Below are 72,089 nucleotides of genomic sequence, written 5' to 3'. Positions count from 1 at the left end.
TTGCATTATAACTCATAAAGCACCATTGTAGTTGGTGCTTATAGGAGGTTACAACTTAGTATAATTCCCTACTCAATGTGCCCATAATTGATGTACCAGGTAGCTTGTCATCGGTGTATAAAGCAGTATGATTATTGTGTAACTGTGTCTATGATACTTGACATCTGGTGGTGGAGAAACTCTTTCAGCTATTTATGAGCTTATATTCTCTCCTACTCAGTTAGCAAATTACTTGTCACATAAGAGAAGATGTTACCAATTTATTGCAAGATTTTCATTTTAACCACAAAGTGTGTGACATTGATAATAATGACATTATATACTATGTTTGAGTTACAGGCAAAATTCATGAAACAAAGATACATTTGGTATAAAGAGTTATCATCTTGCATCAAGAATAATTCTTATTATAGTTGGCTTAGGTATGACCTAATTAATCAACTCTTACTGTCATAGGCTTGTAGCAGTGGTCGGTGTTTATCCATTTGGAATCTTCCTGCTTCTGAGTGCATTTCAAGGACTTCAACTCGTGCTTCTGTGCAGGATGTATTATTTGACGACAATCAAGTAAGTTATTATTATTTTTGGTGATTGATATTACTTGGAAATTTATGCCTATGAGCATAATCGTGGTGTTCCAGCTCTCCCCCCCAACCCCAACACCCCCCCCACCCCCACCAAAAAAAAAAAAAAAAAAANTATATATATATATATATAAATTCTTACAATTTTATCTCTCACTGTTGAGGGTTGGGTTGCAACAGTATCCAAGCCACATCAGGGCATATTTTGGACGTATTGACATTTAAAAAAAAAAAAAAATTACTGATACGTATCTTAGAGGTATCCAGTATGATACGTATAGGATACGGGTACATGAACAAAAATGGAGTATCCATGCGTCTTGGGATAGGATGTTCAACTCCATCAAATATCCTTTTGTTTCTTTCATATCACAAATTCCACATGACTCAAAGAGGCATTGCTTGCTACACATTAGCTACTCAGTGTCAATGGAATCCTCCTTGTGGCAACACTCCAAAAGATCAAGCACAGATTTGGGCATCACCTAGACTAACCCAAATAATGCAAATACAGATGACCATATGTCTTTAGCAAAAGAACCATAAAATAGCAGGTGAAAAATAAATTCCCTGCTTATACGTACAACACCAATCAACTATCAACAAATGCCTTTTTCAAAGGTTGTCAATTGTCACGATTTTCACTAAGACGCAGCTCACAGAAAAAAATGGAACATTTCGTGGGACTTTGGTCATCCTTTATTCTTCCAAGGGAAGGGAAAACTTGTGGAACCCCTAAGGTACTATACAGCAATTGAACCTCAAACATGCCTTTTCTGTTTGGCATCTACAGGCTTGGTCTTCACCTGTTGGCAAAGGCAAATTATCGTATAGCAACTAAAAAAAGAAGCAATTGGTTCTTGTATTTGATGTCCACAAAGTTATGCTTTGTTAAAATAATTCAATCAAATTTTACATGTTTAGAATCAATTTTATAATAGAGCTAAACATGGTTCAAATATATAATTTTTTCGCAAAATAAATTTTAACATTATGTATATATTTTTAAATTTTATTTTCACTAGGAAATAATTATGGAATCAATTATTTTAAAATTTTAATTATTTCCATAAAATCAAAAATGTATAAATTTCTCTTTATATTTGTACAATTTTTTTTTTTAATTTAATTTAGAATAGTTAGGCACTATTTGTATGAAAACCAGTGTTTAGGAACTTGGTCTAAATTATCAGAATTTTAAGTCCAAAGTCCAAACATTTAACAAAAAATAGAAAGGTCATAAACTTCAGTCCCTCTATAAGTGTCAAAATATTTAATAAGTTTTTCAAAGAATTCGAAGCCATTTTTTCCCCTCAGGGCCAGTGCATTTCATTTATGGACAGGTATCTAATGCAGGGGCTTTAATTTTGGTCCCAATAGAACTAGAGTAAACTTTCAACCTATCTATTTGAATGGGTTGTAAAAATTAATAATTTGTTAGGTTGCTTCAAGTCCGTATATGCTTCTTGGAAGATATTTTAGAACTGCGACGATATGCAAATACTGTAATGCATTTTGTCCACTTTGGTTACATAGCTTAGAATATGATTCACATTAACTCCCATAAGCGCTGTATCATCTTTAGAGTTTCATTTTTACTGTGCTTGCATTTTTCTTAAAATAATTTTTTGCTTCCTAGTTATGTGACATGCTTGATTTTTGCTTCAAGTGTTCTTATTCACTAATTTAGATATATTGCTTTTGTTTAACTAAAGGAATATGGTTTATGGATATGATTTATTCTCTCTCTCAGCAGGGAAGCAAATGAAGCCAGTACTTGACCTGGTGAATCCCCAACATAAGTATGTAACTTTGTCTATGTCAATTTTATCCATTATACCGTATTTCTTCCTTTTGTTTTCTCTTCCCGAACTACCTACCTATTTTTCATTTCATGTGTTACTGTTAACTTCTAGAGGTCCTTGGGTGCTCTTTCTCCAATTCCTGAAAATAATGCCATTGCTGTTAACATACAGGTTTGTGACCTCTTCTGTTCTTGTGTTATATATAACCTTTCCCATAGAATATATATCTATCTATGAAGGAGTTTGTGTTTATATAGTATCTTCTGCTGTAGGGGGATCCATAGCCAACCCCAAAAATTTGGGACTAAAGTTTTGTTGTTGTTGTTGGTCTATTGTAGGGAGGATCTATTTTTTCAGCTTCTGGTGATTCTTGTGCGTATTGCTGGGATGTGGTATGTATTTGTCCAAGGTGAATATATCAATTATTGATTTTTGTCATGGACTTATAGATGATTTAGAATGTTCTTGATTTATTTTCCTAGATGGTCTGAATTCAGCATGAATGCATGATTGTGATTGGTATTTCAGGAAACGGGTAAACTCAAAGTAGTTTTTAAGGGGCATTCAGACTACTTGCATTGTATAGTTGCCCGAAACTCTGCCAACCAGGTGCCTTTTCTTTCTTTTTCTTGATCATGATGGTTCCCATCTTTAGTTAACTTGTCCTGGATTCTATCAATTGATATGGAGGATCCTTTGTAATCTTGTAATACTTACACATGTTAACTGGTTTCCTACTTTGTAAGAGTTGAGTTGTAATCTTTGAAATATTAGGGTTAGATGAGAGAGAGAGAGAGAGAGAGAAGATGGAAAGGGACGAAAGATTAGAAAATAGGTTTAGGACTTAATTGTTTTACCCTGTCACCGTAGCATATATCTATTATGAGTTGGTGTTGCATGTGCTGTTGTAGTGAGAGAGACGGTGGACTATCATTTGATACATAGCAGTGTTGCATTTGAACTGTGGAGATTTTTTTTAGATCCTTTGGGATTCAGTGGGTGTTATTGGAAAAGGTCCTCGATCTGAAAAAAAAAACCATACATAGTATGAAGTGCTCCCATTATTGATGTGATTGAACTTACTATTATTATTTTTAAAATGCAGATTTTGGCTGTTGGAGCAGAACCTCTTCTGTGTCGTTTTGACATTAATGGGGCGATTCTTTCACAGATACAATGTGCTCCTCCATCGGCATTCTCTGTCTCCCTACATCCGTCTGGGGTATGTTCTGGATTCAATTCCTTTTTTCCTTATGGGTTGAGTTTTCTAATTTTGTGTGATTTATGTACTGTTAGAATATTGGTTAAATGATCAAGTTCACAATTTTCTAATAGTTTAAGCTTTTGGGACAAGTGGTAATTAATGATGTATTTAAACAAGTGGTCCTAAGTTGAACCCGTCTACTCTCCCTTTCATAAGTAAAAAATTTCCAAGTGTTGGAATCCACTTATTAAAGGGGAGTCTAGGCCCAAGGGATGTGTTAGAATATTGATTGAATTCACAATTTCCTAATAGTACAAGTTTTTGGGACAGATGGTAATTTAATTTTGATGATTGATGATGAAGACCTTAGTTCTCATTTTCTCTTTATGGGCCATATGTACTAGAAATTAGTGCTTATAATGGTGTTAAGTGCAATCTTGATTCATTGTTATGGTCTATATTAAATCTCTTGATAAATGATACAGCTCATGTCCTGGCTCTTGATAAAAGATGCGGCTTATAAACCACAGATTACATCCTTGCAAAATGATACTTGGTTCAGCCGTGCTATATCTCACTAAAATTGTCCAATTCTCTCTTTTCGCTCTATACTAGAGGTAACTTCAGAGATGGCCCTAGATAGGGCCATCTGGCAACAAAAGAAGCCATAGCCCCAGTTAGTTGAGAATATGGTCTAGTTGAGTTGAGTCTCTTCACTGTGTACTATAGGTGTGCAAATTCACCTATTTACCAGCGTAGGTTGAATCTTATGACTTGCTAAATTTTGTCCTATCACAATATCCAATTATGAAACAGTGAATTTTCACCATTGATTTGCTGCAATTTTCTACTTAGTTACATGAAACTAAAGAAGCACAGGATACTGTGAACCAAAGAAAGACGAAAACAAGAAGAAGAAAAAAAGGCTATTTTTGAACTTCTGATTCAGATCAAACATTGTTCTCTCATTAGAAAATCATTGTTTCTTGGTACTTGTTATGTTTGGTCAACTTGAGAAAAAAGCATCATTTCAGAATAGTTTTTACTCCTTCTTAGTAATGTTTATGCTCATCATGTTAGAACAGTTTTGACTCCTTATTGGTTATGTTTTTATGCTCAACCTAATTCTTGTGTTGTCGAACCCACTTGTCACAGGTTACAGCAGTTGGAGGTTATGGAGGTCTTGTAGATGTTATCTCACAGTTTGGAAGCCACCTTTGCACGTTCCGATGAAGAATCTGGTTCAGATTCAGAGGCATGCCTGAAACATTGGGTGAGTAGCCTGCGACAGGATTTAGAGGTCAATGGGCGGCAAGCATCCATGTTGGATTTTGAGGTTTTGTGAGGGCTGCCAAACAATGGTCTGTCAAATTTTTCCTTGAACCATGTAATATGTCGTATCATATTTATTGAAGAAGTGTATGTTATTAGAGTGGCACATGAATTGGTGAAACTGTAAAGCTTGGCTTTAAATCTTTTGGAATTAGTTATTTTTATTTTTATTTTTTGAGTAAAACCAGCCGTTACTTAAGCAGTTTTGTCTGGACTCTCCTACTGGCTTAACTGATAATGATATCAAATATGTATGCAAAACAGGTTGTTGACATACTGACTCGGGGAACTTAAAAATGGGGCAAAGAAATGAGTTACGCAGGTTGAGTTCTAATCGAATGCTCCTTTTTGGGTGTAGAGTGGGCTTCAACTTATTAAACACCTTTGATGATTGCTTAAAGCCTTAAACCCTAAAAATATTTGAACAATTTAATCGATATGGGATTTTAATAGGCCTGTGTTTGTTTGGTTGGACTTCTTTTTATCCTAAAAGGGAGTGCGCATCATTTTAGAGCATAGCCTTTGTCCAAGGTGCAACTGTATGTTTATCAAAATGCACACTAATGTATATGTTACACTTCAACTATAAATTGGTACTTTTCTTTGGGGTCCATCTAATTTCCCCTCCCCCTCTCTTTGAGGGCTCAATGTCAGTTCACTAGTAATATTACAATTGGATTATTCCCATGAACTGGTCGTTCTGTACCCTTTTTATTGCAGCAAAAAAAAAAAAAAAACAAAAAACAAAACTGACATTTTTGTTTTTGTATAAATTGATAAAATGAGGACTTGGGCTAATAACGCTATTACTTTCCCATAACCTCTTGTCTTTAACTTAGAGCATTTGCACCAGCTAATATAAAATAACGTAAACCCCAAAATATAATCAATGAAGTTTTAAAATCACTCATTTCAAATTATGAACCGGTTATGCAAAATGAGATTTTGCTATAATACTTGTGCAAATAAAAGAGTCACGGTTGTTTTATGTAAAATTATTTTTTATGCGTTTCTCAAGGGTGAAGGAAAATAGTGGATAATAAGTGTTGTGTGTGAAATTAAAAAAAAAAAAGATAAAAATTAATATTTTAATTAAATAGAGTTGCAAAATTATTTTTTATAAGATGTGAAAGGAGATAGTGGACAGTAAGTGTTGTGTGTGAAACGAGAAAAAAAATTTTAAAAATTAATAGTTTAATAAAAAATAGATTTTGATATTTTGAAAAATAGTTAGCTGAAAAAAAAAAAAAGAGGTAGTTTAGTTAAGCCCATTAACAAACCCATCTCGAGAATATGGACACGGGCGGGTGGGTTTGATCTCACATCAGTCATCACAATTCACAACCCATTCCCATCGAAACTCGGTTTAAAATCCAGGGGCAAATCCGTAAAGACAAAAAAAGACACCGGCCCTTCAACATCCCTGTGTATAGTTCTCTTTATTTCCACACAAACACTAACACACTCACTAAAACCAAAAGACGCAAAAAAAGAAGCCTTCTTCGCTATCGTTCCTCAACTCCGCGGCGTAGATCCGAGGAGTTTGGGAAACCCTAATTACTTCACACAACAAAAACCAATACTACTACCCCTCTCTTCTACTTCACTTTTCACCGATCAACAGGTCTCTCTCTCTCTCTCTCTCTGATTCGATGCTTGATTTTGATCTGAATCCCACTGTTGTATCAGACCTATTATTATTATTTAATTAATAATTTGCTCTAGTTTATTTCTTCGTATTCGATCTGTTAATTTTTGTGATTTAGCTATTGCGGTTTTGATTAATCGATCTGTACGTGTCGCTGTGATCTGTCAAACTTTTTATTTTTAATTTTTATTTTTGTTTTTGTTTTGATGATTCTCATAAGCTTTTTATCTCTGAGACGATTGATTGGTTGAGTTATTTGTTATTCTGTTAATATTTCTGATGTTAGTAATATTCGTTTTCGTTTTTGATTTCCTGTTTGGTTGCCGAGAAAGCTGAGGTAAAATAGAATTTATAATTATTTTATTTTTATAATATTGTTGTGTTCTCTGAAAATTTAGTGGAAACATGTCATTACTAAGCTGATTAGTGTATTTAGCGAATTATATTGAAAATATTTGTATCCATGGAATTCTAAAATTTATCTAGGTATGCAAATTGTGATATTTTTGTGCATAACAAAGGAATCAGATACAGCACCAACTTCTTTGTGCATGATATTATGTGTTGCAAATTAACTTGTTAGGTATTTGCTTTAGCGGTTATTCGCGATGCTGTGTTTGTATACTAAAACTAGGTACCTGGTTTTATGTCTTGTGTTCCTTTTGTTTTTTGCTTTTTATTTATTTATTTATTTATTTATTATGACTATTGTATTAGCTTATGTTGTTTATCTGTGGTTTTTTCTATATTTTTGCGAGTATGATAATTTTAGTCAAAAATTTTAGTAAAGCCAATGTTTCAAAGAGAGATTATTTTAAATGGTTATTCTTGTAAAACTTTTCTCTTTTGTTTATTATAAAAAAAAAGCCCCGTTTCTATACATGGTATTTTGGTTTATCACTTTGTGAACTATTATGGAGTTTTGATCTAAGAAGCATGGGCACACCAAATCAGCATGTTGGGACACTTCTGCATGAGGAAAGCAATATTTTATTACATTTAAAAAAAAGAAAATTCTTTGATTTTTGATACAACTTAAAATAAACATAAAATATGCCCTATATATATATATTTATTTATTAATTAATATTTGTATTGCCATCATGTCCTGTCCTAATTTTCAAGAATTGCGGTGACTATGTCTTACTTTTCTGTGTTGGTGTTCGTGTCTGTGCTTCTTAGGTTCTGATACATATGATTTATTAAAATATGCCAGGCTTGTAGAGTTTCCAGTTATTACACGTACACACACAATCTTGCCCTTCCCCCCTCTCTCTCCTGTTTGTGTACATGCATGGACAGATTGTATTACATAGATTGGAATATTCACGTAATGTTTATGTGGTTGGTGATATTTTGTTATGGACTATTGTTGTACCTTTTACAGTCATGGCGGCACCAGAGGGGTCACAATTTGATGCTCGTCAGTTTGATGCTAAAATGGACGAGTTGTAAGAATTTTTCCCGATCTTCTATCATTTTTCCAGTTACTTGTTTTGTTATTGACTTTGTGAGAGAGTTTATGTGTCCATTGAATTTTGTCAAAGGGTATTGCAATTTGGATGCTAATTCCTTGTGCTTTGTTTGATGAATTGATGGTGACAGACTTTCAGCTGATGCTCAAGACTTCTTCACATCATATGATGAGGTTTATGAAAGTTTTGATGCTATGGGATTGCAAGAGAATCTTCTGAGGGGGATTTATGCTTATGGTAGATCTAATCATAATTTCTTTTTTCTTTCTTTTTTTCTTATAGTTAAGGTTATATGATAATGTACCACAACTCAAAATTTCTTACTTCAATTATGACTGCTTGGTTTGGTTTTGCAAGTTTGAGTTCGTCTTCTTAGACGAGGATTAAGTGCTAGCTCTATTGTGAGTTTGTAAGATAAATTTCCGGGTTGTGTAATGTGGACTATTTGGACTGAACGGAATCGGCATTCTTTTGAGGATACTAGAAAATCTTTGGCTCAGTTGTTAGATGTATGCCATCGGACCCTTTATGATTGGTCTCGGTGTTGGGGTCTATCAGATTGCTCTACACTTATGGATTTTCTCTTATCTTTTAGAATAGTTTAGTGTCAGTGTGTTTGTTTTTACTAATGTTTTTTCCCTTTGTTCACTGCCGTGAACCTAATGTATTTTTCATGCTTTTCTTTTCTCAATAATATTTTTTCTTACCTATCCAAAAAAAAAAAATTGTGAATGGTTGGGTGAACATGATTTTTTTTTTTTTATTGGTATAAATTTGTTTGTGAAGGAACACAGACACAAACTGTTTTACTTTGCTTTCCATTTCTTTTGGATCCCATCTGATTGCCTAATGTGTGTCAACAGCTGCTGCGGTAATAAAAGTTTTTAAGCCTTGTAGAGATGAGTAAAATGTGGTCAGAAGATTAGTCTGTCAGCTTTATGTGCTGGTTTGTTTTGCCAGAGTTTGTAATTGCTGGTACTGTGTTTGTTAGAGTGTGTGATGTTTTAGAAGTCCTGTTTTGGTTCATTTGTTCTGCAGTTTGAGTACTCCTCACACTGTTTGTCTTGAGTCATTTGACTCTGTTTTCTGTACTGTGTTTCTTTTGTTCAATAATATTTCTGATTCAGCCAAATATATTTCCTTGTGTAGGTTTCGAAAAACCCTCTGCTATTCAGCAAAGGGGAATTGTACCCTTCTGTAAGGGTCTTGATGTTATTCAACAGGCTCAATCTGGAACTGGAAAGACAGCAACTTTCTGCTCTGGTGTTTTGCAACAACTTGACTATAGTGTGACGGAATGCCAAGCTTTGGTCCTGGCACCCACTAGAGAGCTTGCTCAACAGATTGAGAAGGTGATGCGGGCACTTGGAGACTATCTTGGTGTAAGAGTACATGCTTGTGTTGGTGGAACAAGTGTTCGTGAAGATCAACGCATTCTGTCTAGTGGGGTTCATGTTGTTGTTGGCACTCCTGGTCGTGTGTTTGATATGCTGCGAAGACAGTCACTTCGTCCTGATTACATCAAGATGTTTGTATTGGATGAGGCTGATGAAATGCTTTCCCGGGGTTTCAAGGATCAGGTCCTTTCTGACTCTCTCTTTCCCCTTCCTTTTCATTTTAGGTCCAATATATTGACAACTTTAATCTGTATTGCCTGTTATTTTAGCATTCTTTTTAACTAATGAAGGCTGTAACTTTAATGTCAGGTTTCGTAAACATTGAACTAATTATGACCTGTTTAATCGATCAATTGAAATCTTTAAATGAGAGTACGCTGAGTAGCAGCAACTGGAATTATAAGGGTTACTGAACCCCACTTATTTCATATGACGGGAACTTTTTCTAGGGATTTGCTCCCTAATTAAATGTGTTGCACTGGGTACATCTTAGATGCTTCAATATTGCATTTACCTTAAAGAGTGTTCATGAATTAAAAGTACTTTGCAGTTCATAGATCCATGGTTGTGATATGGGTTTCTGCTTTCAGCTTCCTTGGTACATACATTAAATGTTTTTATTAAAAAATATATAAGTTGTTGGAATCTGAATTGAAAAGCTCTGTTAAATGTTACTGTACTGGTTCTAATATTAATTGTTTTTGCTATCAGATCTATGATATTTTCCAGCTTCTACCATCAAAGATTCAGGTTGGGGTATTCTCTGCCACAATGCCACCTGAGGCCCTTGAGATTACTAGGAAGTTCATGAACAAACCTGTTAGAATTCTTGTGAAGCGTGATGAGCTCACCCTGGAGGGTATAAAACAGTTTTATGTTAATGTTGATAAGGAGGAGTGGAAACTTGAGACACTCTGTGATCTTTATGAAACCTTGGCCATCACCCAGAGTGTCATTTTCGTGAACACGAGGCGCAAGGTTGATTGGCTTACAGACAAGATGCGGAGCCGTGACCACACAGTCTCAGCCACCCATGGTGATATGGACCAGAATACAAGAGACATTATCATGCGGGAATTCCGTTCTGGATCATCTCGTGTCCTTATAACAACTGATCTTTTGGCACGTGGTATTGATGTCCAGCAAGTCTCCCTTGTTATTAATTATGATCTCCCTACACAGCCAGAGAACTATCTGCATCGTATTGGACGTAGTGGACGGTTTGGTAGGAAGGGTGTTGCCATCAACTTTGTAACAAAGGATGATGAGAGGATGCTGTTTGACATCCAGAAGTTCTATAATGTTGTAGTTGAGGAGCTGCCATCAAATGTTGCTGATCTCCTCTAAAGAGATTTTGTTTTGTTTAGTAGAGAAAGACGGATTCTGTTTGGTAAGTGTCATTTGATATGTTTCTTTGTTTTCCTTTGCCAGGTCTTGTCTTATAGGTCTAGTGTCTTTATTTTAAGATGTTCGAGTTTCAGACTGTTTAAGTGGTACTTGCAGTGTAGAAACCATCTTTGCCTGACATGGTATGATGTTTGTATGTGTTTTTAATATAAAGCAGTTGCAATTTTGTTGAAGTTTTTGAAGTTCTATATATATAACTCTATTCTGTCATTTTGGTTAAATTCTCTGAGGTTTTGCTCGTTTCTTATTGACTACTGTACCTTGTTTATAAACCGTAATTCGTCTTTCTTTTCAAAAGGAGATTCGTGAGAAAATCTCAAAGAAAGTCTCTTGAGCAGTGGTGGTCTTATTATTTAACCCATGGTGTTTGTAACCAATGGGAATTAATCGTTTTCATTATAGAAACCTTTACCTTGAAGAGTTAATTCCTAGGTTCCCCTCAAAAATTGAAAAGAATCACTTGACATTCTCATTTTAATGTTTAGAGCATGACAATGCTCTTGACAGTGAATTTGTGCTTCCCAGAGCTTTTGTGTTCCCTCGTTTGTATTTGCATTCCATTGTTTCTATTTGCTTGCTTTTCAAGTGATAGTTTAGTGTATATTAATAGCAATATCCTTAAAGGTGCTCCATGTGATGTTCAAGGAAAGAGAAAATGCATCATATGCTATCTTCATGTGGCTATTTTATCTATTTTGTTTACATCCTTATTTTTACTTTTTCTTCTTGGTTTGTTGGGTTCCCGCCTTCCCGGCCCCCAGATCCTGTGTGAACAGAAAGAATTTTAACTATCCCGTAATTGGATGACACGTGCTACGTTGATTTTTTTTGGTAAATTAAAGTTTGTTTTACATATTGGGCTAGATGCTCATTAATACCACCCCTTTCTTATTATTTTTCCAAAGAAAAATAAGTTTTACCAAAACACGTTAACTCAACTCCCTTGTTTGGGATCGGGACGGTGTCTCTACTCTAGTCTCTCCTCATCAATGTCTCTGGTATCAATACAAAATACAAAGGGCAAATTACAATTTATTTATTTGTTTAGCCGAAATTTAAGTTGCTTATCTGTGGTTAAAAAGTTGACACTTTGTTCACTTAGTCTGTTAAGCTTTTGTAACTTAATTTTTTACTTTCACTGTTAAAAATACAAAAAACATAACAAAAACATAAAAATCAATATCTAAAAGCTATTTTTTTAAAAAAAAATTGTGAAGCTCTCAGACCCACTAGGTTTATTGAAATTATGTGGTAGTTCAGTCACTTCAGCTCTTTGCAAATCCAACACCTTGGGCAGCTTGAATCTAGCGTGAAATAATTTTGAAATGGACAACTTAGATGACAGATCTTCGACTCCAAATACTAGCAAAGAGCGAAGATGAGATACAATTATGTTGGTATTTTGTTTGTTAAACTTTGTTGGATTGTCCGCCTCCTGCATCTTCTAGAAATGCTTTAGTTGCAAAATTTTCATGTCTCGACTTGGAAACAATCATGAATGTGACATTTCATGACTCTTGTCAATAGTTGTTATAGCTATTTGTATCAAGCTTCTATTAAAAAGTTAGAAACTAAAAGCTAAACTCACAAAATTAATCAAAACTAAAAGCTAAAGTCAGATTTTTTGAACATAAACCTAGAAATCTTAAACATAAACCAAAAATTAAACTCATTAATTTTGAATATAAACCCACAGCCACTGCAAATAAAAATTAAAATCAAATCAAACACACCTCAAATTTATTTCTCAATCTTTTCTATCCCCTTGACAGTTTTGTTTGGATTGATAGGCTTGAAAATGTTCTTATGAAGATGAAGAATGTTCTTAAGCCAAAACTTTACAATTTTAAGAAATATACTTTTAAATTTAGATTTTTATGTTTTTGTTATGTTTTTTGTGTTTTAAACTGTGAAAGTAAAAAGGTGAGTTAAGGAAGCTTAACAGAGTAAATTTCAGGTGGGTAAAATGCTAATTTTTAAACTATAGATAAGTAGCTTAAATTTTCGCCAAAGCACATATGAATAAATTGTAATTAGTCCAAATACAATTAGTAAGGTTATTAATAACGTTCTATTCAAAGGTTTTTTTTTTTAATAATTAATAATATTAATGATTATAATAATTCCTTATCAGTTCACATTTAATCTCTCATTAGTCAGTCTAAATTGACCTAAGCTCTGTTACAAGGATTCATCACCAAATGTGCTTAAAACATTAATTTGGAGAATCTTTGCCTTATTTTCCCTTGACAGTTTTTTGCCACGCGTCCGGCCTGAGTTCATCTTGCAAGAAAAAAAAGTGGCCGAATGAGACAAAAATGTCATTATTGGCCAACAGTAACACGTTGGCCTTTTTGAAAAAAGTAAAAAAAAAACAAACACGAAACTTTTCTCCATGCTGGCTGAATTCATGTAATGCAAATTGTCAAAGATAACTTTACATTTATCAGTTTGGGAAATGTTAACGAGAACCTGCGGTGATTGTTAAGATTTTTTTTATTATGGATTTCACTTAAAAAAATTATCAAAAAATAAAAATAAAAAGCTTCTAAGAGTTGTAAAAAAAAACTGTTGTTACTGTAAAAAAATTGCCAAAAAAGTTATTGTTAATGGGAATCTTATAGTACCCGTTAACACAATTTTATTAATTTATTCTTTTTGAATTGCTCTATCTCAAGTTAGATATAAGCTTTCATTGGTTATTGATAATTTGATAGTTCTCAGTATAGGAAAAAGAAAATTTAAATTTCATAAGTTTTTGTTAGAAACATCAAAAGGATATTAATTGAATTATACAATTTTTGACAACTTTTCGTTTTTTATAGTTAAAATTATGTCTGAATTAATCTATTTTGTATTTTTTTTTAATTTTAATAAATATATTACCCTTTATGGTTTTACTCAATCACAGTTTAATATTTAGATTAAAATAAAATAATTAGAAGTACTTTAGACAAAATCCTAATAGTTTTATTTTAGTTCAAATGTAACAATTAAAAATGGGTTGGGGTGGCGGGGTGAATAAGGAGGAAGTCCTAGAGTAAACCTCGACTCCAATGATTTCTTTGGGAAATTGAGGAAGGTTCCTGAAACAAATTAAATAAGTCTACGAACTTTATCCTTGGATCAACCAACAAGGTTGATTAAGGATTCCTTAGAGGCAAAGTTAGATCACAGGAGAAAGTTTTAGCAGTGTAACAGTAAGTTTTTATTTTATAATGGCTGCTTTTGAGAGCATGTTGGTCTTTTCTCTAAATTCTTAGCTTTATCAACCGAGCTTAAACACCATATCAATGTCATCTCCTCTGGGTATTTTAGAGAAAGAGAGAACATGGAATGACCATTCATCACCCAAAATTAAGGAAGAATCAAAGCTAAAGATGGATCTTAAGGCTCGTTTGATACATGTATTTAAACACACGTTTTCAGTTTTTAAACAACCTTTTTTTTTTTATACAAGATAGAATTTTTACTCTAGTCTAATTTAAGTGTATATATGTGTGAAACTCCCTCATAGAGACTTGAACTCCGGCTCTTGCCCCTCACGCCCTGCAAGTACTTATACTTATGAAGTGACCATCGTACAAAGGGTGTACAGTGATTTTAAACAATATTACACGTATATTTATGCATTTTTTTTACCCACACGTATTTTAAAAAAAATTAAAAACTGTTATTTAAATCCATATATCAAACGGGCCCAAATAACATTTAATACAACTTAATGATAGTTGGAAAACGTTAAATACAACGTTGAGAGGAGCAGTTAAAGCAACATTACGAATCTCCATAATCCTAATCACGTGAAGCTCAGATCATATTATTTCATGTCTAGCGATTTCAAGGTCAATTATAGCTAGTCAACGCTAGAGAGGCCTCCAATAGATGCTCAACGATACCTCCCAAGTTGATTGTGGCTCTCATGATCAATAGTTGCAATTGACTTCTCAAAGAGAAATGTTTCTAGGCCAACATTCATGGATATTCTTATGCTAGCAGGTTGGTTTTTAACCAATGCCTAAACTGGGCTTATAGGTCGGATTGTCCATCCTACTATTGTTGTGTGCCATAAACATGGATTTCCTCCTCAACAAAAATTGTTAAAAAAATTGGTTTTTTTTTTTTTTTTTTTTTTTTTTGAGAATCAGTTGATTTTTAATAGCACCACACAGGTTTGTACTTTGTACACTTGTCATATTCAATTGTGGTTGTGGCTTATTTCTAGTACTTTTTTAATTGGAATCTCTTTTTATTTTAATAAGAAACTGTCACGTCACCTACTAACTAAATAAAATGTGGAGATTAAAACTTATTACTATTTACTATTGTATAATTAAAATAAAAAGACATGTCCAATTAAAAAGTACAAAAAGTAAGAGCTCAAGCAAGAGCAAGATCAAGAATTACTTGAGCCAGTGCCTAAGAAGACTAAATTTATTAGGGTCCAGTGTCAACAAATTAAAAATGTATGTATTAGTTCAGCCAAAAAAGAAAAAGAAAAAGTATATATTACATGCTGTGTACCAACAAATCCTTGTACTAAGATTTATTACTTGACGTAACGGCTGTCTTTCTGTAATTTGCTAAATTAATGCCACAACTAGAAATATGGTACCAATTAAAATATTTTCTTATTAAAGTTAGTGATTTGTACTACCATGCTTGGCCAATTAAAGCATTAATTAATGATGATCCGTGTAAAGAAAGTGAACTCACTATTCAGGTCAATTTTTTTTGTTTTGTTGTAGCTTTGAAAGTGTTTGTGAAGTCCTCAAGGTTTAAATTACGCTTTGCTCGGCTCCACCTTTGCTTTTTCTATGCATTGACTAATAGTCTAATACAGGACATCATGCCTTTCTTGTTAAGGAAACATTAACTTCAACCAAATCCATGTTTAAGAATTGATCAAGCGAAGCTGGAGTAACTCAAGCCCATAAATAAATCAATCTGAGAGATGTTATGTTTACAATCAGGGGTGGGGCCAGAAATTTTGGTTTGTGGGGGCCAAGTTGTAATGCTAATATATTAGTTAAGACAAACCTCTACACACACACACACACACATATATAAATTAATTTACTAAGAGAATTTATCATCTAAATTTTAATGAGTATATAAAAGTCATGTATTTCTTCTATTAGACATGTACAAAAATTTATCATTTTCTACCTAGTTTAATTTGTTAAACCTCTTAAATTATATGATTTTAGTATAATTTTTCTTTCTTTTAAGAGTACTATTGAAATGACTCAAGGTTTGGGGGAGGGGCAACTTCAATTTTTACATGCTACATTTTTTAAAATGTAAATAATATACGTATTATAAATTAATTTTTTAAAATTTGGGGAGGGCCAAGGCTCCGCCACTGTTTACAACAATTTTACAATATTTTTACAACAAATCACAGCTGAATAGTTGCTATTGGTTCAAATTTAAAACTAATATTAAGATTACTTTTTTGTCCCAACAATAACAACTTGTAACAATCTGTCACTTAGGTTTTGTTGTAAAAATGTTGTAGACATATCATTTCTCAATCTAATCTATAATACACCCATGCTTATAAGTTAGAAGTCAATTGATTAAATTCTATATTTATGTAAGGACAAAGTTTTGCTATAAACATAATTGTAACCCAAGGCTACAACTTACTTTTAAAAAATTAACATTATTACATATTTTTAAAATTTAACCGTTAGATTGCACGTTTTTTACGCTCTTAACACATATGTCAAATTTTATGTCAATCATATGTTATTTACTCTATGATTTATAAACTTATTTTTTATACATAATTTTAAATTACAAAAACTTGCAATTTAAACAATTGATTGAAAACATAGATTTTGATCTTTAATCTTCTGAAAACTTTGCAAGTATGAATGATCTAAGAATAAAATGCAATTCAACGGTGGATTTGTGAAAAATTACATCCAATAAAAAAAATATTGAGTAAAGTTGTAATCTTAGATTACAACTAAGTTCTTAACCAAATTTGGTCCTTATATAATGATATAAATAAAACCATTTTTTTTTCTTATTATAATATTGTCAAGCCACAGGCCGAGGAGCATTCCCTCATTCGTAAGAAAATACTTAGCCATTTTTTAAAGAGAAGTTTGGGCATGGTGATCAACGGCCAGCACCCAAGCCTGTCAGCCCACTCTCTATAAATTTATTGTTTGGGCTTGTTGGGCTGAAAACCCAACACTCAATTCAAATTGAGTCCTTACAGTTGCTATTGGTTCAAATTTAAAACTAATATTAAGATTACTTTTTTGTCCCAATAATAACAACTTGTAACAATCTGTCACTTAGGTTTTGTTGTAAAAATGTTGTAGACATATCATTTCTCAATCTAATCTATAATACACCCATGCTTATAAGTTAGAAGTCAATTGATTAAATTCTATATTTATGTAAGGACAAAGTTTTGCTATAAACATAATTGTAACCCAAGGCTACAACTTACTTTTAAAAAATTAACATTATTACATATTTTTAAAATTTAATCGTTAGATTGCACGTTTTTTACGCTCTTAATACACATGTCAAATTTTATGTCAATCATATGTTATTTACTCTATGATTTATAAACTTATTTTTTATACATAATTTTAAATTACAAAAACTTGCAATTTAAACAATTGATTGAAAACATAGATTTTGATCTTTAATCTTCTGAAAACTTTGCAAGTATGAATGATCTAAGAATAAAATGCAATTCAACGGTGGATTTGTGAAAAATTACATCCAATAAAAAAAATATTGAGTAAAGTTGTAATCTTAGATTACAACTAAGTTCTTAACCAAATTTGGTCCTTATATAATGATATAAATAAAACCATTTTTTTTTCTTATTATAATATTGTCACGTTAGTTTTTAGAAAGCCCACGTTTTCTAGGTTATTATTCTAAGTGTATGCTATTTTTCACTTTGATTTTAAAGTTACAAATAGTGTTAAACTAAATAGATTTTATCTAAAAAAATATATTTGGTAACTACATATTTGGTTCCTAATTTTTTAATTGTGTCAATTTAGCCCATATCGTTATTTTTTGAATGGAAATTGTTGATATGACTAACGGCCAAAAAATGAAATTAGTTTCCGTTGATGAGGCAATAAACTAATTTTTTGTTTTTATATTTTAGCTATTAGCCACGTCAGTAATTTCCATTTAAGAGATAATGGCAAAGACTGAATTGACATAGCACTGAAAGGTTAGAGACTAAATTGACACAATTGAAAAGTTAGGTACCAAATTAAAATATAGTGTAAAGGATAAAAACCAAATACGTAGTCTACTAAAAAATATTTTACCTATTTCATTTTTATATAAATATGAAATTTTATAATTATGATAGTTATTAATTAAAAAATTATGATTTCATTTGTATATGAAATACTATATACAAAATTTGATCATTATGGTAGTTATAAATGCATATTTATTAAGATTTTGTTTTTATATGGAACTATGAAATATATAATTATGGTAATTATTAATAGCAATTTATTATTATTGTGTTGTATATGGAATTCTATCAATTTAGGGGTGTGCATGGGTCAGGTTGGGTCAGGTTGAGGAAATTTTTTAACCCAACCCACCATGGTGGGTCCAAAAAAATTTGACTCGACCCAACCCAACCTATCATATAAGTCCAACCCAACCCAACCCAACCCACATGGGTCGGGTTGAACCATGGGTTTGAAATTTTTTATTATTATTATTATTATTAAATTGAGTAGAAAAAAAATATAAATATTAATATATTAAAAAAACCCAAAGATTAGTATCAATGTAACTCCTTAAAGACAAACAATACTAATTACTAAACAACAATAGTAATTTACTAAGATTTGTGTGAACTAATTGGTTTTTATATGGGATAGGAAGAGCTGGTTATTTAAAAAAATTAATTATAATATATATATATATATATTAAATTAGTATTAATAGGAGGAACCGAGGAAATGCTGCTCTACAGCTGTTTTTTTTTTAAAAAAATTATTAAATATAAAATATATATTTAAATATATATATTATACATATATAAGTGCCCTACAACTAGTTTTTTTTTTTAAATTATTAAATATATAATATATATTAAATATGGGTGGGTCGGTGGATTGGGTCGGTTTGGCAGGTCTGTAATTTTATGATCCAAACCCAACCTGACCCGCTATAAATTTTTTTTTTGTAACCCAACCCAACCCCCAAGCCCTAAAAACCGACCCAACCCGGCGGGTCGGGTTGAGTTGGGTCGGGTTTGGCGGGTCGGTGGGTTTTCTGCACACCCCTATCTATCATTTAAAGAAAATATAATATGTCAAGATTCTAGAACATATTATATATTAGAATATTTACAAGTAAATTTGTTAAGCCTAAAAAAATATGTAACAAACATTATGAGGTCTATACCATTAAAAAATGAGGTTAATCAAAAGTTTTTTTTATTTTTTTATTTTTATTTTGATAGTCGAGGTTAATCAAAAGTTGAACATCTTTTGTTTTATACATATTATAAATGGACTATAGATTAGCAATACTCATGTGAATTTTTTTTTCCTTATAAAGTAAATTAGGTAATGTCATTTAATTACAAAACTCTTGACACTTACTCAAGTAATTATGGTCATTTGATTATGATTATTAATTTGTCAATAAACAAATGGAGACAAATGTTAAAGAACCTATCAAAGATGATTGATTCATTAACAACACATAATAGCTAAATCTTACCAACGCACACCTTTGGTGCGATGGTCACTCCACAAGTATAAGTGCTTGTGGAGTGTGGGGGGCATGGGCCGGGGTTCAAGTCTCCAGGAAGGAGCTTCACACACATATACACTTAGATTAGGTTAGAGTAGAATTCAATCTTGTATAAAAAAAAAAAAAAAAAAAAAAGCAAAATCTTGATCCAAGTCTTTGGGTCTATTATGGAATACACTTTCTCAATAAACTAATTATAGTCATTCACATGTATTATTTTAGAGAAATGTTATGTTCACAGTATTTTTACAACACTTTCATAACAAATTTTAAATGGCGGGTTGTTATTAATTATTACGGATGGGTAAAAAAAGTAATTTAAGTTATAAATTCAAATTAGAACTAATAAATACTTACCACTTATGTTTTGTTGTGAAAATACAGTAAAAATGTTATAGACGTAACACTTTTCATTATTTTATGACATTCTATCAAATCAAAAGTCATACTTTATATCATTTTTTTAGTTGACATGTCTTTTTCTTTTTATTTGTTTACTAATTTTATTTAGTTCTTTTTTTTTTCCCTCAACTTGATTAAGAAGATCACTCTTCCTCATAGGGGGATTGACCGCCCTTCTCTACCGACTCTACGTATGTTCAAAGGCTCTCAAGCAAACTTTCCCTCATGTTTTCATCTATAGGGGGCCACACCTATTTCTCCCATTTTGGTACCACTAACACTTGGCCGACCTCTTCTGATTTATCTGTAAGTAATGGGAGCATCCATGAGTTGTGTCCTTGGTTATCACGAAGAAATGGGCAGGGAGGAAAGAGCCAAATACTATCTCATGACAAAATTTACAGAAGGTATATCATGTATGGTTCTAGAAAATACCTGTTGTGCTCTTACATGGGCCTCATACCTGTTGAACTGTAAGACCATGCTGATTGCAAGGATAGATTGCTGAAGTATCTCTTTGAAAGGCCATCCCCTCTCGGGCCATACAACAACATGGCAGATGTTACTTTCAGAGTTGGATATTGCGTGTGTATATATATTTATGAAAAATGTTTTGATGCATACAAGGGTACGTGTCAGCAAAAACAGAGAAACTCGTGTTTAAAAGTTATGTTCATTACACATGACTATGTGAACTTCAGATATTTGTCCCTTTGTTTTTGCTGCCACATACTCTTGTATGTGGCAAAACCTTTCCCTATATTTATAACTGTATATTTACTTGTATTCTCACATATTTATCTTAACTTTCTAATTTAAGGTATATCCATTTTATGAAAATTTATAATGGATCAATTTATAATAAAGTGACTAAATTTTACATTGATCGTCAACCTATTTTGCATATTTGGGATTGATTGTGAGCAAAATATATGACAATAATGGTTCCTAAGCCACATTTTCATGTAATTATCTAATGTATTTTACGAGGGAGACTACACATATCCGATGAAATAGTCAAGCACTTAAAAAGTTGTTGACACCTTGTTAACCAAAAAAAAAAAAAAAAGGGTCATTAAATCAACACTTTTTGATGAATAGATGAAGTTATTATACATAATAAAATAATAATAATAATAATAATTTCCTTTGTTTTGTAATTAAAATTATATATACATATATATATATATATATATATAAAGGACCTGTTAACATGTGTATGAAATTGTTAACAAAATATTTTAGGAAAATCTTGATACAATTTTTATGATAAATAAAAAAATTATCAAAATATTAATTTTTTTTTCTTTTTCCACAAAAACTTTTCTAAAATAGTTCATTCACAAATACTTCCTCCATCCCAGTTTGTTTGTCATCTATTCTATTTTGGGATGTTTCAAAATATTGTTTTGTTTTTAAAAATAAAAGTCATTAATTTACTAATGTTCCTATTATACTCCTACTTTATTTTCAAAACTATTTGAAAAGAAAACTAATGAATATTTAAAAAATCAATTTAATTGGGGCATCTTTTTAGTTGCCTCATTAAGAATAACTCTTTTTTAAAATAAAAAACTGATAAATTTATTTAAGGGTAGTTTTGTAAATTTAAACATTTTTATAAAACAGACAAAACAATAAATGATATTCCTTAAAAAGTTTGACTTTTCAAATAAGACAAACAAATTGGGATGGAGGGAGTATATTTAAGAAATTCGTCAACATTTCCCATATATATATAGCCAACACGAGAACTTTAACTCTTTGACAACTGAATTATTTCTAAAATGTGTGTCACATATATCAAGTAATTATAAAGAAAAATTACTTGGACTAATAAGATTTATAAAAGTCAAAATCTCATAATGAAACCTAGAAAATTTAATGTAGTAAGATTTTGAAATAAAAATAGAAATGACCTCAGAAGGAATGGATAAAAAGAATAAAAACCCATTAATAATCGTATTAGAAAAAAAAAAAAAAAAAAACACTCCCATTGTGTTGCATGATGTCAAAAACAAAACAAAAAAAAGGCAGAAAATCTTACATCAACAATGCAAATGTCCATATTAATAGTCAATTTGCGTCCTGCAAACCCTTTAATAATAGAAAGATGCTATGTTCATAATATTTTTATAATAAATTATAGGTGAATAGTTTTTATTAGTTCAAATTTAAACATAATACTAAAATTATTTTTTAGTTCTAATAATAGCAACTAATAACAAATACGACGAACGTGTCATTTCTCTTAATAATATTTAGACTATATATATAGTTTGTGTTTTGTGTGAGTATTGCGACGTCTTCTCCTCCGAAAAAACTAGTAGTAAAACAAACAAACAAAAGCACTGTACCCCAGGGCATGGCATGAGTCACTTACCCATCCATCCATCGTCCAATTAAGCAGAAGCAGCTGATTTTTGTTCCCTTGGACTCGCTACACACAGCACAGCTCTACCCCACCGCTCTTTCCTTCCATCATCAGCATTTTTTTTTCCTTTTCTTTTCCACAAAAACCGCTACACTTCCCCACGCATTCATTCATTTTCATTCACACTTCTCGAAATTTCGTGCCCCCACCCCTCATCATCGTATCTTCTTAACTCGTAGTATTTATATGCAGTCAATGATATTTAATTTTTAGCTCTCTCTCTTTCTCTCTCTCTCTCTCTGCGTCTATAAACTTCATTAAAATATTACCTTTTGTGCGATTTGCCTCCCTTATCTCTGAAACGATACTGACACGACACGGTTTTGTACAATGGCGATTTCCGATACGCCGGAAAGCACCGGCACAACGGCGACTGCATCGATGACCACCACCACGACTACGACGACGACGACGACGATCCCTCAGGTCGGCTCGGATGTTCGAAGGAGGCCTAGCGCCACGGTTGTCAGGGAAGTGTCGGATTCAACATCCAAAACGAGCTTACCGGAATCCTCCGATAATTCGGCCGTCAGAGACGACGACGATGATAGGAATCAGAGAACCGCCGTAATTGAGTCGGCGAAGCCGACTACTATTGGAAATGGCAGCGGCGGCGATGGTGATAATAAGATTGGAAACGTTGACGATCGCGGAACCGATTTTGCTGCGGTGAAACTCGCGTATCGGCCATCGGCTCCTGCACACCGGAAAAACAAGGAGAGTCCGCTTAGCTCCGACGCTATCTTCAGACAGGTACAGCCAGCTTCTTTAGCCGGCTTCTTCTTCACATATAAATTTTGAAAATTGCTCAGGTTTTTGAATTCCAGTGTTGAATTTGGTGAGAATTGTAGCGGTTGAATGATGAATTTGCAAATCAAGTTGCTGTTTTTGTGGTTGATTGATTTTCTTCCTGGAGTTATAGTCACTAGCTACATTTTAGATTGATTTAGATTTGTATTATTAGGATTTAATTACATTCTGTTACATATAAATTTTATTCAATATTATCCTAAAGTTTTTGGTTTAAATTTTATGCAGAGTCATGCAGGTCTCTTCAATCTCTGTATAGTGGTGCTTGTTGCTGTAAATAGCAGACTTATCATTGAGAATCTTATGAAGGTTTGGGACCCTTTTTTTTTAATAAAAAAAATTTGAAAAAGAGGTTAGTTTTTTTATTTTTTATTTTTTTTAATTATAATTTTACTAATTTATTTATTTATTTTTTATTTTTTTACTATTGTTGCAGTATGGTTGGTTAATTAGGACTGGTTTTTGGTTTAGTTCAAGATCGTTGAGTGACTGGCCCCTTTTTATGTGTTGGTAATGATTCTGTATTTTTGTACTCGATCCTAAATTTTTTATTTACTCTTAGAATGTATTATTCACTACAGAATTTGCTCTTGTTTTATTTACTCCAATTAGCATCTGTCCCAGAATTTATTGTATATTGTTTATTTTTCTTTTATTGCAGTCTTACACTGCCAATATTCCCAGCTGCCTCTTTTATTGTGGAAAAGTTAGTACAGCAGAAGTATATCTCTGAACCTGTAAGTTATCCAACTTTAGTTGTTGCAGATCAACAGTTTTTCTTTACAATGAAAGTGAATTGTAGCCACAGAATTTTTCTTGCCATTTGGGTACTTGGGTTTTCTTTACATATTAAGTTTGAGATTTAAGACGCTGGACTCCTCAAAAGTTAACTTCTACTTTAATATTACAGGTTGTTGTTTTACTTCATATAATCATCACCACAGCTTCAGTTTTATATCCAGTTTTTGTTATTCTAAGGTGAGTTTTTTTTTTCTTGCCCATTTAACCCTTCATCTCCTCTTGCACATCATCCAAATTTCTGGTGTTTTGTGACTATTAATTTATTTGGGAAGTATGATCATTTTGTCTGTGAACAATGCCAAAGAATTATATTGGTAATTTAATAAGTGGATCTTGGACTTTTTCCCTATGTGTCCTTGGTCATGCCAATATTCCATTGATAAGGATACTGTGGAAGTCAATTCAGTTATGACTTTAAACTGTGCAGGTGCGATTCTGCTGTTTTATCTGGTGTCACATTGATGCTCTTTGCCAGCATCGTATGGTTAAAATTAGTGTCTTATGCTCATACAAGCTATGATATGAGAGCACTTGCCAAATCAATTGAAAAGGTACAGGACATTTTCTTGAAAAGTTTGTTTATAATTATTACTCAAAAAAACTCTCTTGCATAAACAATATATTAAGGAAGGCAAAAAGTGTGTTAATGTTTATGCCTACTCAAAGTTCTGTTGGTTCTCTTGTAAAAGTTTATATTTATGTAGAGGCAATGCTAAATATATCTAGGTGTTAAGGTGGTAATTGAGAATAATAGGGCGGAAGCTGTGCAACTATCTCATAGTAAACCTTGGTTCCCTAATCAATTCACCATTAAAAATCTATCGAAGCACATTTTATGTTCTCTTCATTAGTATATATAAAAAAAGTTTATATTTCTCTTGCTCTCTCTTCCTTTCTTCTGTGATAGATGTTTAATATCCTGCAGAAATCCTTCTGATGGGTGGTGAATGATTTTTTGAATGTATTCATGATGTTAGGGGGATGTCCTGGCCAGTACTCTGAATATGGATTGTTCTTACTGTGTTGACTTTGAGTGTTTGGCTTACTTCATGGTTGCCCCAACCTTATGTTACCAGGTAATTGCACTTCAAGATTTTAATTGCAATTATATCAGTACCAGGCATTGCTCAGCAAGTGAGAGCATTTTGGAGGAATGTGCCTTCAACCCGCAATGTGGAAACTTGAAAAGACTATTAACATGTATTTATAGTCACATAACCTACTTAATAGTCCTGTGATTTTTTTTTGAATATTTTAATGAATCATGTGATTTAATACACGTGAATGGTGTTATGAACTACCATGCAATGGGTTGAAGGAGATTCCTCCAACCCAGTTTGGAGGAAAATTTTGACCGTAGTATAATTTATGTGCTAGCTGAATGTCTGCAGTTCTCCTGGGTGAGTAATAACTTCCTTTGACCTTTGTGTTGATGTTTGTCACTATAGCCAAGCTATCCTCGTACCGCATGCATTCGGAAGGGTTGGGTGGCTCGTCAACTTGTCAAGTTAATAATATTTACAGGAGTTATGGGATTCATAATAGAACAAGTAAGCAGCTCTTCATTATTTGAAATTAGAATTTCTTGCTCTTTCTTTTCTTTAGAAAAATTGCTAGAGATATTCTGACATGATTTTGTTGGTAATCCTGCAGTATATTAATCCTATTGTCAAGAATTCACAACATCCCTTGAAAGGGGACCTTTTATATGCCATAGAGAGGATTCTGAAGCTTTCAGTTCCAAATTTATACGTGTGGCTTTGCATGTTCTACTGCTTATTTCACCTCTGGTGTGTCTACTCTTCTTTATTTCATGAAGCCATATTTCAATTTTTTTTAGTGAATATCTTTTCTTAAAAGTTTGGTTTAGTAATGTCATAAACATTTAGATAGCAGTAATTTCGTAAATTTTTATCAAACTTTGGGGCCAATTTCTGTGGAAAAATTGGTCATAACCATACTGTTATGCTTGTGGCCGTATTATAGTGTAAATTGGAGTTCTGTAATTGATGGATTTGAGTGGTGTTCACCTTGTGTAAAACCTGTACTTCCCCCAAAAAAAGAACAAGAGATAAATGAAAGAAGACAGGCTGATTTGATATACTCTTCTAAACTAGATGGAGATGTCATATTGACATTTTATGTATACGCTTTGTACAAAATGTTTATTTTTAAGCTGCAAAACTGTCCTCTCTCTCTCTCTCTCACACACACACACACACACACACACAATACTCACAGAGGGGTGCCTTATTTTAAAATCAAGATGATGCTATATAAGCTTTTGATTATTGAGAATCATATTACTTTTGAGATTAGCTTATTCTTAGCTGAAGCCTGCAATTTTAGGTTAAATATACTGGCTGAACTTCTTCGATTTGGTGATCGCGAGTTTTACAAAGATTGGTGGAATGCAAAAACGGTTGAAGAGGTATCTTTTGTAACTTGAAATTTGTGTTCCTTGGTTGTGTTTTTCTACAAGGCTATGTTGAAGAGAACCTGTAAACTATTTGTGTTTCTTGCATGGATCTCTGTGGGTGTCATCAGTACTGGAGAATGTGGAATATGGTAAGTTTCTTTTCTCAAGTGTCAGCTTTTATGTGTACTAGTTACTTATGAAGGTTCTCTTATTTCAAGCCAAAAAAAAAAAAAATGTAGGTTCTCTTAGTAGTTACTTATTCTTTATTTGGCTTTTCTTCACTCTCTTTTGGAATGCCCATCCTGATAGGTTGCAAATTTTGAATTCTTTATTCATTTATGATGTTCTTTCTTGTACTTTATATTCAGCCTGATAGGTATTGACTCTAAAAAAATGATCTTGAATATCTATCTTTTATTTTCTGACAGAAAAAAGATTGTCGCATTTGGATGATGTGAAAATGTTTGAACAATAAGTTTAATATGTTCACTGCAGGAACTGTTTGCAAAAAAGCAAGTGTTTTTGTGGTTTCGTATCTGTCATTTCATATTTTTTTGCCTAATGTTATGAAGACTGATTTCCTAATGTACTAATGCACATTAGTTTTTTTTTAAAAAAGAAAAGAAAAAAAGAAGAAGTGTAGTAATGATTTTTAGCTGAAAGCAAGTGTAGTAATGATTGATTTGTTTATATTTCAGCCTGTTCATAAATGGATGATTCGCCATATCTATTTTCCATGCTTGCGGAATGGGATACCAAAGGTAATTGACCGATCTCACCTTAAATTGTAATTGGTGCTTGATGAACATATCTTGGCATGAAAGAATGTCTCTTTTTACAATGTTATTTATCTATGTATGATATCTCTGTAATTTTTTCATCGTTATTATCTTCTGGGATATTTGTTGTTTGATTTACAAAGTCTCTCATAAGGGAAAAATATATGATAGTATCTCTGTATGCGCCAATGATTATGAGATTCACAGCTTCACAGCTAGTTTCCTTAATGGCATCATACTTGATACGGTTGATCTTATTATTACCATCCTTCCAAAGTCTGGATAGCAACACAGGCTACTAACCATCTAGGCAATAGAAAAGGCTGGTGGACATGGTTGATCTTGTTATCAGTTTTCCTAACAGTTCACTAATTATTTTTTTGAGACAATCGTAGATACATCCTTTAGGGTCTGTTTGGTTGGGAGGTTGGAAAAGTGAGACTAGAAAATGTATGAAGAATATAAAATGTTTTAAATTTACCTCATGTGTATTTGGTAGAGAGGATGGAAGGTGAAAGGATAGAAAAGTTGGTTGAATATATTTACTATTACACCCTTATTACATTAGATTAGTGGCAAAATAGTAAATTTCATTCAAGAACTATTTTCTCTCCACCTTTTTCTCCCAATTTGGGAGCATGGCTTTTGGTGGGCCCGGGTGGAGAACTCCACCCACTCCCATTTCTATCCTCCCTCATTTCCACAACACCAAAAATGGGAAAACTTCCATTTTCCATTAATATATTCTATTATGTATGTTGATCTTTGTTTTCTTAACATTAACATCCCTTTAAAATTTTCTCGTACCTAAATCAAATTTAGATATCATGTAATTATATGAACGCTTTCAAACTTAAAAGGAATGTATGTAAGTAACCTCTGTTCTTATCTGCTTCAATAAAGGTAGTGACTCTGAGATTTTGCTTCATTGGTAATACTCCTCTATATTAATATTGATAAATTTCCTAACGTATCATTTACTTTATTTAAAAAGTTAATATCCGATTTCATTAGAGTTAAATTAGAGAGAAAAGTTTTGAAACTTTATATATTTTTAATTATTATGTTTCCTTAAAGTGCTGGTTTTCCTAATCAGGACCAACAATATGGGATAGAGAGAGTAATTGTTGTGATTATGACCAAAATTTTAGTAACGTGAATTCTCTTTGTCCCACCTGTTGATACTTCATAGTCTTGAAATGTTTCTTGATTTAATTATTTGTTTCTGATTCAGGGAGTTGCTGTTGTAATTGCCTTCCTTGTTTCTGCGGTATTCCATGAGGTATGTTGTTTCCCCCCATCCCTCTCTTTCTTTCTTCTCCCCTGATCCCAGGTTGCATGTTTCTAATAACAAATCTGTCTTTCAGCACTTTTTGGTAAAGGACATGGGAATAGGAATATGTTATTTGATATCTTACATCATAGTAGTTTGCAGCTGGTGTATGAAATAGATAATAATGGTTTTGCTCCTGTCTTTAATTTTTATTTTATGGGCATGATAGTTTTTTCCTCTCACATAAAAGGCATGAACACTCAAATATTTCATCTTTACTGGAAAAAAAAAAAAAAAAAATTCCCTAGGTTTTTTTATTCATGGGGAAAAATCATAGTTGGATCTTAGGAGCCAAACCTAGAGCTTTTGACCCCTGGGACATCTATAATCAGAAACTATACAATAACAACAAACCCTTTAGTCTCAAAATTTTTGGGGTCAGCTATGGAATTTCAAAAGATTAGTTAGGATCAGCCATATATATTCTTTTCCTTTATTTTATTCTATCTGAAATCATACTCTCCGTTACTTCTTGAATTGACATGTCCTTTTTTACAATTTATACTAATGTTGTTTTTGGTCTTTCTCTTTGGCAAATGGTAAAGTTGCTAACATCACCCATCCCCTCCCCAAAAAGTCAAATGGAAAATGTTGCTGACATCAGCAACAATAAAGTCATCCTATTTTTCCTGTTTTGTTTGTCAGGTTTTTAGTTGTTAAGTGCATGTTTTGAGAAGGGAAGAAGATATAAATGTTTTTTTTTTTTTTTTAAATGGCAATGAGAGTGAGAGTTTTAATTACTATAATATATATGGAGGCAAAGGAGACAAAATTAAGAGATACTGCATAGGCAATCTAACAATCCTGTACTGTGAAAAGGGTAGAACAATGTTCATTGCCACAATACGACCACTAACCTTCTGAAAGATAGTAGCCAAACTTTTTTGAGTTAAAACTTTCCTTATGATGCTCAGCCATAGGAATCACCGCTGTTAAGTCATTTGTATGTGATTTTACCAGTAGGTTTAACCCATTTGCATGTTCAAACTTTTAATTTTTTTTTTTTAAAGATGGTAGCTTAATTTTTTGAGCTAGAACTTTCCTCATGGTGATCTTCCATTGTAATCACCACTGTGAGAAGTCACTTGAAGTGATTTACCCATAGGTTTAACCCATCTACATGCTTGCGCCCTTTGTATTCATGCTTAGATAAACTTGTCAGTAAGTAACTTATTTGCAGTTCATAGTTGGGATGGAATTCCAGATATGCTTATTTAGTTATACATATCAACCCAAATATGTGATGATTTCCTTGTTTAGTAGTTGTAGTGCTTCAAGCATGTCGATTTACTTATGATGGAATGTAATTTTGTTTGATCTGTCTGCAGATATGTATTGCTGTTCCATGTCACATATTCAAGTTTTGGGCATTTTTCGGAATTATGATTCAGGTAATAATATTATGACTTCTAATGCTTCACTTTTCTACCTCCATTATTAGGATCATTGACCTTTATGTTAGAAGTTATATCCACATAGAGACGCCTATAAACAAAAACACAGAGAAGAATATTGACAGTGTTCATAGAATTAGGCATGTTCTATTACTGCACAACCTGTTGCTTGACATGAGGTTAATCAAAATTATTCCTGTGTTCTTTGCTTTCTTGAATAGGTTCCCCTGGTTCTGATAACTAACTACCTGCAGAATAAGTTCAGAAACTCAATGGTAAGCCAGTTTAGAAGAATTTTGTTCAACCTTATCTTAGCCCATTTAATTTCTGAGCCCCCAACGTCATATGCCATTCATCTGATTTATTTATTTCCCTTTTTGGTCTTTTTCCTTTTATGGCAGGTGGGAAATATGATCTTCTGGTTCATGTTCTGTATTCTTGGTCAACCTATGTGTGTGCTTCTTTACTACCATGAGTTGATGAACAGAAAGGGGAAGCATGAATAAACTATTGACCCCCACGTTGTCTTTGTGTGGATGAGATTACTCTGGAGTCTGGAAGTAAACTGGCTGTAGATATGGTGCTTAACATTGTTCACTGTAGGGTAACCTCATTTTGCATCTGGCATGATATGCTGATCTGGTTTAAATTTCATTTTGTGCTGCTGCTTGCGGGGGCATGATTTCATCTTGAGCCATATACATTTTCCTCTTGAGAGAGAGGATTCTTTGTTAATTCAAATTGGCTTTTGGAGCAATTTTGAAGAACAATGAACTAACAATGACTAATGCCACGGACGCTGTACTGGCTTATTTTGTTGGTTAACTATTATATGGAAAATTGTAAATGATTTTGAGTTCAAAATATTGGTCTGAGTTTTCTGTGGATCTTTATAGAAAAGCATAATGGAATAATTGGAGAATAGAAATTCTAACTTGAAGATGAAATCTATGAATATATCATATCGCTATTTAGAAGTATAACGGATGGGCTGAACTGCTCGTGAGTGGGAGTGATTTAAACGTTTCTTCCGACATGACTTGATAATACGATTATCACAACAATAGGAAAAGGGAATTCTGGTTATCTTTATTGAATTGCAAATTACAAGCCTCTTTTATGCATATGTATGGTAAAGTTTGCAGAAACTAATCCCACTATTCGAGTTTGACTAGAATTTGAGGTTACGAGTTACGACACATCTAGGACTGGCTATTTTGACCTGGATTTGAGGTTTCCATAAATCAAGGAGTAAGATATTATTTTCTCCCTCCGGTTACAAGGTTTGCAATCTTGGATCTCGTAGCTGAGTGGAATCTATTCTTTTTCTTTTTCTTTTTCTTTTTTGGAATGTGTTACTTTTCTTTCTTTCACACCTGAAAATCCTATACTTTGAACAACAATTTCACCCACAATTCGAGTGAAAAGTGAAAACCCTATCATCTATGTGGACTATGTCAAGTGTCAACATAGAGTAAGAATTATTATTACTTATTAGTAATTGTTAGAAATGGGTTTCATTCATTTAATTAAGTTGGAAATGGTTTTTCCACATTTATCAGTATGACAAGTTCTCCTTTTTTGGTCGGTGTGAACTGTGAAGTTGCCTGCCTTTTCAAAGCTGAGACAAGATGCACGGGAAGGAGCCGGAAATTTCGACCTACTATCAACTTGTTTAATACGACGAACAGCTAAGAAAGGTTAAATTTAAATTTGTGTACTTGTACCTTTATATGCAAAGGTCTAGACCAAGAAAGCTTTCTACACTTTTAACCAACTTTAACAAAATATATATATATATATATATTCTCTTTAAATTTTTTTATAAATAAAATAATTCAACCGAATGGTCCAGTACAACTGTACATTAGACCTAATTCTTACCTGTTTATATCATTGTAAATCTTGATAGTTTATTCATTGCAAAACTTGTTATATAATAAAAAAGTGAAAAATACATTCTTTTAATCATACATTGGCCAACTCATTTTCTTTGGAAAATCTAATTAAAACTTGGTTCAGTTTTTTTTTTTTTTTAAAAAAAAAAAAAAAAAAAAAAGGAGAAAAAAACTTGGTTCAGTTGATTACAGAATTTGTAACACAATTAATTTTTTTTTTATCTTGATTTTTTTAAAACAAACATGGAAATTATAAAGACATGATATAATCTAACTGTAGATATACAAAAATTAGAGAAAGTTATATAAAAATGCATTAGAGTTTATCCTATGCTTAGGTCTTATGAATTAAAATTTGTCATTTTTCTTTACTATACTATCAAGAATAATGAAGATGGATAAAGGTTTCAAATTGAAACGCTCTTATAATTCTATAACTTCAAATTGGAAATTTTTTTTTTATTTTTTTATACAAGATAGAATTTCTACTCTAGCCTAATTTAAGTGTATATGTGTGTGAAGCTCCCTCTTGGAGACTTGAACCTCAGCCCTTGCTCCCACGCCCTGCAAACACTTATACTTGTGGAGTGACCACCGCACCAAGGGTGCGCGGTGGTCAAATTGGAAAAATTAATAACTCTGAAATTTAATATAAAAAATGACGTCAACAAGACTTTTATACCAATGAACAAATATCTTTCACGTAGGATGTGTCAATCTCACATGGCTAGAAAATATACTTACTATAAAAAAGTCTGTAATAGAAGGATGTATATATAAATAATAATAGAGACACAATATTTTTCACAAATGTTAAATTATTAAATTTTATTGGTTCTTATATGGACAATTTATCACCGTAACAATTGTAAAAAAAAAATTGTGAAAAATATTGATTTATGTTCTATTTGTTTTGAAGTAAAATATTTTCAGGTGTTTGGTATGACAAGTAAAATTTTTCAAGTAGACCACCAAAACCGATGGCTTAGCACCGAAGCCACTGGTGACAAAGGTTCGGCAACTAGATCACTGGAACTTGCAGTCAGAATGGTGGCTCCAACGACTGGACTTCCAACGATCTTCATTAGAGCGGTATCTCCGGTGATTGGACCATCAACACCAGTCAACAAAATGATGTCTTCTATTACCAGACATTCAGTATCAGTTGCGGTGCGACGTCTTTGGCCACCGGTTGCTTGGTGCGGTGTCTCTAGCCATTAATTGCCAACACAAATAACCTGAGTGGAGTCACAGGCCACAGTATCGGTCTTCTGAGCGAAGTCACCAAACACTAGACCAATGGCACCAGTCCCTAGAGCGGAGTCTTTGACCACCGGATCGCTGTGAAGTCTTCGACCACCGAACTGTGGGCACTAGTGTGTTAGGCATCTCTCTTGTACAATTGTAATTGGGTACAAGCGTGTGTGCGTGTGTGCTAGTGCATGGGAATGCATGTACTGATGTAGGGGGGTGCGTGTACTAATGATGAGGTGTGCGTGTGTGGCTGCACTAGTTACATGGAGGTATTTAGTTACTTAATGTCAGGGAATAGTTGGTTAGTTAGTTAGGGATTTGATGTATTGTACACAGATTGTTACAAAAGGATTCATTGAATAATAATCTTATATTAGATATCTCTTCCTCTCTCTCTCTCTCTCTCTTTCCCTTTCCCTAATTCTTTACATTTCTTCATATGCTCTATTCTTGGAGGCCCTAGATCCCCTCGAAGTGATCTACCATTCAATCCCTCATTTTGATTCTTAACATTGGTATCAGAGCTTTGTTGATCTCAATTCACCACCATGACTGAAACACGTTCCAATTCCCGAAACATTGAGAAAATCACCACGATGTCTAAGGGTTTGGATTGCCATGAACAAACCTTACAAGAAATTCAGAAGCAATTGCAAACCCTCAATTCGTTTATACAAAGAATAGCTAAGAATGAAGAAAAGCATCTTAATTCTCCCATCAATGGATCACGAGCTCTTCAGATTAGGAATGCCACCAACCTAAAATCATCTTCAGTGGGTACCATCGAGAACTTAAAGCTGGACTTCCCTCAGTTTCATGGTGATGATCCAACTTGTTGGATTTATAAAACCAATCAGTTCTTTTCATTCCATGGTACTCCAGAGCATCAGAAAGTACTCATGGCTTTTTATAATCTTGAGGGAGAAGCTCTCATCTAGTTTCAAGATGCTGAACAAGTAGGTGACTTTGCTAGTTGGGAGGTCTTTATCAGAGCCTTGCAAACCCGTTTTAGTACATTAGCCTCTAATGATCCAATGGAAGCACTCACCAGGCTGAAGCAAACTACCACTGTGGTTTCCTATAAAGGTAACTTTGAAGTTCTTTCTAATAGAATTAAAGGGCTGTTTAAATCTCATAAACTTATTTGTTTTTTGAGTGGTCTAAAAGATGAGATTAGATTGCTTGTGAGGATGTTAGTCCCTAAGTCCCTTAATGATGCATTTGGGCTAGCTAAGATTCAAGAAGAATTTTTAATCATTAATTGGAAGTTTTTCAAACCTGTAACAGATGTTAGTAAACCTTCTATCTTGGGGTTGCCTAGGTTGGAGAGCAAGAATGATTCTAAGGTTAAGCTTCCTTTGCAAAAGTTAACTAATGCCTAGATGGAGGAGAGAAGGAAACAGGGCTTGTGTTATAATTGTGATATGAAGTGGCATTTATGTCATAAGTGTAAAGGGGCAAAGCTGTTTTTATTGGAGGGATGGGATGTGGATGTTGAGCATTGTTCAGGTGCTCAATTAGTAGAGCTGGAGAAAGATGGGGTGGTGTTGGGACATCAAGAGCAGGTGCAAGTAACTGACAAGGTACCTGTTGAGATTACTTTGTATGCTTTAATGGGTAATCCATCTGCGTAGACCATGAGGGTGAAAAGTAGAATCAAGAATCATGAGGTTGTGTCTCTCATTGATTCTGGGAGCACACATAATTTTTTGGATGCTGCTGAGTTGCTTACTCTGAATTTACCATTAGATACTTCCCAGATTTTAGAAGTTAAGGTGGCTGATGGCAATATTATCAAGACTTTAGGGGTTTGTCATGGAGTGACTATTATTATCCAAGGGTTTACATTTGTGGTGGATTTCAATTTGTTGCATTTAGGGGGGTGTGCAGTGGTCCTTTGAACTTAGTAGCAGAGTACTTTGGGTGCTATTATATGGGATTTTAAGCTTTTGACCATGAGGTTTTGCTATTTGGGTAATGAGGTGTTCTTGCAAGGTCTATATCTGTCACCTTCAAGCTTTTCAAAGGCAGATAACTTGTTTTCTCATGTTGAAAAGAAGGGCTTGGTTCTCCACATTGCTGCTGTCACCAGTTCTGGTTCTGAGGACAAGACCTTACTGCCTGATGCTTTGTTAAACCTTTTGGCTCAATTTCCCAAGGTGTTTAAAGTTCCAACATGATTACCTCCAATCCAAGGGCATGAGCATCAGATTGTGTTAAAGGATGGCACCCTACTAGTTTGTGAAAGACCCTACAGGTACCTCTACTTCCAAAAGTCTGAAATTGAAAAAATTGTAAATGAATTGTTAAAACTTGAGTCAATACAACCTAGCCAAAGTCTTTTTTCCTCACCTGTTTTACTTGTTAGAAAGGCTGATGGTAGTTGGAGGATGTGCATTGATTATAGAGCACTCAATAAGGCCACCATTAAGGATAAATTTCCAATTCTTGTGGTGGATGAGTTTCTAGATGAACTTGCATGTTCTACCATCTTTTCTAAATTGGATTTGAGGTCAGGGTATCACCAAATCCATATGAAACTTGAGGATGTGCCAAAAACAGCTTTTAGAACTTATGAGGGTCATTATGAGTTCCTTGTAATGCCATTTGGATTAATAAATACTCCCTTAACATTTCAGGCACTTATGAATGTTGTTTTTAGGCCTTATTTGAGGAAATTTGTTCTGGTTTTCTTTGATGATATTTTGGTTTTCAGTTCTAATTTTGCTTATCATCTTTCTCATTTGAAGATCGTGTTAGAGGTCTTGCAATCTTATCAATTACATGCTAAGCAATCTAAATGCATGTTTGGGTGTGCTGAGGTTGAGTCCTTGGGCCATATCATCTCTGGTAATGGGGTGAAAGTTGATCCCAAGAAGACTTTAGCCATGCAATAGTGGCCAATTCCTTAAACTACTAAGACTTGAGAAGGTTTCTAGGCCTCACAGGTTACCACATAAAATTTATCAAAAATTATGGGGCTATTGCTCAGCCTTTAACTAATTTGCTCAAGAAGGATGGCTTCCATTGGACAGACAAAGCCCTTCTTGCTATCAACGAGCTTAAGGCTGCAGTAGCTTAGCCTCCAGTGTTAGCTCTTCTAGATTTTTCAAAGCCCTTCATCATTGAGTGTGATGCCTCAGGGTTTGGGTTAGGGGCTATTTTGATGCAAGAGCATAGGCCCATTGCTTATCACAACCAAGCCTTGAAGGGAAAACATTTGCATTTGTCTGCTTATGAGACTAAATTGCTTGCCTTGGCCACTGCAGTAAAAAAATGGAGGCCTTATTTGTTGGGTTGGCCCTTCATTGTGAGAACTGTTCATCAAAGTTTAAAGTTCTTATTAGAGCAGAGAATTGCCATACCAGCTCAACAAAAGTGGTTGGCTAAATTTCTAGGGTATGCCTTCATAGTTGAATACAAGAAAAGGGCGGAAAACAAAGTGGCAGATGCCCTCTTAAAGAGGTCTGACTACATCCCTATATCTAGTCAGCATGAGGAATTTCCTAAAGTTAGCTGTCTACTACTTCTTTCAATGCCTGATCCTACTTGGTTGCATATTCTTAGAGATAGTTACTCTCAAGATCAGTTTATGCAGCAACTCATTACATCCATTTAAGCTGGCTCAGCTCCTAAGGGATTCACTTGGTAGAATAATCTTGTTTTCTACAAGGGCAGATTTTCCTTAGGTCCTCAATGCCCTTTGAAACCTCAAGTGTTGCAGTTGGCTCATAGTAGCCCTATGGTTGGTCATTCAGGGTTCTCAAGTCTTATCAGAGGGCTAAAAGGGAGATTTTTTTGGCATGGGATGAAGGCAGACATTAAAGCTTTTGTGAGGGAGTGTGATGTGTGCCAAAGAATCAGATCTAAGACTTCTGTTCCAGTAGGTTTGCTTCAACCCTTGGAGATTCCTACCACTCCCTTGGACAAATGTAAACTTGGATTTTGTTGAGGGTCTACCTAAGTCCCAAGGTTATGAAGTAATTTTGGTTGTGGTTGATAGGCTGACTAAATATTCCCATTTTATACCTCTCTTTCATCCCTATTCTGCAGCCAAGGTAGCTTCTCTATTCATGCATTATGTTTTCAAGTTGCATGGTTTGCCAACATCCATTGTGAGTGATAGGGATGCCACATTCACTTCACTGTTTTGGTCTGAACTCTTTAGGCTGCAAGGTACTAATTTGGCCATGTCCACTGCTTACCACTCTCAAAGTGATGGTCAAACAGAAATTGAGAATAGGAGTTTAGAGTAATACTTAAGACCCTTCATTAGTGACAGTCCACACAAATGGGCTGAATGGTTGCCCTTCGCTAAATTTTGGTTTAATTCTAACTTCCATACTAGCTTGAAAATCTCTCCATTTGAAGCTCTATATGGTTTCCCACCTCCTGCCTTGCAGTCCTATGTGCCAAGAACTACTAGAGTTGTCACGCCCCAAACTTGAAATCCGGATTTGTGACTATGACCGGCATGCTAATATCAAGCTTAAATCTGATATTAATAAGAACCAACTTAAATTTTTCAAAAGCTTTCCTCTTTCTTTTCATTCTTATTTCTTTACTTCTAGAGATAACTTTTTACTTGATATTCAAAGCATCTACATTGTACTCAAAGAATAACATAATCCACCAATTACTCAAATTCTAAATTCCACATAATACATCTCTTAATACTCTAAGGTACACAATTTTCATTAGATCCTAAAATATACAATATTACAAAGCTAAACATCAAAATTGTTAATTTGTGATCTATACAACAAAACTAAAACTAGCTCCTTCCAAAACTCGACTAAGGCTCCCTCTGCTCCAAAATAAAACATGTTGACTGAAAGAGTGGAAGGGGTGAGCTACACAGCTCAGTAAAGGTAAGATATATGAGAATTTAATAATGATGCATGTAAATCAAATCATATCATTTAATAAATATTCAGATAGGAGAACATCTTTTCATGCATAGTATCTTATACTATTTATAATAATAACTTATATGCTCTTCGTAGGAAAATAATTGTTCTCCTTTTTCTTATTAGAATAATATTACCAAAACCTTTCGGATTGAAATTCTTTTATTTCTTACAAAGTCACCATATATGTATTCTTATTACAAAATAATCATTTCAACTTAAATCGGATAATTGGTAACTTCGTCTTAAACTAGAAACATCCTTAAGAATAATAAAACTTTCCTTCATAAACTTCTTCTCGTAAAATATTATAACATTTATAATCATAAAACTTAACGTTTCATGAAGAACAGATATCTAATGACTTTTTAACATAAACTTCTACTTTTTACTTTTTATAGAACACTAAAACATTTTCATCAGATTCTTTATTTTTAAAGCACAATAGAACTTCAAAAACTCTTATCTTTAAAGAACAACTTTTCTTTTTATCATAAACTTCTTTTCATAAGAGCTTTTAACTTTTCATAATGCATTTAAACAATATCATTCTCTCATGATCAATAAAATAATATAGTTGTTCATATCATATTGGTTAGTCCATAACTAGTAAGTCTGTACTTACTTGGGAGGCTTCTAGCACCACAGTGCTAGGCATCCAGCATTCCTCACAATGCTAGATATTCTTGAGATCACATCATAATACATATTTTCAACCATAGGGGTCGGTTGACTTCCTTCACAAGTTGGCCGTAACCAACAAGGGTGGGTACAGTAGAGCCAATCTTACTTTTAATGGCCAATCATATAACATTTTCCATGGAAAGCCAGTAATTAAATCCTTACTGGCAGAGTTCAGATCATCAGAGGACATAACGAGAAAACATTTCTTACTTATACATCATACTGAAATTCATAGTTTGCATTACATTTCACAATAATAGTATTCCCATTATTTTCTTTAAACATCATGTTTATGGAATTAGCAATATTATCAATATGCTCAAATCATATAAATAAGGTTTTGAAAGCTCACGAACATATCTTTATCTGAAACATGCTTATATGTCATATCTTTATCTAATCAAAATCTTTTAATGCATAATATATGATAGGTCACAATCTGAATGATCCCTTGTGATTAACCCTAATTAATTAATTTAGCCAAGTAATTAATTAATCAATTAATCATGCAATTTTATGGAAGCACAAACAAATCACCAATTAACTAAATATGCAGCGGAAAATAAATAACATGGTGATTTATTTACGAATGGGGAAACCCCTAATGGCAAAAACCCCATCGGGTGATTTTCAGGTCACCACTCCTGAAACTCTACTATTATCAAATCAAGCGGTTACAAGTAAAGGAATCCCAAGTACCTTACCAACCTACAGTTGAACCCTTACCCCAATACCCAATTGGACTTGATCTGTAGTGACAGTCTCTACCTTTGATGCACGGCTCCCAAGTACGTGACTAACTAATGCGCGGATCCAAGTACGCGACTTCAGAACACCAACTGAGGAAGAATGGTTGGCTGCAAAGTTCTTCAGATCATCCTTTATGACGAATAGCAGGAAGATGCTTGGTTACAAAACCCTATGGTGCAAATACACAGCAACTTCTTAATGGAAGATGAAATAGGTCAAGAACTTCGTCTGTTGATCACAATTTGCTTAAACAGAGATTGCTCAATAATAATGCAACTTGTGTCACACCAAACGGCTCTTAAAATAATCCTTTTATATGTTTAGGGTTAGAAGAAAAGAAGGCCCAAAAACATATTCACGGATCCCAAGAAAATCAGATTGGAAATCTGACTTTTTTAAATCTCGACAGATAGCAGGTGTCGAGGTAGCTGTCGAGAGGTGTCGAGCTTTAAAAACTGTGCACTTCAACTTGCTTTCTCTTGGACAGACTTGATGACTTCAACACTTGACCTTGAAACATTGTTTCTTGAAGTATTAAAAACACCTAGAACTACCCAATTACAAGCAGAGTGCGTTTTGTGAAAGGATTAGCCAATTTACATGACTAAGTGACATATGTTCTTAAACAAGTTAAAACATATATGTCCTAACAATATACTTTAAAATAACCTCATGATTTACCAAATGCTCATATAACTTATCCCTTACCTGAAAGTAAAGGAACTGAAAGCTTACAGTCGAAAGAGCTTAGACTTGGAAATTGGAACACCTAAACCAAATATCAAAACTTATTACTTACTATCAATTATTCATTATCATGAACTTACACATTTATTTCAAAGTCTATCTCTTAAAATCAAGGAAATCCTAATCCCACTTCAAAGAGGTTTCCACAAACATGTAATGCATACATCAACAAATGATGTACCAAACTAAGGAAAAATCAACATTCTCATATTAATATCATATCTCTAGAAGAGCCAACCTCATTTCAAAAGGTGCTTTGAGATTAGGGCAATAATGCATGCATAAACATAAACTCTTTTAAGCATGGTCATGTAACCATATACACTCACATGGCAACATACAACGCATTGAACAAAACAGCTTCATAAAAACAACAGTTGGATAGTTTAAAATCCCTTCTCTAAGTACTAAACCTTGAACCAAGTTATACAAAATTTATCTATGATACAAACATACCAAATGATGAGCCTAATAAATTATAGCTCAAATCATTCACCCTAACTTTAGAATTAAATCCTCAAAGTTAGGCATGTCCCTTACTGTTCACTGTTTGTCCCAGCAACATATACTTAAATTATAAAATACAAATGAGCTATCAATTCACATCCAATCCTCATGAAATTTTATAGAGCCACTCCTCTAGATGTCTAGTAAATACCGTATTAATTTTAGAGTCAAAAAATAAAACCATAATTTACTAAAAATCATACAAGACAATGTGCTCAAATCTGTCCTAGCAGAATTTCATGCAACTTAGAAATTAAACCATTATTTTTATATTGATCCAAATTCTGTGAGACCACTTCCATAACAACCATTTTTGTCTTAGCTTTCATAGAAAATATCCCTAGCATCCAAATTCATTGAATACAATTTAATACATAATTTACCATGCGTAAACACAGAATCTGTCACAATGACAGCTTTGAAACATTCTCTTGTAAAATTATAAAATGATAGCAAATAGTCTTATTATCATATGGGGATTTTTATACACTCATTAGAAATGTTAGAAAACACTTATATAAAATCATTTAACCATTTATAACAAAGTTAAATATAGAAAAAATGCCAGCAGTAACCTCAAAATTGTTCATCCTAACTTTTTCTTACTTCCTCAATCATATATAATCATTAATTAGTAAAAACCCTAAGCTACCTTCAAAAAATCACCAACACAGTTTCAAAGCTTCTTAAAATAGCATATATATATATATATAGAGACTTACAAATTCATAATTTTCTAATTTCACAAACCACAAATACCAATACTAAAGGTTCAATGAAGAAATTGTGGATTCTAAGGTGAGAGTAGCTAGGCCCTTACCAAGTTCTGGTTCCAAGAAGGAATAAAATCACTCTTGCATGAAAGGATCTCCCCTTTCCTAGTGGCTGGACTCGAAAGTATGAGAGATAGAGAGCTTGAGAGAGTTTTCTTTCTTTTGGTGTTGGACCTGTGGGTATGAGAAAGAGAGAGCTTCTTGATTGTTCTATTTGCTTTGAGAGAGTAGATAGAAGAATGAGGTGGAGTTTTGTCCTTCTTTTGGTGTGTTGACCGTGGGTTTGAGAGAAAGACTCAAGAGAGCTTCCGAGCTCTTTCCTTAACACTATGTTTGGTTGGGAGGATAATAGGGAGGATGGAAAACAAAGAGAGAAAAATAGGGTGAAAAATAGTGTTTTTCACTGTTTGGCATGCTGAGGAAAATGCTAAGGATGGAAAACCTGGGAGAAAATTTTCTCTCTCGAGCCCACAATTTGCATCCTCCCAAATCGGGAGGAAAATTGTGGAGAGAAAACTGCTCTCACCGTGGAATTACACAAATGCCCTCTCCCACCTACCCTCTTCACTTGTTCTGGAATCAAGTAAAAAAAAATTAAAAAAAAAAAAGAGCAAGACCGCAAGAGGTAGAGACAAAAAAATGGAGAATGAGAGCACTTCTTGAATGAGGGAGAAAAAGAAAGAAAAGAAGGGGGAGATAAAGAGATAAGGACAAACTTGTATGGAGGAAGGGGGAAAAAAAAAACCAAAGAGCAAGACCGCAAGAGCTGGAGACAAAAAATAGAGAATGAGAGCACTTCTTGAATGAGGGAAAAAAAGAAAGAAAAAGAAGGGGGAGATAAAGAGATAAGGACAACCGTGTATGGAGGAGGAAAAAAAAAACGTATGGATGAAATGAAATGAGAGAAAGAGAAATAATATAAAAAATAAAAAAATCCTAATTGAAAAATGTTACTACAATATTTTTACAATAAATTTAAAGTAATAGATTGTTATTAGTTAATATTGGTGAGTAAAAAAATAATTTCAGTGGTGGGTTTAAGTTAGAACTAGTAATAACTTTCCACATAAATTTTGTTGGGAAAGTATTGTGAAAAATGTTGTGGGTGTAACACTTCTCATTGAAAAATATAATTGTTGGTAAATTTTATATTATTTAATGAGTACAAATAAATTTATTTTTTTACCTATTATGTAACAAGGGTATAAGAGCATCTCCAGCAATCAATGTATAGCTAAAATAGAGAATATGGCAAAAAAACCCAACTCTAACGGCTTCTCTATACCCCTTTTTTTTTTTTTGGCTTATGAATAGTAGCCCATTAAGTCTGATGGGCTACTGTTTATTCTTCAAATATATTTTTTCTATTATAATAATGATGTGTTGAATAAAAAAATGTTGGAAGATGTGTAGTTATTAAAAAAAGAATAAATAATGAATGAAAAAATAATATTGAAATGAGATAGAGAAATCTGTTGGAATGTGTATTTGAAAAAATGGGTAGATAAAGGTAAAAGTTATGTTCATTCTCTAAACAGTACAAAAATTTGATGAATCTGCTGGAGATGCTCTTAGTCAATTTATATAAACTACATTTTCTATCCTATCACTTTTCTTTTCAACCAAACAAAAATGTTTTCCACCTTTCTACTTTTCCATCCCTCCAACCAAACACATACGAAGGAAAACTAAATATTTTCCATCCACCCACTTTTCTATCATTCTACAATTTTTCATTCTCCCACTTTTCTATTCCTCCAACCAAACGGATCCTAAGAGAAAAGAGAGTAAAGTGAGGTGAGGAAATTCTAATTTGTGTTTACCCGTGGGAATAGATAGGCTTCTTGGATGTTCTAGTTGCTTGAAAAAGTCAAAAACATGGTGATTTGTTTACGAATGGGGAAAAACCTCACGGCAAAACACTCCACCGGGTGATTTTCAAGTTACCACTCCCGAAACTCCACTATTATCAAATCAAGCGGTTACAAGTAAAGGAATCCTAAGTATCTTACCAACCTATAGTTGAACCCTTACCCCAATACCCAATTGGATTTGATCTGTAGTGACAGTTCCCACCTTTGATGCACGGCTCCCAAGTACGTGACTAACCAATGTGTGGATCCTAGTACGCGACTTCAAACACCAACTTAAGAGGAGAGGTTGGCTGCAAAGTTCTTCAGTTTATCCTACACGATGAAGATCAGGAAGATGCTTAGTCACAAAACCCTTTGGTGCAAATACACATCAACTTCTTCAGAGAAGATGAACTAGGTCAAGAACTTCATCTTTGATCACAATTTACTTGAACAGAGATTGCTTAATGCTTTTGTAACTTGTGTACATCTTGACGGCTCTTAAAACAATCCTTTTATATGTTTAGGGTTTGGAGAAAAGTAGGCCCAAAAGCATATTCACGGATCTCAAGGAAATTAGATCAGAAAATCTGATTTTGTAATTCTCGACGGATAGCAGGTGTCGAGGTAGCTATCGAGCAGGTGTTGAACTTTAATGAATTTGCACTTCAGCTTGATTTTTCTTGGATAGACTTAATGATTTCAACACTTAATCTTGAAACCTTGTTTCTTGAAGTATTAAAAACACCTAGAACTACCCAATTACAAGTAGAGTGCGTTTTGTTAAAGGATTAGCCAATTTTCATAAATAAGTGACATATGTTCTTGACAAGTGAGAACACATATGTCCTAACAATCTTTCCCTTTGACAATCTGTGACAAAACCACAACAAACAAATGAGCATATGAGAGAAGTCATAAATCACTCAACTTATATTCACTTGTTGAATACAATAAAATCTATCCTAACACAAATTCTTGAAAAACTTTGCAACAAGAGAGTTTATGGCAAGTAGATTTTGACAACCTATATTTCTGAAGCACTTTAAATAAAACTCATCAAGGCATCTTGTGTGAAACAGAAATAATAGATTGCATACAAGTATAATGAACATGTGTATAAAGATAGAAAGGAAACAACATATGAAGAGAGAGGTGAAAGAAACAAACATCCACATATAGAGAAAATAAGTATAATGTTTGTAAAACTGGTCAAAAGACCTCATATACAAGATCAATGTATCTATAAAGAATAGAAAAGAAAAGATACATCAAAACCTCACTACATCCCTCAAAATATCAACACTCCCCCTATCAAAAATGTCCTATACTAACTTTCCCCCTAAGATGACTACTCTCATAACCCAAAACTACTCCCCCTTTTTGTCATGAGTAACAAAGGGTAGAGTGCATGTAGACATCTCATCAGTTGAGCTAGCATCTACATCATCATCATCTGAAGCGTCATCATCATCACTATCATCATCCTCAGAGTCTGAAGCCGCTGGAGAAGGTGGTGAAGGAGTAGCCTTTGGAGCAAAAGCACCCATGGTCGCTTGTCGTTGTGCAATACGACCAACACGAACATTCACCTGATACAACTTAGATGAGAATTTATCGAGGCGAGCATTCATGCGTTGCAGCTGCGCCATGATGTCTCCAAGAGATATATCACCCGTAGAGGAAGAAGGAGCAAATGTAGATAGAGCAGATCTGGATGGAACTGAATGGCAGGGAGGAATGGAATCCGTCTGTCGTGACCTAAACTGAGTCTCAGAGCCTCACTACATTTTACGGTAGCGGCATCTATGGCACAGATGTGTGTAAAGTGGTTAGACATAGGAAAAGGGATTGAAAAATGGCGTAAGATCCTCGTGATAGGGGAAGGAAAGATGAGCTTATCACGGGACGCCGAATCTAGATGAACATCTATGATAGAAAGGATAAAATGAGAAGGAAAATCTATAATAAGATGCTTAAGAAGAGATAACAAAAATCGAGCATGAGGCTCTGTGATGGAGTTGTAGTGAGAGAGTGGATGGAGTACAAAAGTCAATACCATGTTTAGGAATCTAGGCCCTTTAGCAAAAGGTCTACATAATGTGTACTGATACTCACCCTAATAAGCTAGGCACTGACAAAAAGCGAAAATAAGCTCATCTTTGGACACAGTCCTCAGACACTCATAGGAAGGATAGTCAGGAAATTCTATCCTAGGAACCCTAAGCACATTTGCAACTAGCTGCGGTGTGACAGAAATGCGCGTACCTCGAATGCGAGTGAAAAAGAGAGGTACTGAACGATCGATCCTGTGCATGTTGGAGTAAAAATCCTAAAGCAGCACGAGAGGACATGTGACAGAGACGTCACACAGTGACTCCCATCCCCTACTGTGAATGATAGAGGGAAGGTCAGTGTCGGCAAAGTCCGCCAAAATGACTTGGCGTTCCGAATGAACACCTCGTCTAGAAAAGTTTTTCAAAAATGCCTTGCGGGCATCTCCATCATGGAACCGAAGATTTAAAGGAGCAGAATCAGAAGAAGAGGAAGCTCCAGAACGTAGAGGGTTCCGAGTCGGAATGGATTTACGTTTGGGTGCCATAGACATTACTAACGTAAACAGAATGAGAAAGAGATAGAGAGGGAGACAATCAGAAAAGTACCAAAACAGTTTACATATATAAAATATATTGAACAAAGAGTACATATGCATGGGAATGCATGAACATGTGATATGCAAATTGAAAAGCATCATGGGCTCAACCCAATCCAATCCTAACAGAACACAAACATAGAGCACACATCTAAATGCATGTAAATACCATTCTAATGCACATGAAATGCAATGTATGACATTTTGAACACATTTAAGTGAAAATCCAACCCAAAATTTCAAGAAAAACTCATTAAAATTTTGAAAAACCCCAAAAATTTTCAAAAACCCCAAAACCTCAGCTTTAAAACATGAAATGCATGAAAATGGAAGGAAAAAGAGGTCTTACCAAGTGATTAGAACCAAGGAATGGCCGAAAATCAAGTGGGTTGGAAGTTTTGAGTGAGAAAATCAAGTTTAGGAGAGGAACAATCACGGACAGATCGAATGAAATGAGATCTGAATCGCAACTGATGCTTAAATAGGCACCTCAGTAATTCTCGACAGCTGAGATGTCGAGAGGTATTGAGGAAGCTGTCGAGGTAGGTGTTGAGGAGAATCACGTCGACAGTTGAAGGTGTCGAGGAATGAACATCAGCACCAAGAACAGAAGCTCGATCGATCGACAAGGTATCGAGGAGACATGAGATTTCTCGATTGATCCACAAGGTGTTGAAGAGGTGTCAAGATTGTGATCAAAAAAAGGCTTGAGAAGCTCAACAGATAACAAGGTATCGAGGAGGTGTCGAGCCAGTTTTAAAAAGCAGTTTTTCGAGAAGTAAAAAACACAGACATGGATGCAATCCAACATACACCTCAACCATTGATCCAATCAATATATAAAGCTCTTAAAATCATCTCTCAACAAATAATTAAGCGCATGGATCCTCAAAAACAAACACACACACTAAACAAGTCTAACCAATTTTATTTTTCAAAAACAAGTCAAGACAGTTTAGTGAACATACATTAGCACATGTAAACACTTGTGATGGCCAAATCACATTGTACTTGTACATGTATCAAAAGTAGCAAAGAATATTGCGTGTTATGTATGAAAAACATCACAAGATTGCATATGTGTATACATATTATGACGATTTGAGATATGAGAAAATAACTTTAATTCACACACAATCATAACTGTTTGATGGGAACTATCGCCTTCGAGGTACATCTTATAACTCCCACATCTCCTAGAATATACGCTTACAACCATATTTAAAGCATTTTTAATCTTTTTGCTTTTTATTTTCTTTGCATATTTTCTTTTAAGCATATCATACATGGGCATAAAAAGAGAGAAAATAAATATCCAAGATGTTAAGCATTTGACATCCCATTTTTCCTATGCCGAAGCATACGAATGTCTTTGACACTGCACTTTTGCTATGCCGAAGCATACAGGTGTCATATTATGATTGGCGGGCAACAGTAGTGAAATGGTTATTTATGTATTTCTCTTAGGATTTTCTAGTCCTACCCGTCAAAAAGAGTGATATGAGTGTTAAGTTTTAAGATATAACTTGATCTTGCTCATCACAAACAAAAGTCACAAAGCTTACTTGCTTAGTTGTGCATAGAGATGCTCATCTAAGTTACAAAAGATACAAAGTTTAGAAACTTTGTTTTAATGGTCATCGAAGGTACACAAGTACCAAAGTACACATAACACACACTGTTTTTGTATTTTTCTGATTTTTCAAATTTTTTTTTTTTATTTTTATTTTAAAAACAAAATAAACAAAATTGAAAGCAAACACACAAAAACATGTTAAACAAAGCAAATCATAAAACTAGATGCAAATGCATGAGGAAGAGGAACAAGAGAAGGAGATCAATCCATGGAGATGACATCAATGTTTTGACGAAGGAGTTCAAAACGTTTGCTGTCAAGAGGTTTGGTGAATAAGTCAACCTTCTGATCATCAGTGTGGATAAACTCAAGAGTGAGAGTACCATTTTCAACAAGCTCCCTAATGAAGTGATGTCGAATCTCTATGTGTTTGGTTCAAGAATGATGAATTAGGTTCTTAGAGATATTTATGGCACTGGTATTGTCACAGTAAATAGTAAGATGCTCTTAACAAATACCATAATCATGAAGGAGTTTTTGCATCTAGAGGAGTTGGGTGCAGTAGCTACTGGCAACGATGTACTCAGCTTCTGCAGTGGATAAAGAGATGGAGTTCTGCTTTTTGCTCATCCAAGAGACAAGATTGTTACCCACATAAAAACAACCCCCCCAAAGTACTCTTTTTATCATCAGCATTGCTAGCCCAATCAGCATCAGAGTACTCAGCTAAGACACCATTAGTGTCCTTGCTATACCACACACCGAACTCAGCAGTGGTTTTGACATACTTTATAATTCTTTTTAAAGCAGTCATGTGGGATTCTTTGGGATTAGCTTGATATCTAGCACACACTCCAACATTGTAACTAATGTCAGGTCAACTAGTAGTAAGGTAAAGAAGACTACCTATCATGCTTCTATAAAGAAAGGGATCAACACTCTTACCTAACAAGTCTATTTATAATTCTTTTTAAAGCAGTCATGTGGGATTCTTTGGGATTAGCTTGATATCTAGCACACACTCCAACATTGTAACTAATGTCAGGTCAACTAGTAGTAAGGTAAAGAAGACTACCTATCATGCTTCTATAAAGAAAGGGATCAACACTCTTACCTAACAAGTCTATTTATAATTCTTTTTAAAGCAGTCATGTGGGATTCTTTGGGATTAGCTTGATATCTAGCACACACTCCAACATTGTAACTAGGGATCAACACTCTTACCTAACAAGTCTATTTATAATTCTTTTTAAAGCAGTCATGTGGGATTCTTTGGGATTAGCTTGATATCTAGCACACACTCCAACATTGTAACTAATGTCAGGTCAACTAGTAGTAAGGTAAAGAAGACTACCTATCATGCTTCTATAAAGAAAGGGATCAACACTCTTACCTAACAAGTCTATTTATAATTCTTTTTAAAGCAGTCATGTGGGATTCTTTGGGATTAGCTTGATATCTAGCACACACTCCAACATTGTAACTAATGTCAGGTCAACTAGTAGTAAGGTAAAGAAGACTACCTATCATGCTTCTATAAAGAAAGGGATCAACACTCTTACCTAACAAGTCTACAGTGAGTTTAACATTTGGGCTATAGGGGTTCTAACAGAATTAGCAGATTCCAAACCAAACTTTTTCACAAGATTCTTAGCATATTTAGATTGAGAAAAGAATATACCTGAATCTTGTTGGCGAATCTGCAATCCTAGGAAGTGAGTCAGCTCTCCAATCATACTCATCTCGAACTCGGTTTGCATAAGTTTTGAGAAGCCATGAGCAAGTTCATCTTTAGTCGACCCAAAGATGATATCATCAACATAGACTTGAGCAACTATCAACTCGCCATCTTCCTTTCCATAACTCATAGGGAGTCTTTTTGGTACCGGGTCTGAAGTACACCCCATTAGCCATATGACATGTAGTGTTTACGGCTTCTCCTCATAAGTTTCGAGCCACGTCTTTGTTATGCAACATGGCTCTGGCCATCTCTTGAATAATCTTATTCTTTTTTTCTATTACACAATTCTGCTAAGGCGTAATAGGAGCAAGAATTCTTAAGATATACCTAATCTTATGCAGAAAGACTCCATGTATGAGTTCTCGAATTCTTTACCATGGTCACTTCGAATTCGATCAATCTTTAAGCTCTTTTAATTATGCAGTCTTGTGCACAAAGCCTCAATGTGCTCAGGAGCATCAGACTTGGATCGTAGTAAGATAACCCAAGTGTATCTAGTGAAGTCGTCTACCACAACCATGATGTATCTCTTACCACCAAGAGACTCAGTTTTGGTTGGACCTATAAGATCTAAATGCAAAAGCTTCAATAGTTTGGAGGTAGCTGATGTCTGAGTGCCCGGATGCTTAGCTTTCGTCTGTGTCCCAAGCTGACATGGTCCACACACCACATTACTCATTCTACTAAGCTTTGGTATCCCCAAGACTGATTCATGCTTAGATACAATGGATAGATGCTTGTAACTAGCATGTACCATTCGTTGATGCCATAGATCTTCATTAGGCAAACAAATGCTATTGCACACTATATCGACATCAGGAACCAATCCATAGCAGTTGTCCAAAATGTGAACCCTACTAATGAGCTTCTTTTCAGACTCATCCATGACAAGACACTTTCCTTTTGAGAATAGTACCATGAAGTCTTGATCATATATCTGACTTATGCTCAGTAGATTCACTCTTAGGCCTTCTACATAAAGAACATTTGCAATGTCTGGCAGTCCTAGTAGAGATACGATTCCTTTCCCTTTAATCTGTGACTTGCTTTCATCACCAAAAGTCACATTACCACCTTTCTTAGGCTCAAAGATCTTGAAGAGAGATCGGTCTCCAGTCATGTGTCTTGAGCAACCACTGTCAAGATACCATAGACATGTATCCATCACTTTGAAAGCAGACTTTATCATGAAACACACTTCATGCTTAGATGACAAATCAAAGGGAATGGTTCTTTCACTCAACTGCCTTTGATGAGCTAAGCCTTTAACTTTTACTCTTCTCAGAGGAACTCCTTTGCACATTTTCATTCTGAGACAGTCTAGTTTCTTCTTAGCCAAACTGAGATCTTTTCCAATAGTCATTATAAAAGAATTCAAATAACTTTTAGACTTGTATTTTCTGAGACACTCAAACAAATAATGATTAGAAAAATAAGATGTATTTGAAAACAAAGATCTCTTCAAGCCGGTTATAGCCATGACAACAGGGGTCAATAGATCAACACAGCAAAGATTAAACCTAATTAGAGTGTGCCCGCTCTAATACCACTTGATAGGCCACAAACTGAATGACCCCTTGTGGTTTAAACCAATTAATTAATTAGCCAAGTTGTTAATTAATCAATTAATCATACAAACGCGTGAAAGCACAAACAAATAAGCAGCGAAAAATAAATAACACGGTGATTTGTTTATGAATGGGGAAAAATCTCGCGGCAAAAAACCCCACCGGGTGATTTTCAGGTCACCACTCTTGAAACTCCACTATTATCAAATCAAGTGGTTACAAGTAAAGGAATCCCAGGTACCTTACCAACCTATAGTTGAACCCTTACCCCAATACCCAATTGGAGTTGATCTGTAGTGACAGTTCCCACCTTTGATGCACGGCTCCCAAGTACGTGACTAACCAATGTATAGATCCCAGTACGCGACTTCAAACACCAACTTAAGAGGAGAGGTTGGCTGCAAAGTTCTTTAGTTCATCCTATATGATGAAAATCAGGAAGATGTTTGGTCACAAAACCCTTTGGTGCAAATACACAGCAACTTCTTCAGAGAAGATGAACTAGGTCAAGAACTTTGTCTTTGATCACAATTTGCTTGAACAGAGATTGCTCAATGCTTTTGCAACTTGTGTACATCTTGATGGCTCTTAAAACAATCATTTTATATGTTTAGGGTTTGGAGAAAAGAAGGCCCAAAAGCATATTCACGGATCCCAAAGAAATCAGATCAGAAAATCTGATTTTGTAATGTTCGACAGATAGCAGGTGCCGAGGTAGCTATCGAGTAGGTGTCGAGCTTTAATGAATTTGCACTTCAGCTTGATTTTTCTTGGACAGACTTGATGACTTCAACACTTGATCTTGAAACCTTGTTTCTTGAAGTATTAAAAACACCTAGAACTACCTAATTACAAGTAGAATGCGTTTTGTCAAAGGATTAGCCAATTTTCATAAATAAGTGACATATGTTCGTGACAAGTGAGAACACATATGTCCTAACACTTAGTGTGTGTGTGTGTGTATATATATTCATAATACATCTAGCCATTCAATTATTTAAAATCTTTAAAATTCTTATTCCATGGCATTATAAAATAATATGTTTAATAAATACTCTTATGTTAATTTATAAAGTAAGTGATTAAAATAATAATTAACCACTTGAACACATAGGTTAACTATAAAGTTGGGTTAGGGTGTTACAAGAGTGGCTGCTTTGGATGACCTATTGTGTCAAAGGGAAGCTGTCATAGTTACCCTTAGAGCTAATTTAGCTGCTGCCGAGGAGAGAATGAAGATCCAAGCTGATAAGCATAGACAGGAGAAATCATTTGAGGTTGGGGATTGGGTCTATTTGAGGTTGCAACCCTATAGACAGAGAACTTTGGCTTATAAGGGTAAGTGGAAGTTGTCACCTAGGTTCTTTGGTCCTTTGTAGGTGCTACAGAAGGTGGGGGCAATTTCTTACAAGCTGGATTTACCTCCTGAAGCCAAGATCCATCAAGTTTTTCATGTATCATGTTTGAAGTTGGAGCTTGGCCAGAAGGTTCATCCCATTCCTACTTTGCCTCCAGTAGATGTTGATGGTCAAGTGTGTGTTGGTGTTGCAAACCAAGTCTAGAGCACTGAGGTCTAGGGAGATTACTGAAGTCCTAGTTCAATGGTCTGGCTGTTCAGCAGGGGATGCCACGTGGGAGTCCTTGCATCAGCTTCATTTGTCCTTCCCTCACCTCCCTCACCTTGTGGGCAAGGTGTTTTAAATAGGAGGGGGTAATGTTAAGCATCTCTCTTAGGTGTTTTAATTGGGTACAAGCTTGTGTGTGTGTGCCAGTGCAAGGGAATGCATGTACTAATGCAGGGGGGTGCGTGTACTAATGATGAGGTGTGCGTGTGTGGTTGCATTGGTGTGCGTGTGTGGCTGCACTGGTTACTTGGAGGTAGTTAGTTACTTGATGTCAGCTGGGAATAGTTGGTTAGTTAGTTAGGGATTTGATGTATAAGTTGTACACGGATTGTTATAGAAGTATTCATTGAATAATAATCTCAGATTAGATATCTCTCTCTCTCTCTCTCTCTCTCTCCCTCTCTCTCTAATTCTTTACATTTCTTCATATGCTCTGTTCTTAGAGGCCCTAGATCCCCTCGAAGTGATCTACCATTCAATCCCTCATTTTGATTCTTAACATGGTGGCCAAAGTGATGTCTCTGGCCACCAAACTAGTGACCTTGTGACTAAATGTGGGAAAGGCAGCCACTTTGTGTTTTTAAAAAATGTTTTACCAAATTCTTACAAGTAAAACATTTTACAATTTTTTATAAAGAATTTTACGATTAACAGAAAATATTTTATAAGTTTAATTATATTTTACTTGTAAACAAACACCTAAAAATAAGAAAAAAAAATTTAGAAAATATTTTACTTCAAAACAAACAGAGAGATTTAACAATAAAATCTAAGTAACATGCTACGAAGTATTATTTATTTTGATTTGAATTTACGTATTGGATCATGCTAATAAGTGCCTTTAGAGCATTGACCAACAATCTATTTTAGAAAAGTTTTGACACCATTTTTATGGTAAATGAAAAAAAAGTCAAAACATTAATTTTTTTTATAAAATTTTCTTTTAAATAAATTGTTAACCAATTAAGTGTATTCGTTAGCTTTTTTATTATTATTATTATTATTATTATTAATGAAGGTACTAGGATGGATATAAAGATAATTAAATGGCTTCCACTTTGGTGGAATCCCAAAATTTTCAATGCGGAGATAATCGCAACGAATCAAGTGAGACTTTTTAGCTTCCCACTTCGAAAAAGGCACACACGCTGCACGCACGCGACACGAGAGCATAAAACCTGAACTGCCAAAAAGCAAAACAACGAATCAAAAACCCAACAAGATCACGTGCTTCTCACGTGTATCATTACGTGGTTAAATTTCATTGGTTGTATCCACGTGAAGGACAAGGTAGTATCATCGAACAGTTCCACACCCAAAAAAACCTCCTCCTTCTTTCATCATCAACAACCTCATCACCGACGCTGACACCAGTCTCTAGTCAGCGCCTCACCAAATTTTAAAAAGAATCTAAACAGAAACGCTGAAAACTCCTCAAAATCACAATAACAATCACAGAACTCCTCACATTTCAAGGAGTTCTGTAAAAAGATAAAGAGAGAGAAAAGATTCAATAGAGCTGTTGCTTGCTGCTGCATCATCATCATTCATTCATCAGTGAGAAAGTCTGAAACACACCAAAAAAAAAAAAAAAAAAAGTAGCAAGCATGGATGATTTCAGATCCAAATCCTATGGTGATGGAAGGATGCAGCAGATTGAGAGATATTCTGGGGTGGGACCCACTACTTCATCTGGGATTAACATCAACAGCAGCAGCAACAATATGCAGGATTTCAGGTGCTACAGTGCTTCCTATGCAACCTCAGCACACCCAGCTGAAACCCAGAACCAAAACGAGTCCAAGTTCAAGAAGGGCAAGTCTACAAATGGGGCTGTTTCAAAGAGCTGGAGTTTCAATGATCCTGAATTGCAGAGGAAGAAAAGGGTTGCTGGCTATAAAGTCTATACTGTTGAAGGCAAAGTCAAAGGGTCTTTCAGAAAGACCTTCAGGTGGCTTAAAAACACGTGCACCAGAGCCGTTCATGGCTGGTAGTAAGTAAAGTTCTGAGCTTCTTCTGGGCATTTTGCTTCATTCCATTTTATGTAATAATGTTTTGATTAAGCGTCTTTCTTTCAATATGGTATTTACTATTTAGTTCTGGAGGTATAGGATTTTATGAGGATTGGAAATGTTGGGATGTGATTGTTGGTGAATAATTTGGTTTATGCTTTGTATATTTGGGTCACCTGTTAGAAATGGAAGCCTCTTTCCAATTGAGTTTATGTTTGTTTTTGTTGGGTTTCTTATAGATGGTAATGGTAGTGGGGGAATAAGGTATGTGAAAGTATGTTGATATTTGGGTTGTGGTAGTAGACTCAATGCTGAGGCTTCCTAAACTAAGATTTGGTGGATTTAGAAGAGAAAAAGACACAATTTTTTGTTACAATTGTTAACGTAGGTGTTATATAACAAAAGGGGTGTCACTGGAGCTGTGGAGCAAAGTTGGGGCAGACCATAGCCTCCTGAATTCCTTAGATAACATAGTAGAGGTGGGCAAGAGAGATTTGTTTAGTTTTACTAATTACCAACACTCTTTTTGTTTTCCTTTCTGGGGCATATGTCTGCTGTTGTATTAGGTGTGTTTCTGTTTGTTGGAGATGGAGTGGAGAGGCATTAGTTTTTCAATCTTGTGTGAGACATTAATTCATCCAGGGGCTTTTGGAGAGGGCGTCTATTTTCAGCAAAGATGTCTCCTCCTGTACTGAGCTTTTTAACTTTAGAATATATTCAGGGGGGGAGTTCTGTTATGCCTTGTTTCCCAAGTGCTTGTTCTGTTCTTTTTGCTCTGCAAGGTGAAGATCTCCCTCTTTTTCACTTTAATGAATTTGCTTTTACAGTACAAATGGCAACAAAGAATTTGTTCCATGAAACATGGATTGAGGCTATAATCATTCCATGTATAAAATCTTCCTTTTGTAATTTTTGGCTATAGATTTTTCTGAAATCTTCGCCCAATTACTTGTATTAGTTGCATATATCTAACCGTCTCAGTTCTTTTGACATAGTAACAGTGCAATTTAGTCTCATCTCTAAGGTGTGTTCAATTTAATTGTTTTAGCTCTAATTTGATTAGCGAATACAATTAATTTGTGTAGTATTACTACCGTCATTGTCGTTATTGTCATTATCATTGTTACCAATATTACTACGAACTTCCTACGCTAGTATCCAATGATTTTCATCTAATATAAAATCCAAAGAGTTTCATGTCTACTCCAGACAATGCTTTTATCTTTGATCCTCTTCCTGTATCACTCTTTTGTTACTTCTTTTTATGCACCACCTTATTAGTTTGCCAAAAAAAGAGAAGAAAATGAAGAAGAAGCAGAAAAGAAGAAGGCAAATACAAAATTCAAATAGCTAGCTTGCTGGATGCATTTTTGGGAAAAGACTATTTAAATTTTGATATGCACTATTAGGGAGGGCTGATAATATTTGACGCGGCTCATGAACGTGATACAAGCACAACACTAAGTTAGCAGCTTAGGGTTTTTGCTTAACAAGTTCATGTCAAATTTGGGTTGACATGAATTAACCAGTTTAATAACATACTGAAACCCATTTGAACTCGTCTGACCCGTTTAACTAAAGGTCAATTTTAGCAATTCACCCTTAAAAATTTATGGTTGTAATTATATTTGTTGGTGACTTTGTTTGGAGTATAGTTGTATACTTATACATTCTATAGAATCCGAGAAATGCTAACAAGTTAGCATTCGATAAACGTGCTAACCTGAGTACATGACATATATATCAAATAAGTTGTGTAAACTTTAACACAACTTGTTTATTAAATAAGTTATATGAGTCGTACCATATCAATTTGCTTAATAAACATGTCATGTTAGGGTCAAGAGATCCTAACACATAATAAATGTGTCATGTTTGTTTTTACTTATATAGTCAAATTCTCATAAGTCGACTCTACAAGTCAACACGAATTGCCACCCAATGAGGATGCTCCTAGTCCTAAGTTGAGCCAAAGGAAGGAGAGTGGTTGCATTGTTAAGGATTCAAGGCTGCAAGTGCGCTTGAACAATAAAAAAGAAAGACTACAAGTGTTGAAAAAATCCAACGAGTGCATTCATGTTCGGGAGATGGGTCACTACAGTGAAAACTGAAGGTTTTTTTTTTTTTAACTGCCAAGGGAATTCAACCCTTCTTTTTTTTGGTCTTCATTAATGTTTTAGGGGCAAGACTAAGATAGACAATAATTATCATATTTATCACAGTTCTGGAACTATACACAAATCGTGGTAAATTGACACTAAGAATTGGTGGTTAAAAGGAGATCAAAATTAAACTGACAAAAGCCACCAACCAACAATGGTTAAAAGGAAAAAAAAATTCTAAACCAGCAAATGGTTAAAAGGAAAAACAAAATCTAAACCAACAAAAAAGACGCTTCAACATTATATTTTAATGGTAAAATAAAATCTTAAAAAATTGAACTTGAAAAATCATGGACTCCTATGAGAAAAGTGGTTCAGATTTTTAACCCCCAAAAGGCAACATTGATGTCACTCTCTCTCTCTCTCTCTCTCTCAAACATTATTGAAAAAAAAAGGGCCTAAATCAAATCCAAAAAACAAAAAACCCCAATATAAACAAAGCAAATTTCAATAAATGTACAAGATATGGTGAAGGGAAGTGCATGATGCTTCATTGATCTAGAAAATTTAGGCCTTAATGAGTGTTTTCCGAGTATCAATCTAATGATGTAACGCAAATAATGGTGTCCTAGCAAATAGTTAACCACAAGCTCTATAAAAAAATGCCATGTGACAATGACAATGTCTTAGTTTGTGAGGCAGGTATGGCTGTCCCCTACCCAAGTCTATCTTAGCCTCAGGGGCTCCTCAAGATAGCTGGTATCTTATGCGTCAGGCGCATGAGAGATTCAATCCCCCAAGAGATGAGAGGGACCGTATGGCTTAAAGATTCGAAAGGATTTGAAATCACCACAATGTCTACACATTAAATAGCAAGGAACCTATGAAAAAATTTCCATAACTTACTCACTTTGCTACAATTTCGAAAGAAATAATTATCTTCTTACTTAGCCATCGGAGTACCTTACATCAACTCTTCTTTTATCTCTAGTGAGTTGAACCCATTTTCGAGGTGCTGAAGGATATATACAAACCGATTTATATAGACAAATATAATACAAACTTACCCTACAACTCTTTATAATAATAGATAGATGCTTGAAACACTTCACACTAAGTAATGGAACTATCAAAGGTAGTAGAGTTTTATTGATTATACAAGTGAAGTGAGTAGGAGGCTATGATACCAGTTACAAACACAATAGAGAGAAAACTAAAAGAGAACTAAAGAAATGCTTCTATCATTACTCGTTTTTTCTCTTTACAAAGTATGCCATCCCTTTGATAACTGTAGAGAAATGCAAGGATACAATTTGTAAAGAACACACATGTAACACTAAATCAACATTCTCCATATTTACAACTTATTGACAATTGTCTGACTAAGGCTATCTAACGCTTTTATATTTGTGTGGATAACTCACCATTCTCGTGTCTATGTACAATGAATAATTATTTACATGGCAGATGACACTTGTTAATTACATGGGTGCACTGAGCTCGTTGTGTGTGTTAATCTTAATCCTCCATCCGGTTGATAAGGTTATGATATTCTACGTTATTCCTCTATGTCAAAGAGATAGTAGTGATAGAGCTTTGACTTTTATTGTCATCTGCCATAAAAGATATATTATATTGCACATCAAGATTATTTTTTTTTTTTCAATATGCCATGCTTTCTAGCAAATATCTGTTAATGCCCATTTTTGCAAACCTGTACCCAAAGGCCCATAAGGAAGAAAGCTCAATGAGAAGCAAGGCCCAAAGATCCACCAAGAAGACCGAAGAGCAAAGAAAGAAGTGCAAGTGAAAGCCATTAGCCGCAAAATACAGATCTGCCGCAGAATACAATTCTCTGGCAGGATGGCTTCGGCAGATGAAGACACAAGTCCTTATTCTTTCGGCAAAAGGCTTTACTGCCGCAGAATACAGATCTGCCACAGAATACAGTTCTTTAGTAGAATACAGATCTGTCGCAGAATACAGTTCTCTGGCAGGATGGCTTCGGCAGATGAAGATAAATTAGGCTCAAGACCCTTTTGATCCAGTCAACATTATTTGGCCCACAAAGGCCCAAATTCTTTTGTATAAAAAAGATAGGCATGAGAACTGATATGAAAAAGAATGATGAAAGGAAACAAAGAGCAGCAGGAAGTGTCAGCAACAAGAATCACGTGAAGGAAATAAAAGCTCAAACTAAAGAAAATGACAAACATAGCAGGAAACGTGTGAAAGACTTGCAGCAGGACAAAACAGAGTTGATCTGCTACGACAGGAATGTCGTAGGAATGAAATAAGAAAAAAACAGAAGGGCCAGGGCACCACCAACCTGTACCCAGCCAATACAAGAGAGGTGGGCCCACGGTCAAAGAGATTTAGAGGATGTGGTTTGGTGGTGGGGGGAAAAGGGGGTCTATATTTGGTTTCCTACCATAACTTCTTTTGGGAATATATCCTGCTGGGATGGTATCTTACCCAAAAGAAGTAATAAATGGTTGGGACCATCTGATGCATGCCATAGAGCTAGGTAGTGAGGTAGCCCAATCCTGATCTTTGAACCTAGAGGTAGAGGTATACGACAGGAACAAACAAAAGAGAATTTTGTCGTGCAGCAAACATGTTCTGAGCAGATGGCAGTGGTCGGGGCAACCAATGGGTGAGTGGGTAATCTTGAAAGGATGCCCACAACAAACCAAAAACAGTTGGTGAAGCCCTAGGGGTAAAAGGGAGAAATCTCATTGAATCAATTTGCTATAAAAGGAAGGTAACCACGGTAGAAAAAGGGGACCAAGGTAGAGAAAAAACAGGGGAAAGAGTGAAAAATAAGGGAAAAAGAAAAACACCCAGAGGGGAGAGAAAGAAAGAAAGAAAGAAAGAAAAAGAAGAGAGAAAACGTGGCAGGAATAGGGGCATGCATCAATAGACCATCTTTTCCCTCCCTCTTAGCAAACCCACTCTTTGAAATCTCCAAAAGTAATAGCTAGTAGCCATTTAGGCCTATTCTCCAAAATGACAACTTTTATGGCAGGAGCCCATGATAAGGTTGTTGAAGTTGGAGTTTGGGTTCCTTCCTGGTTTACTTATTTTATGGGCAGATTCAATACTTGATTTTGATTACAAATATATTTGATTTCTCATTATAACTTAAATCTGCCATATTTAGTCATCCTACTGTAGCACGTTTTATCACGTCTGCCGCATCAGTTGTCCTGCTGTGGTGTCTTTACTTGCTGTACTTGTTATTCTACTGTAGCACATTTTCATTATATTTACCGTGTTAACTATTTTACCAGCTAAACCTTTCCTGCTGAAGCTTTCTCCTTTATTTGTTATTACGTGTTTTACTTTTTACACAAACTAATCATTATCTTGCCATAAGTATATATATATATATACATATACATTGTTTCTCATGTTCTGGAAAAATATATTTTATATATGTATATGTGAATATGTATAAGTATATATACTCATATATGTATGTATATATTTGAGAATATACTAACCTATTTAAACTAACATTTGTTTGATGGGTATTTTCTTTGGGTTTTAGATTTGTTTATGTGCAGGAAGTAGAAAAGTGTTTTTGCAGTAGAAACGAAGAGTGGTCATTTACATTGTAGAACACTTTAAAGCACGGCAGACAGCTTTAAAGCACGGTAGACAACTTTAATGCACAGCAAACAGCTCTATTGCACAAGGCTTTATGGCAGGAAGTTTTAAAGCACGGTAGGAAGCTTTACTACACAGCAGAAAGCTTTATTGCACAGCAGACAGTCTTACTACATGGCAGAAAGTTTTGCTGCATAGCAGAAAAGTCAGACCTGTGGCAGAAACTGGAGAAAAGTTCCTTTTGCGATAGAAACATCAATCCTGCGGCAAAAAAAACTGGCAGCGGCAGAAACAGAAAAGTCAATCCTGCGACAGAAACTAGATAAAAGTTTTCTACGGTAGAAACAGGGGATAAGCCCACTTTGCAGTGTCTTCCCTTGGACTTGGACTCAACGTTTGCGCACAAGCCGGACCAAATTGAGTTACAGTTGGACCGGTCTCAACTCTCTTACTCAGAATACTTGGGCCTATTACCGCGAGAGGCAGCTCGGCCTAACACACACAAAAAAGGCCCCCACATTAAAATGGCGACTCCACTGGGGAGTTGGGATCAAGATGGGGAGAATGAGATATTTCTCCTCCACAAACATGTTTCCAAGTCCTTACCAAAGCAAGACGTGCCGACGTTCTTAAACCTTCCAAGCTATACTCTCAGGAAAGTATCCAAAATGTCATAGCAGTCCCATAACAGAATTCTATGGCAGAATATCACAACAGTGTGGCAGAATTCTATGGTAAAACATTGCAACAACGTTATCGCAGGACAGTACCATTGTAGAATTCTATGGTGGAATATCACAGCGGTGTTACAGCAGAACAGTACCGGAGCAGAATTCTGTGGCAGAATATAGCAACATTACAGCAGGACAGTGTCGTAGCAGAATTCTGTGGAGCAATGTTAAAACATAGCAGAAATGAGAACTCTACAATAGAAGACCTTTACAATACTTGGTCCTATCCTGTAAATGCCACTTGTTTTCCTTGTCATGCATGTGAGACATGTGGCAAGCTACTTATTCAAACATGCAAAACCAAAAGTTCCACCACTTTTTGCTCTCATTTATTTTAAGGAAGTGCTAGAAGCTTTCTAAACTCTCTCTATCTCCACCTTCAGGTCCAACACTTAAAGTAGAAAAATTTCTTCATTCCCTCACTAGGTTTCAATAATTTTCCTCATGCTAGTGATTCTAGCTCTACTTCCCCTAAAAAAACCAAAAGCTAGAAACAAAAAAATGAAGCTATAACAGCCAAAGGAAAACTTTCATCGTTACTATACTGTTGTGAATGACTATTTCCTCCGTGAAGTATCCTTCAGTAGACTATTCCAGAAGTGCAAAATGTCCCTCTGCAAAAATTTTGTAGCAGAAAGTGCAAATCCTTCGGCAGACTATTCACAGCAGAATCTGCTAGATTTCAAAAGTGCAGAATATTTTATAGTAGAATATTTTGCAGCAGAATTTTGTATTGAATCCCAGCAGTCCTTTTCACAGAATATCTTACCACAAAATTCAGCACAACAAATTTGAGACTTGTTCTCAAAGTAAAAGAGATGCATACAAAGTCTTTCATGTTCACTTTTGTTGAATCAATTTTTTTGGCTACTACATCAGCAAATCTATATCAGTATCAATGAAGGGAGGAGGGAGAACTAATCGATTCGGCGATATCGAAACATCCGCTTTCAACCAAAGCATACATTGAAGGCATGTGACAGGGTGGTGAAGTGTCCAAATTAAATCCAAACCTTGGGATGAAGCCAACCACTCAGTAATTGTGTACTCTCCATAAAGAAGCCCAAGTCTACAAGCTGCTTGTAAACTGCTTTTTGTCCATTATTCGGTCTAGCAAACTAATTCAACAACCCTGAAGGGTTGAGAATTTTTCTTTAAAGCACCTCAGAGAATTTATGCCTACAGTGGCATTAATGATCATGATCTTTATGATATTTCTAAGAAAGAATGTATCACATCACTTGTACTACAAACTATGCAACTCCACCATCACTCTTCAAGTCATGAAGCTCATGGATGCTCATGTCTCATCCTAGAAGAATTCTGCAATAGTGGCAAACTCAAAGCTCCTTCTTTCAGCTTGTGTACAAAAGGGAAATAGTAGAAACAATTACTCACACACATTCTGCCGTAAATAGAGTTGCTTGTCTTATTGCCGTAGAAAACTATTACGTGGTTTTTATTGAAGGCGTTCTACTACAAGGGCATTCTGCCACAAGAATAAAGAAGCATGATGTCCCAAGAAGATGTTGGCACGTCATGGGATATTCTATATTAGAAGCCACTGACTTTTGGCTATTACTAGCCAACCATAAAACAAGAGACGTAGCAAGCTCCATCTAAATATGCCTATACTCAAAGCAAGCAAAGAAGAAACCCATGAAATATGGGTCTTGGTAGCAATAGCCAGCAAAAGGGTTGTGGTTATGAATTCTTGGCTAAAAGCCAGCAAAGGAACCATGGTTGTGAGTTCTTGGCAAAAGCCCATAATGGGGGCTACACTTAATCAAACCCGCAAAGGAGCCATGATCGCAAGTCTTTAGAAAGAATCTATAGAAGAGCTATAGCCACAATCATATGTAGCAGAAAATACATGGGAAGCAATTGTGCTTGCAGTGGAACACAGTCAAAGCATGCTTGGGAAGTAACTTTTTCCCAAATTCTCTAGCAATGAAGAATTTCTACGATATGGCAACTTGTAGATCCATGACATCTAATTTTTTTTTTTTTACTGAAGAATGCATGAACCACATGATGGAGCATCAACACCAAGAGAAGGTGATATCAAGCTCATCCAGTTGTCTCACATGCTGGGGGCTAAAGCTCATTCTGCGGTAAACATGGAAAGCCTCCTGCTGAAAGCTAAAAGTTTATTCTCGTATGCTGGGGGCTGTCTCATTCTGCAACAAAATTTGGGAAGTCTTCTTCAAAAAGCTAAAGACTTATCCAGTTGTCTCACATGCTGGGGCGCTAAGGCTCATTCTGCAGTAAATTTAGAAAGCCTGCCACAAAGTGCGTAAAGTATCAATATGAAGCAGCAACATCCTGTATCTTCTACAAAAACTTGGTATGTTGCGCGGTTCAAGAAAGCTTGGAGGAGGAGAGTAATGAAAGAATAAAAAAAAAAACAAAGAAGTTGTGGCAGAAAAGAATGTATAGGTTGTGGCAGAAGAAAAATTGGAGGAAATTAACCTGGGGCCGGACCCACAGGAACCAAGATCCATCTCAATTAGCTCAAGACTTTCAGAAAAGGAGAAATCAGAATTGATACTATTGCTGAAAGAATTCAAAGATGTCTTCGCATGGGGTTACAGTGAAATTGCCAGGATGGGATCCTAGGTTAATAATGTATACATTGAATGTGGACCCCGAGGCCAAGCCAGTGGCCTAGCCTGCCAGGGTGTTCCACACTGCCTGCTAGGGTGTTCCATACTGCCTACCAGGGTATTCCGCACTGCCTGCCAGGGTGTTCCGCACTGCCTGCCAGGGTATTCCACGCTGAGATAGAAGGGAAAAAGCTTTGAGGAAAGAAGTATAGCAGGCAGCCTTCAAAAGGCTATAGCAGATCATGATGAACATTCCTACGGTGCAAGCCCCAATCCGCAAAATGTCATTGTTACTTTATCTACCCACTAACTCGTATGCCATAGGTGCATTGATTGGCCTAGAAGATGGAGGAAAAGTTTTCAACTTTCGAAATAGAACATACTCCAAAGAACGAAAACCGGTTTGCGGATGCGTTGGCTGCATTAGGCTCACAAATAATTTTCGAAAGGGATAGCACCAGGATAGAAGTCAGCAAGAGGAAAGAGTATACAATTAAGATGTTGAAAGAAAGGTTCCATGAGGAACAGTGTGAAGAAGATTGGTGGATTCTCATAAGAGAGGCCTTGACGGAGGAAGAAGACACCGCAGAACTGAAGATGCTAAATCACTATGCCCTGGTAAGAGGGGAATTGTACCGCAGGCTGCCAAGTGGGGTCTTGTCCAGGTGCGTATAGCAGGAGGAAGCCCAAAGAAAGTTAAAAGAAATACATGACAAGACTTGTAGATCCTGAGGGGAGGTTAGCCTTTACCGCAGACTTTAAAGGTCAGGCTTCTTTTAGCCAAGTATGGATAAAGACATAGATCAAGTCCAAACCCAGTGTGGGACCTACTAGCTTGTGGCAGATAGAGAAGAAAGTTACACTATGTTCGTCAGCGGAGACTGAAGAAGCCCATTCATGCAGTACCTGACAGAAGGCATCCTGCCACAAAAGCATAGTAAAAGATACAAGCTTAAGAGATTGGCAATATGTTATTTTTACGTAATACGGTCCTTTTCAAAAAAGAGTACAGTGGGGACCCCTTAAGATGTTTGGGCCCTGAAGAAGCAAAAGAAATTATAAAAGAAATACACTCAGGAGAGTGTGGGGAGCACCAAAGGAAGAAAAAACTTTGCAGATGCCTGCTGCAAATGGGCTACTACTGACCTACCACGAAGAAAAATGCAGTAGGATTTGAAAAAAAAAATGCACCTGCTGGACACTTTTTGGGCTTATAGAAATTCACCAAAGTCAGCCACAGGGTTTTCACCTTTTTCATTGGTCTGCGGAACAGAGGTAATAAACCCTTCAGAAGTAATGACTCCATCCCTGAGAGTTATGCAGATGCGGTAGAAAGAAAAAGAAAATGAAATCTTTGCAGCAGAAAGATGTGAGGACCTAGAAGGGCTTGATGAAAAAAGGGAAGAGACCTAAGAGCGGAGCTGCGGATATAGACAAAAGATGACTGAAGTATATGGCAGAATGACAAAGAAAATGTTTAGAATGAAAAGAAAGTGAAGATTTCTTGTGAAAGCATCCTTATTGCCTCTTGAAAGAAGAACATCTATAGTGGCACCGCTTGTGGGCACCTTAAAATGAGTGGCAGACTTAGTCATTTCTGCAGAAAGATCAATTTTGCAGCAAAACCAGAATTTATGGCAGAATCAGAAACAGCCCGCAATGCAAACAGAAAAGGCCCAACATCCTTCGCTGCAGAAACTTAATCTTGGCAAAGAATACATTATCAACAAATGAAAGATTACTCCACTATGATGAGGGCTTGCAATGTTAGCTTTATGCTTTGTTTTAAGAAAAAAGAAATGAAGATACGTGAATGCAAAGAGAAGAAGAAGGCACAAGAAAAGGGAGTGAAGTCACCCTTTAATCTACACACTTAAAGGAAGCTTTCCTCTTGTGAAAGAACTCTACTTAAAGAAAGTGATGTGGCAGAGTTGTTTTGATGAAACTCTTTTCAATTGTCAGCTTAGATGCGAAGGTAGTAAAAGACAACACTTTCTCTATTTTTAGAGAATGAATGAAGCCCAAAGTGAAGCAACCTTAAGTGGCTAAAAGAAAAGAAAAATGAAGATTGTAAGAAGGATCCGTGCTCCGTAAAAGTGTTGTTCGCGAAGTTGGCAGAAAGAAGAGTTAAAGAATCCAAAGAGCCAATTTTGAGCATTCTACAGAGATGAGAAAATGTAAAACATCATAATGAAGAAGAACCCAACAAAAAAGGTTGAAGAGATGAAGAGATGATGCTAAGGAATACATGGGGAAAGTAAGCAGTCAAGCCAAATTCTTCTGCCGCAGAGTCTACTACAACCTTCACTTCCTACGGTATAAATGCTGCTTTAGCAGGAGCAGAGTAAGAGGTGTATTGACGCAGAGAAATAAGTGCGTGTATTGTGGCAGAAAGTGTCTACATATTCTGCAGAAGCAGAAAAATGAGTATTTATCCCTACAAAAGCAAAGAAATGAGTACGTGCTGCTGCAGAAATGTGAAGAAATAAGTATACAAATTGCCGCAGGCATAAAGAACTGAGTACCATTGTAGAAGTCCAAGATCACAAGGAATTTTCGAGAAGCAAACCAAGAAACAAAGAAATGATGAAGAGAAGGATGCACACATCATCATATCATCAAATAATCCCTTTGAATGAAAACCATATGGGAAGAAAAGAGTTAGTAAAGTGAGAAGAAGACCATTAAGCCCGAATGACAGGAATAATGGATCACAGGTCCATGAAATAAACAAATGGGCCTTGAGGGAGCAAACTGGCTCAAAGGAGCCAGGAAAGAGAGAATAACAAACCCATGGGCAGTGTATGACGTGAAAAAGTAAGAATGAGCCGTAGCAGGCTCAAAAGTAATGTAAGCAAAGAGAGTAGGGGTTGAGGGCAAGCCTATGAGCCTCAAGGATGAGTATACAATAATTGGGCAGGGGAAGCTCAATGAGATTAGTAAAAGCCTATAGGAGTAAGGAATTGAAACGGGCCGAGGATGCCCAAAAGAGTAAAATGGGACAAAGGAGCCTGAAAGTGATGAAACGGGCCAAGGATGCCCAAAAGAATAAAATGAGGCAAAGGAGCCCGAAAGCAATGAAATGAACCAAGGAAGCCCGAAACTGCATAGTACAAGCCTAATGATAGTACTGGGCTAATGGAATTTAGCAAAAGGAAAACATACAGCAGGCCTAAAGAGGCCCAGCAGACCCAGCACCACCCTCATGAACAACAACTTTTTGGCTACCCTTGGAGGGTCGTAAAATTGTAGAAAGAAAAAGAATAACTTGCCTAAGGAGAGTAAATATTGAAATAGTAGGCACGCGAAGAAAAGAAGAGAAGCATTCGCATGTGAGTTGTTAAACAACCCGCAAAAGAAAAACTGCATGAGTTTCGCATACGAATTGCAGGAGCAATCCATATGCTCAGGGTGCTAAATATTGATGCCCATTTTTGCAAACCTGTACCTAAAGGCCCATAAGGAAGAAAGTCCAGTGAGAAGCAAAGCCCAAAGACCCACCAAGAAGACTGAAGAGTAAAGAAAGAAGTGCAAGTGAAAGCCATCTGCCGCGAAATACAGATCTACCGCAAAATACAGTTCTTCAGCAGAATACAGATCTGTCGCAGAATACAGTTCTCTGGCAGGATGGCTTCGGCAGATGAAGACACAAGTCCTTATTCTTCGGCAAAAGGCTTTACTGCCGCAGAATACAAATCTACCACAGAATACAGTTCTTCAGCAGAATACAGATCTGTCGCAGAATACAGTTCTCTGGCAGGATGGCTTCGGCAGATGAAGATAAATTGGGCCCAAGACCCTTTTGATCCAGTCAACATTATTTGGCCCACAAAGGCCCAAATCCTTTTGTATAAAAAAGATAGGCGTGAGAACTGATATGAAAAAGAACGATGAAAGGAAACAAGGAGCAGTAGGAAGTGTCAGCAGTAGGAATCACGTGAAGGAAAGAAAAGCCCAAACTAAAGAAAATGACAAACACAGCAGGAAACGTGTGAAAGACTTGCAGCAGGACAAAACATAGTTGATCTGCTACAGCAGGAATGGTATGGGAACGAAAGAAGACAAAAACAGAGGGGCCGAGGCACCAACAACCTGTACCCAGCCAATACAAGGGAGGTGGGCCCACGGTCAAAGAGATTCAGAGGGCGTGGTTTGGTGGTGGGGGGAAAAGGGGGTCTATATTTGGTTTCATGCCATAACTTCTTTTGGGAATATATCCTGCTGGGATAGTATCTTACCCAAAAGAAGTAATAAACGGTTGGGACCATCTGATACATACCATAGAGTTAGGTAGTGAGGTAGACCAATTCTGATCTTTGAATCTAGAGGTAGAGGTATACGGCAGGAACAAATAAAAAAGAATTTTGTCGTGCAGCAAACATGTTCTGAGTAGATGGCAGTGGTCGGGGCAACCAATGGGTGAGTGGGTAATCCTGAAAGGATGCCCACAACAAACCAAAAACAATTGGTGAAGCCCTAGGAGTAAAAGGGAGAAATCCCGTTTAATCAATTTGCTATTAAAAGAAGGTAACCACGGCAGAAAAAGGGGACCGAGGTAGAGGAAAAAATAGGGCAAAGAGTGAAAAACAGGGGAAGAAGAAAAACACCCAGAGGGGAGAGAAAGAAAGAAAAGAGAGAAAACGCGGTAGGAATAGGGGCATACATCAATTGACCATCTTTTTCCTCCCTCTTAGCAAACCCACTCTTTGAAATCTCCAAAAGTAATAGCTAGTAACCAATTAGGCCTATTCTCCAAAATGAACAACTTTTTTGATAGGAGCCCATGATAAGGTTGCTGAAGTTGGAGTTTGGGTTCCTTCCTGGTTTACTTATTCTATGGGCAAATTCAATACTTGATTTTGATTGCAAATATATTTGATTTCTCTCATTATAACTTATATCTGCCGTATTTAGTCATCCTGCTGTAGTACGTTTTTATCACGTCTGTCGCATCAGTTGTCCTGCTGTGGTGTCTTTACTTGCTGTACTTGTTATTCTACTGAAGCACATTTTCATTATATTTATCGTGTTAACTATTTTACCAGCTAAACCTTTCCTGCTGAAGCTTTCTCCTTTATTTGTTATTACATGTTTTACTTTTGACACAAACTAATCATTATCCTGCCATAAGAATATATATACATATACATTGTTTCTCATGTTCTGAAAAAATATATTTTATATATGTATATGTGAATATGTATAAGTATATATGCTCATATATGTATGTATATATTTGAGAATATGCTAACCCATTTAAACTAACATTTGTTTGATGGGTATTTTTTTTGGGTTTTAGATTTGTTTATGCGCAGGAAGTAGAAAAGTGTTTCTGCATTAAAAATGAAAAGTGGTCATTCACATTGTAGAAGGCTTTAAAGCACGGTAGACAGCTTTAAAGCACGGCAGATAGCTTTAATGCACAACAGACAACTCTATTGCATAAGGCTTTACGACAGGAAGCTTTAAAGCACGGCAGGAAGCTTTACTACACAGCAGAAAGCTTTATTGCACAGCAAACAGTCTTATTACACAGCAAACAGTTTTACTACGCGGCAGACAGTCTTACTACACGGTAGAAAGTTTTGCTGCATAGCAGAAAAGTCAAACCTATGGCAGAAACCGGAGAAAAGTTCCTTTTGCGGCAAAAACATCAATCCTGCGGCAAAAAAAAAAAGGGCAGCGGCAGAAACAGAAAAGTTAATCTTGCGGCAGAAACTGGAAAAAAGTCTTCTGTGGCAGAAACAGGGGATAAGCCCACTTTGCAGCGTTTTCCCTTGGACTTGGACTCAATGTTTGCGCACTACCCGGACCAAATTGAGTTGCAGTTAGATTGGTCTCAACTCCCTTACTCAGAATACTTGGGTCTACCACCGCGGGAGGCAGCCCAGCCTAACACACACAAAAAAGGCCCCCACACCGTCTATATGACTTGATCAATTGTTGGCGTGTAGCTAATCAATATATATATATATATATAATCAGGGACCTCATGTGGGATTGCATGATGTCTTGTCAAGTGGCACTCTAAACTTGCATTTAATCCTTTTTTTTTAGCTCTTTCATTATTTTTTTTTTTATTTTTTATTTTTTACTGTTACCTAAAAGTTCACATTAACTTATTTTACTATTATCTCATTAATTGACTAAGTTTACACCATACATTTCTCTATTCTTCACATCTTTTAGCATACCCACCGTTTTAGTTTTTTGTTAAAAAAAGCAAAAAATAATAATAATTAAGGTTAATAGTAATAACTAACTAGATAAGACCCTGAAGAGAGATAGATAGACACAAAAATATTGTGAATTGTTAAATAAAACGCATTGTTTCACTATATATTACTAAAATAAAAGACCTGAGACTGACAAAACATTTGAAAAAGAAAGAAAGAGGAATCTAAAGGGTCACCACCTCTGTTATACAAGCCTCCCACTACATCAAGAAGCTGAAACACCTACGAGTAGTTTTTTTTTTTTTTTTCTTTTTTCTTTTTAAAATTAGGGGCTTAAATATGATTTAGGTTTGGATAATTTGGTTGGATAATTTTTGTTTTGGCTATATAAGTAGAGAGAATATTTGGTGCACAATATAAATTCATATTCTACCATAGTTTAATTTTAAATCATTTATAAGATACATGCATACACACTTGCCCACATCATGTCTTTATGTTACATTATCAATAAGTAGAAGATGGTGAGAGAGTTGGGCATACTTTCATTTCATGGTATGAAATATGTAAACACAATACAAATTAGTTGATTTTCATGGTCCCGTTCTTCTTTTGCATTTATCTTTGGTTTCATGGTTTTTAAAAAGTTAATCTTACCTTGAGAAGGTTACAAATATGCAATGAAACTACTAAACTAAATTTTAATATCTCAACATGTATATATTTCTTTACTCTAATTTAGTTTACTTTTTCTTTATAATATATGTACAACAGTATCTAAATCCATTTTACATAAAATATCAAAAAATTATTCGTGCATTGCACATACAACTTACTAGTTGGTAATAATGTAATAAATAGCCTTTTATCATCTGTCACCATGAGTTTTTTAAAGGTTTGTTCTTTTACAGCTCGTTTGAGATGAGAGAAATTAATGGAACGGAATACACAAATAATAAAAATAAAATACTAGAATGCAAATTGTAGCATGGATATGGTCCTTCAGTGAGAGCTACTGTATCAAATCAGAGGGACTGTGTTTCAACTAAATGAACTTGTTATACATCATACAATAGTAAGCTACTATGAACTCAAGCAGGTGACATAGACAGTTTAATTTGGTCACGTCTTTAGTTTTGTGTTATTGTGTATGTTTATAGTATTTCCTCCGGTGCCCCAGGCATCCAACCTCGATTTTTTGACAGGATAGGGAGAGGTATAGCAGCAACCGAACAAAAAATACCAACTGATGAGAATGGCTGGTTAATCATACGGTAATTTGTTGGCCATGAATACCAACCAGTCAACCACCAATTAACCATATCAATTGCCCCTTTATTTCTAGTCCCCAAACGCTTAATTTTGCATTATTAAAAGAAATTAATGCAAGGTATTAAACATGAATGCAGATATTCAGTCATGGTTTTTACTGTTTTCACGCGACTACTGTTTTCACTGAAAAAGACCTTGCCCTGATTCTGATGTTTCATTTCGCCCTCTTTTTCGGCTTATAGATGGTCAGCTTGGAAAGAATAGCACCTAGGATAACGTTTGCACTTTGCATGATTCTAACAGCCTTGGAACCTCGTTCAGGAGGAACATAAATAAAAAGCAATCATTATTGAGACTTAAAAAGGTACGTTTGGATACAGCTAAAAACTGAAAATTAAAACTGAAAACTGAAAAACACTATAACAAAATAATTTTTAAATATATAAATAGTACCAATTTTTAATGAAAAAGTTACTGAAAAATAAAATTTGTAGATTCCTAAACAATAAAATTTGTGCTAAAAAGATGGAAAAGTCAACATTTTTTGCTACTGCATGCACAGTACGTGAACAGTAGCCACCATTTTGTCTTATTTTCACGTGCTAAAAAAAAAAAAAAAAAAAAACGCCAGGCGCGTTTGGCTTTTCAGCCAAATCCAAACATACACTTAAGGAAGCTTAGACCCAACCCCACCCCACCAAAACGTACTCATTTCTGTGGGACTTGAATTGCTTGAATTTTTACCTACGGAGTTCAAAAACTTAAGGTCATATGTCCATATAATTGGGTAATGTACAAAAGGCTTAATTGGAATTTGGATCTGCCCAACATGATCTTGGCTTCAAGATTACACATCACAGAGGTGCATATTCCAATGAAATGGCCTTGATGTTGACGTGATCAGATCAATACAGATCACCAGCTCTATACTTTTCCCTATTTTGTTCTAGGAAAAGGGCGAACACAATTTAACCCTGACCATTGAAATATAGGCGTTGAAACGTAAAATTGCAAAGGGATTTTTATGGGAGTGCAAC

The 72,089-nt window shown here is 35.2% G+C and overlaps 3 protein-coding genes and 1 long non-coding RNA gene across 4 annotated transcripts in view; all 4 read left to right on the top strand.

Annotated features, from left to right (window-relative positions):
- LOC112002178 (eukaryotic initiation factor 4A-2) overlaps positions 1-11,025 on the top strand; it is a 19,901-nt gene extending 8,876 nt beyond the window's left edge. The window contains 8 exon segments of the mRNA XM_065781642.1: positions 457-567; positions 3,495-3,611; positions 4,749-4,823; positions 6,483-6,549; positions 7,961-8,024; positions 8,179-8,285; positions 9,198-9,628; positions 10,157-11,025. Of these exon segments, the coding sequence (XP_065637714.1) occupies positions 457-567; positions 3,495-3,611; positions 4,749-4,823; positions 6,483-6,549; positions 7,961-8,024; positions 8,179-8,285; positions 9,198-9,628; positions 10,157-10,792 (1,608 nt within the window). The 3' untranslated portion in view covers positions 10,793-11,025.
- On the top strand, positions 2,311-3,404 carry LOC136070968 (uncharacterized). The gene is made up of 3 exons (XR_010632246.1): positions 2,311-2,560; positions 2,728-2,781; positions 2,918-3,404. It is a non-coding gene; the product is annotated as an uncharacterized LOC136070968 (long non-coding RNA).
- Positions 11,026-22,377: 11,352 nt separating the features above from the next.
- Positions 22,378-30,889, top strand: LOC112002203 (diacylglycerol O-acyltransferase 1). Its single transcript, XM_024034358.2, has 16 exons — positions 22,378-23,219; positions 23,505-23,585; positions 23,713-23,786; positions 23,938-24,013; positions 24,187-24,254; positions 24,505-24,628; positions 25,055-25,153; positions 25,526-25,627; positions 25,731-25,867; positions 26,427-26,508; positions 26,625-26,645; positions 27,195-27,257; positions 28,510-28,557; positions 29,937-29,999; positions 30,224-30,277; positions 30,404-30,889. The coding sequence occupies exons 1-16, from the start codon at positions 22,797-22,799 to the stop codon at positions 30,506-30,508; spliced, it is 1,620 nt and encodes a 539-aa protein (XP_023890126.1). The 5' UTR covers positions 22,378-22,796; the 3' UTR covers positions 30,509-30,889.
- Positions 30,890-53,827: 22,938 nt separating this feature from the next.
- On the top strand, positions 53,828-54,763 carry LOC112002207 (uncharacterized). The gene has a single exon (XM_024034362.2). It carries the CDS (start codon positions 54,149-54,151, stop codon positions 54,533-54,535), a length of 387 nt encoding a protein of 128 aa, XP_023890130.1. The 5' UTR covers positions 53,828-54,148; the 3' UTR covers positions 54,536-54,763.
- The last annotated feature ends 17,326 nt before the right edge of the window (positions 54,764-72,089 follow it).

The sequence above is a fragment of the Quercus suber genome, unplaced genomic scaffold (assembly GCF_002906115.3).
Source record: "Quercus suber isolate HL8 unplaced genomic scaffold, Cork oak 2.0 scaffold_274, whole genome shotgun sequence".
NCBI lineage: Eukaryota > Viridiplantae > Streptophyta > Magnoliopsida > Fagales > Fagaceae > Quercus > Quercus suber.
The sequence above is the reverse complement of the archived record's forward strand: the minus strand, read 5'-3'. Positions and strand labels throughout refer to the sequence as shown.

Bases quoted from the DNA above. Each gene is read 5' to 3' on its own strand.
- LOC112002203 (XM_024034358.2), top strand. From the start codon at position 22,797: ATGGCGATTTCCGATACGCCGGAAAGCACCGGCACAACGGCGACTGCA. The intron at 23,787-23,937 runs GTAATGATTCTG...CTTTTATTGCAG, and splicing joins TGGCCCCTTTTTATGTGTTG to TCTTACACTGCCAATATTCC. The intron at 25,628-25,730 runs GTAAGCAGCTCT...GTAATCCTGCAG, and splicing joins TGGGATTCATAATAGAACAA to TATATTAATCCTATTGTCAA.
- LOC112002207 (XM_024034362.2), top strand. From the start codon at position 54,149: ATGGATGATTTCAGATCCAAATCCTATGGTGATGGAAGGATGCAGCAG.